The sequence below is a fragment of the Helicoverpa armigera genome, chromosome 14 (genome assembly GCF_030705265.1).
Source record: "Helicoverpa armigera isolate CAAS_96S chromosome 14, ASM3070526v1, whole genome shotgun sequence".
Taxonomy (NCBI): domain Eukaryota; kingdom Metazoa; phylum Arthropoda; class Insecta; order Lepidoptera; family Noctuidae; genus Helicoverpa; species Helicoverpa armigera.
This window is the reverse complement of record NC_087133.1, coordinates 3,411,382-3,483,470: the sequence shown is the minus strand read 5'-3', so window position 1 is coordinate 3,483,470 and position 72,089 is coordinate 3,411,382. Positions and strand designations below refer to the sequence as shown.

General features: G+C 33.9%; 1 protein-coding gene across 1 annotated transcript; it reads left to right on the top strand.

The window, feature by feature from the left end:
• The first annotated feature begins 20,630 nt into the window (after positions 1–20,630).
• On the top strand, positions 20,631–63,979 carry LOC110380304 (insulin-like growth factor-binding protein-like 1). The gene is made up of 3 exons (XM_021340252.3): positions 20,631–20,801; positions 59,906–60,151; positions 62,936–63,979. Exons 2-3 carry the CDS (start codon positions 60,000–60,002, stop codon positions 63,042–63,044), a joined length of 261 nt encoding a protein of 86 aa, XP_021195927.1. The 5' UTR covers positions 20,631–20,801; positions 59,906–59,999; the 3' UTR covers positions 63,045–63,979.
• The last annotated feature ends 8,110 nt before the right edge of the window (positions 63,980–72,089 follow it).

The window sequence follows — 72,089 nt, the reverse complement described above, 5'->3', positions numbered from 1 at the left end:
TCGAAATTGATTTCCAAATCAAACGGAATGGTCCGGACGCTGATTGATGTAAGAATGTTAATCATGCAGTTCTAAGTATAGGCGAACAGCATAAAAACGAATTCGCATACTTTCGAAACCACCATGGCAGCGATACCTTAATAATGCAATTATTCCTATAAATATGTAATGTTAATGTTAATGTTCTCTGAACTTTTACGAAAACAATGCAAGATGATACAAACCGATTACGCTGCGCTTCTCAGAGAGTTCACGTTGGTTCGCAATATAATTTATAATGACTATCTAAAGTCATTTAAAATTACACCCATTAAGATGTTTAACAGCAACTTTCCTATAAGTTTTTCAGAGTTTCCATTGGTCCCAATACACTAATCTTTTCTTAACTTCGATAGGATCACGTCCAGCGAATATAAAAGATAATGATCCGAAACAAAACTCATCCATTGCCAATAATTCGATTTCCCTACAGGAAACCAAAAGAATGTTCGAGAAAATATAATAAAATACTTCTTACTTCCTGAACTATGAGCGTTAAAGTGAGTACAGTTTCACTAGTTCGGGAATTGTGCGAAAGAAAGAAACATTGGATGACTACTGTACCTAGTTTAGGAAATTATTCTAATATAAGTAATTTTTTCCTTACAATAAACCATATCTATGAAAAAAAAAACTAATAAAAAGTCAATTACAATTCAAAAGATTTACAAGTAAAAAGCCAAAACTACGTTTATCCTGAATAAACACTAGGGTAAGGGTAGGTCATGTTTTATTAGGTTTCCAGAAAAATACAGATACTTTCACTGTCAACGGATAATGACGAAGTAGTTATAAATAGAAGAAAGGGTCTAGAATCTTTGTGTTTTGTGGGAGAACTAGTTACTTAGGCTTAGCCTTTTTTCTCGTCAGACCTTTCTTTATTTAGAAAGATATTTTTAGTTAATCAAATTTTTTAAATCAGGTTATTTGAGTCATATCCAAAAGAAAACTCTTGTAAGCGGCCTACATTTGAAACAATTAAAAGTACAATACGATCAAACTTAACGGTCTGGTAATTGGTAAGTGACATACGTATTATCAAAGATTGTAATGGCACCTAAAGTAATATTTTAAAGAAAAAAAAAAACTGTCCAAGAATATTCGTACGCTAATCCAAGCAGTATCTCCCACAAGGACTTCTGAGAATATAATATGTAGAAAAAGACCACACAATATTTTATTATTCCTGTTCCTTTGTTTCAGAAGTAAATGGAAATGAAATCATGAGGGAATAAATAACAATCCGTGCCGAGATGAAACGCCCTTGAGTTGCTTGGTCCCGTTTCTTCGGAACAACTTGAACATGCCCCGTCTTATACAACGATACTTGATACCGAGATATCTGGAACGGAACTGTTCTTTTCACTGATACTCTCGAATTTTTTGGAACGCAGCCCTATCTGTTGATATGGGTGTTCAGATAGGTTGGTGTTTATGTTATTTTGTTGCTTTTTGTGCTATTGACGGTTTAAGCTTGTGAAACAAACTTGGTATGTTTAAAATTTTGGTTCCAAACACGCGTAGCTTGTAATTTTTTTAACCAATTGATCGATCGAAGCATGCCATGTCGATTGGTCTATCCTACAAGGTAATACAAACATTTCTGTACATATATTTAAATGCAAAGAGACCAGTTATATTCCTTACACGACCAGGCAATTGTTATTAATTCATTTAAAATATCGAATACGATAAGCATGATAGCAAAACACGATGAGCGCCCTTTCCAATTTGATTGTATTTCAAAAGGGTTCTAAAAAAACTATTTTCCCGCTTCCAAGATAAGGTCGTCGCTTCGCAAAATTTCCTGTATCTTTTTAAGATACCTTAGGAAAACTTTTGTATATTGAATTTAACCGTTGTATTTCTATCTTTGAAAAAGGAATTTTATGCCTCCGATGTAACTGGTTTCAATTTGGTAGATAGTCAAATGTTTTTGAGAAGGTTCTCACGGAAAATTATTAGAAGGTTATTCGGAATTTTATTTGTAGAAAATTTATGAAGTGAAAATGTCTGTATCTTTGAAAACATTACTGGCCTTATTTTAAGCTGAAATTTATGTTATAATTTTGGAACGTAAATAACTAAATGTTTTCAGATCTGTTTGCCTAAACTAGACTAATATGTACTTTGGACAAATAGTTAAACAGTTTCCCATTCCCAAAAGAGAATAAATTAAATATTTTACGATAAATACACGCGTAGCTTTTATTTTTTTTAATATTTTAATTGTATAAACGAATAAGTTAATGTAAAATAGGTTTATCGGAAATACCTATAGCCAGTCAACACACCGTCAGAAAAAAAAAACAAAAAAGAATTCTAAATTCAAACAATATGTATGTATATGTACGCAAATATATGTAACATTTAATGTTCCCAAAGCTTACTGAAGGAACACACGGCTAATTTTACGGTGGCCGGTTTCCCTTTATTGCAGCGGGCTCATTTAAGTACCGCGTTTTATTTTATAGCCGCCTAAAGCTTGGTTTTATGCCAATCGCTCGTGTGAAGGTAAAAATTGGGCACTATTCTTACAATTATGTACTTTTATAGGTAGGTTTGGCTGTTACGAGGATCGTTTGGCATGGTTCTTACAGTCAGAAAATGGGCTACAAGTCTGGCACAATTACAAGAGAAAGTATTGCATTTTGTATTTTTTTTCATACGCATAACTTTTTCCTCTTATATTAAGCTGGCGCATTTTTGTCATGATATTGCCGAATTTCATACACATTTCAATACGTATAAAGAATGATGTTTGCATTTCAATCAATGGATGACCGCGGGTTTTCTCGGATGTACAACCAAAGAAAATTTTCCTGGAATTAATTATTATTTCACCACCGGTACCCATTTATCACATGAAACTTGATTTTTCTTTGGAAATGATGTCGTAGAAATATTTTGATTATCTGTTCGTAATGTAAATGTGTCGACGGTATGTTCACTTGCCCACAATATGCGGGCCTTCTCAATATTCGAGCATACCAGCGATAATTATACGCACAGAACAACAGAAAGCGAAAATGGTCTGGAGTTATTATCATCGTCATCATTGTAAATATTTGCATAAACTTCACAATTACCTGAAACTCTCTTGTCGTTTTATCCCTATTTAGCAACCGATAAATCGTGGGCCGGTTATTTAAAAGCTTTGACATTTTCGAGTAATCCAACAATAGGTAACCCAACTTAGCGAGTAAATAACACCGCTGAGTCGATTTATTTTTGCACAGGGAAATGCGTCACCTTTTATATTATAAACAAATGTATTTAGATTTGCATCAGTTACGCGAATAAAATAGACGCAGATGGGTAATGATCTTTTAATAAAAGACAGGCTCAAATGCTTTTGTGCTATGAAGATAAATTTAGGCAAAGCTTAATAAAAATAAAGGTACGTCTGACACATTGAAAGAGTTTTAAAAAAAGTTTCAAATAATACAGCAACTCGATTATCTAAAGAAAATTGTATGCTTCGAGTTTATGCAAATTTCGATGTTATGTCAAAGTAAGATTGTTAATTAACTATTGTCACAGACTAGGTGTTTGAAACTTCTTTTGAATATTGTATTTGACGTACCTAAATCGAATTTTAACTACTAATTTGCTCGAGAACTTTGTACTTTGTAGTGAGTTTACTAGTAGTTTAGTTTCACTGAATAATAAATATTCGTACATAAGAATTTTAATACATTTTCTTTTCAGACGACCTTTCGATACTTTGATCTTAACTTTGTGTAAGTTTCTTTAGATGAAAGAGCACATTTCTTTTTGTGTCAACTATTTGGGGCCATAGTTATTTACGTTTGTTCAGTATCACATGTTGCCTTAAATTGTTTTAGGTCAGCCCAAATGAGAAGAAACTAGAATGGTCACAAAATCTTTAGTAAGTTAATTCATACTTTTTCAGTTACTAATGTCGAGACTCGAAGACTGCTCATACAGTGACACATTCATTTTTAATTCCCTTTACCGTATTTGCAGAAAATTAGGTACGACTTTTGACAATTCCCGAACACTGCGTACGAAGCTTAACCAGGGCTGTCCTTCTATCCAGCTGTGAACCTTTGTGTTTCCCAATTCCGTTTCCAAGGCATAATCACGTTATTGGCTAAAAAGTCAACAATAACTTGATGGATCGAGCTCTGATGGATCTATCCAATTTCGAAGTAGCTTCCGTATTCGGTATTTGGTGCTAAGCATTGGAGCTCGAAGGTAACATACATGGGTATCGGAATAGTGCAAGTTTCCACGTACTCCTAATGTGATGGATTGTGACTGAAAAGAGTTTTTAGTTTACCTTTGTGTTGGTTGGTAAACTTTGTTGGTATTCTTAAATATAAATAAGAAAATAAAGATTGTATTTTTCTTGCATTTCATCTTTGGTAAACAACACCTGTGACAGATAAGAAATTTTCTTTTTGACAAAAGCAATAAATCTAAGTTTTTAAGAAAACTGAACTTTAAAGTCAGTAGATTCATATTGACTGAGACAAACTGGCAAGCTAAGTCTACAGAAAGAACGTACGTGCAAAACAAACTCAGCCTTCCTCAATATGCTTAGCACCTTCACAACTCACGCTCAGCAACAATATATCTTACCAACCAATCACTGACTGCAAAACAAAACACTGCCGCGCTCACTCGGATTTTCATTTAAAGAGAACACTGCCTTGTATGTAACGTGGAGAACAAAATGACAAGAGGAGATGTCATAACCCAAAATTTCCTAAGAAAACTGCGTGATTTCGGGGGCGACTAGCAATTACGTGCCTTCTATGAAACCCGACAATTATTTTCAACATAAAATCACCAGTCATCAAGATCAATTTTTACAGATTGGTTTTGATTTGACAAGGAAACCTAGCGTCTTGTTAGTTCGAGTAACTGATCACCTACAAGAAGGTGTCGGCCCTAGCTTCCTTACGGCATCTCCGCTATCTTTCCTTCCTCCGTGGTATGCAAGTATTGCTTAAAACTCCCAGTAATATAAATGTAAATGTGTGGGAAGGCGACTGTTGGGAGGTCGCAACTTCGCTGTTATTGGATGCTGACTACTACTTAGTATATTAAGAAATACCTACTAAGTCTACGTACTTCATGATGAACATGGCTTAGATTGAATCAGGTCGAGGTGTACAGACACTAGTCTATGTAAATACGTGTATCTAAGTGCATAATAATTTTATAAAATTGACACATGTATAATTTTTCACCGGTTCGTAACAAAAGGAATTAATGAGTAGCTACTTATTATTTGTAACGTTTGACACCTATTTTATGTATAGTTAGTATAGCCATATAAAATTATTTAATATTGAAAACAAAGCAGTAACACCATTTATCATAACCCAGCTAAAATAAAAAGACAACATAGAGCACATATTTCCCCCACACATATTTAAATTATCCATTTCTCACGAAAAGAGAAGGAACATAAAACGTACAGGCTGTTTATTTTTGCGCAATCGTTTAGCTTGGAGGAAAGAAACATTACTTAACGACACTTCTACATACGGACACGTACTATTTTATGCATTACTTCAAATATATTTTTTGACGGGACTTTTGTTTAAATAATATCTTTTTATGTACCTTTCTTAAAAATATTTAAAATGTAAATGTGCTTTGTTTAAATTAGTTACCTATTTATTTATACATCCACTGTTTTGTGGGTGCAGCGTGAGTTAGACTAAAATACACCATGTTTCTTTGCATAGCCGTTGCTGCGGTAACTCTCTTGAACAATCCCGCAGATTCTACTCCAATGAATGAATGAATGGATGCCTGAAATAGGTATTTAAGTCGTTCAGCAAGTGAACCCGCGCAATACATCAAGTGTGTTATAATAATATTTTTTATGCTATATTCATAATTATTATCTTGAATCTATAGCAGACATGACCCTGCTTATACCTACCAAAACGCAAATTTTACTTTACACCTATATTTTTATAACTATACTAGCTGTTGCCCGCGACTTCGTCTGCGTGGGCAATATAGAATTTCCAATTTCGTTTATTTAATCGTTCATTGCTCAACCCCTGTGGGTGATAGCGTGATAATATATAGCCTATGTGTTGAACCGGCCTCCAGGTAATAGTCATGCAAAATTTGATTTAAATCCATGCAGTACTTTTTGAGATTATCCGGGACAAACATACAGACAAACAGATAAACAGACATACAGACAAAAATTCTAAAAACTACATATTTGGGTTCAGAATCGATCATGGATCACCCCCCAAGTATTCTTTTAAAAAAATATTTAATGTACAGTTTTGACATTCCTATCATTTTATTATATGTATAGATATAGATTTACCTATATTTATTGCGAAAGGGCCGCACTGCTCAATGACGTCAAAGGCGAATCGTGTATGACGTTCACTTTTCGTTTACGACCTGCGTCAGACTTGCGTCAGACTTCCAACAAAGCTGCTATAATCTGAATTTTACTCAAACAGTCCGTCAAAAGGAAATCTTTTACTTTTTTTAATTTGTTGATATAATAAATACAAAATGCAAAGGCTGACAAGTGATGAAATTTGGTGCTATGTGGAAGAATATTTTGTGATATATGAAATAAGGTGCTATGTATTATAGAAACAGTTATTAGAAACAAGTCAAGGGTGCAACCAATGGTCCACGTCACGAGTGCGTACGAATAGTTAGTGGTAATTGTAGGAAAGGAATGACGATGGATCGTCAACCGTGTTATCAGCTCTGAAACCTAAAGTAAAGTACTTACCTTTTATTTCAGTAGAATTGAGAAATAGCTAGTACTCTTAGGAAGCAAGCAGAACCGGGAAAACATCTAATATGAAATAACAAATAGCAATATAGTACTATATTAGGTATATTTCTAGATTTTGGTTTCCATGTTGCTGTCGCCTATTTTCATATTTACATTGTTATTTGCCTAAGCAAATAAATGTTGGCTAAATAAATATTTAATGGCTCGTAATTAACCCAACCAAATAATAATTAACAAACATGCTATGTAGGTTTTTACTAAACAAATATATAAAATAATAAATCCTACTCATATTATAAACGAGGACATTGTATGGATGTATGTATGTGTGTTAGGTACTCTGACATGCTGAAACTACTAAAGGAAATTGATGTGGTCTTAGAAGTAATATAGCTTATGTTATGTATCAGAATAAGATAAGGGAACTTTTTATCCAACTGTCTCAAGTAGTTGCTCAGGACGCGGGTGAAGCCCCGGGTGGCAGCTAGTTATTTATAATCATGTGTTGGCAGTGAATTATATTAAAGTTTTACAATTTCCACTGAATTATTTGAGGCTTTTTTTACCGAGTGAAATAACAGAACGTTTTTTTATACAGTCTAGCTATCCATTATGAGAGATCAAAGAAAGACGTCAAGGCACTTTGGAACTGTAATTATAGTTGCATCATTCATACAAAAGTTAGTTCAAGAATACTTTTTTATACAATATCATTATCAAAAGATGATCGTTATGAAATAAAAACTCAAACGTCTCTCGTATTAAAACTAAAATTCAAGGGCAAATATAAAATTACAATATTTTTAAAAGTAGATTTAAGAAAATCTATTAAAAAATCTTAGCATATTACAACGAAGATCATTTTGCCGCGAATACTTTAAGACGCACACTTTACTTAAGTATCCATAGACAAGAGCAGATAAAATAAATTGGCCCACAAACGAGGCTCGTAACTTATTCACTCAACTTTTTTTTAATAAGGCTGGCTGGAATGATTCTTTGAAGGTTCTAAATTTAATATAATTGCCGAAAGAAGAAAAATGTCTTAATACCCAGGGGGTCGTTTATGTGGGCCGGGGCGGTAGTAAAGTTTTGCCCTTGTCACTCACTTGTCCCTTACAGGCTGTATTAGCATGCAAATTGATAGCCCACGATTTATGACCTTTTAAGCCTTGTTTTTTAAGGTCTGGTCGGAAACGTTCGCTGTTTATCATTGAGCCAGTTTTACGGGTTAAGAGTTCGTGTTTGGAATACAATTTGTGTTCCTTGGTGTATTAATCGGCTTCTAAAAGGTTATGCGTTAGACGCTTTGTGCCAATCGCGTTCAAATTCCGTTTAAGATTTCAAAAACTGTTTTTTTATTTCTCTTTAATGGCGTGGCTTGTCAACGCCTTTAAAATTTTTCTGACGTTTATCATGGCTGAGCAACTTTGGAGGTTTCGTATCCATAGTTCGAGGTATTTTTCGTAAGATTTCTGAAAAAATAAGTAAAATATTAATCATCTTTAAAAGCTTTTGAGAAAGAAAAAAAAAACAGCGTTCAAATAAAGATTCTAATGTGAAATCTATATGCAATTGGTATATAAATTTAATGTATTCCGAAAGGGAAACCCTTTTAATCACAAACTTGAGCAATTTGCCAACGGTTGTTAGAAGTTTTTCGACAAACCACTCTTAATAGCATTCAAACTGGACAATGCTCGTACAATATTCTCATTCAAAGAATTTCACCAACAAAATTATACAGAGCTAACATAATCCGAAAGCTAAAATGCTTTCGACTGGAACACTTAAACCCTTTCAAGTTGATCCGCGGGAGGGACAGCGACGCACAAACACAACTTTACAATTTTCTCCATTTATATTTCATCATCGTGTTCGGAACTACTCGGAACTGTTCGGGACAATTCGGAACTGCTCGCCATAAATTACCTTCATTTGTTCGCTGCAAAAGTTTTAATACAAATTACGGTTGTTCATGTGTCCTAAATAAATCGGTAACGTTATTGCTGACTACAAAATTCAATGAGAGGGTTCTGATTTGATGTGTTTTGTTATAATGGCTTTTATTAATATATTCGGTTTTGTTAATTAATTTGTGGATGTTGGATTTGTGTTATTGTTTTTTAATTGTGTTTGGAAATGGTTTCTCGTAAATGTAATGAAGTTGAATCGTGAATTTAATGTTGTATAACTTTTATGTCTTCCTCACTTTTGTTTGGGTACACTGTCTACAATATTTATCCTATTGTAATTCCGTTTGTTTAATACATGAATTCATATTTATATGATTAAAGTTAGTAGCCATTCAATATCAAGTCGACGACGGGTACGCGAATAAAATCACTTGGAACACCGCACTTAGAATGCAGACACTGTTATAAGTTAAAAGGAGTTTGTCTTAGAATAATGTCGTCGTTTTGCCGTCGCATTACCATTTTGCGGACGTAGCGAGCGTGATAGAAAAATAATATTTATTCTCATACTTTGCTGTGATACAAGCTTAGATGGTGACTTTCTTGGAAATATTTCTATACTAGCTGGTGCCCGCGACTTCGTCTGCGCAGGTTTAGTATTTCGAACAATATGTTTACAAATTGTAGCCTATGTGTTATTCTGATGTATAAGCTATATTATTGTAAAGTTTCATTAAAATCCATTCAGTAGTTTTTGCGTGAAAGAGTAACAAACATCCATACATCCATACATTCAAACTTTCGCGTTTATAATATTAGTAGGATAGCATACCGTGTATTCTTTAAACCGTGGTGGTGGATTTTTTCCGGAATAATATTTATGTTGGAAAGAGTATTTTTAATAATTATTAATTTAAACAGTTCCGACATACTTTTTCCATGATGTACATATATTGGGAATATAAAACTAGTTTATTAAGTGACTAATTTGATGTAACAAATTCATCTGCACAAAATTATCTGACAGCTAAACCCATTGGCTAAACCATTTGAATCCAGAATGAAACTGGCCATAAACAAGCAAAACGAACCTCGAGCACAGCTGTCAAAAGAGCTTTCTTAACATTTAGACAAATGAGAGACTGCAACATTCTGAGCGCAGTCAGGATTATCGCGCTGCAACTCATGCAGAATAATCCTTTGCATTCTATTTAATTAATTTTTCGGGTCCTTGGAAGGAAGACGGCTCTCGTTACGTGACGTCAGTGAGTGAATTACGAGTTGTCACGGAGCGAGAAATGTGCGGTACACTCGGATGCAGTAAAATGGGACGGTTTTGTTATGTTACTTTGTTGTTACAAAGGTTAGTGTGGTTGTTGGACGCAACTGGCTGTGTAATAAAATGTTGGTGTAATAAAAATATGTTTAATTAATTTTTAAATTAATATCTCCCAAGTGAAGTTCTTAGGTACACAGACAATGATTACTGTAAGGTACACAGAAAAATACTCATCATCCTCCGAGCCTTTTCCCAATCACGTTGGGGTCGGCTTCCAGTCTAACCGGATTCAGCTGAGTACCAGTGCTTTACAAGAAGCGACTGCCTATCTGACCTCCTCAACCCAGTAACCCGGGCAACCCGATACCCCTTGGTTAGACTGGTGTCAGACTTTCTGGCTTCTGACTACCCGTAACGACTGCCAAGGATGTTCACTGACAGCCGGGACCTACAGTTTAACGTGCCATCCGAAACACAGAAAAATACTCAACTACGTATAAATCCACATACAAATAAGTAACACATTTTAAACTTTCGTTAACAATAAAGTCTGCGTTGCCAAAAATGCTGAATTTCCCGAACATAATGACAATTTCAGTACCATTTATGAAATTAACGAAAGCCTCGAGGCGTCCGCTTAATCATTCGAGTTAAATTTTATTGTTGTTGAAAATGTTGTCAGTAAGTAGGTATTGGGAAACTGGAGGAGACTGTAATTTTATTTATTTTTTATCCTGAAGGCTGATATTTAATTCTAGGAGTAATCTCAATAGAAATATTAAGTTATTAAATCTTTTGTCCATACAAAATCCTTGAGACGTCCATTTTTACTTGCAAGAATAAATCCTAAGCTTTTTTATTTTCTTTTCTATTTCATCACAATGACAAATAAAATACCTATGTCTGGTGACTTTTTAAGAGCTACTTACTTTAAGAAATTCAGACATTGTTGATGGCGAATTCTAAAAATCTATAAAATAGTATTAAATGCAGTAAGTGGCTTTTAAGTAATCACTCTGCCAGCACTTACCTTAAATTGTTGCTTATTATTAAAAAAAAACTAGACTAAACACAAAGCAACTAATCGCCTTTTTATAAAAAAAAAACACCAACCACATTTGCAAACTAAAACACAATACCTTGTTCGCTTCATAAAAGTTGAACAAACGCTTTAAAAGATGTGTTTGCATTTAATTTAAGCGCCGTTCCTTTTAATATTTTTTCTGTTTACCCAATATTGCGGCGGGCAAGTGTACGAGGGGTCACGTAGCTTTGGTAGGATTTCACTTTCTTAACCCTTGCACATTTCTGCATAAATTTGTCGTTTCTCGTGGCTCGTGGCTTGTGGACTGACTAAACACACTTCCACGGGTTGACGCGTAGCTACGTGACGTGGGTACAACGTTACATTTGCATTATAATATTTGATTTGACTTAGTTTGTAGGAAAAGCTGGACAAGCGTTTTTGGATTATGGGAAAAATGATTTTGTGGAGACGTTTTTTTTCATTTGAAAAAAAAGGACTAGTATCAATATGTGTATTAACATTAAATGTTATATAATAAGTCGAATCATTCTTTGGATTTCTAATAAAAGAAAGGAATACAAATAATATTTGCGATACTTGTATTAACATTTTTAAAGTCTTTTTTGCAGTTGTAGACATAAATAATTACGTATATTTTACCCACCAAAAACATTAAATGTAAAAAAATGCCAAGTCTCTCGATGCAGTCTTTCCATCGTAAAAAGTTTTGAGATCTCATAGAAGCCAAGTCCTATTCAAAATATTTTGTAGTTATAAATCAACATTTAGTAATTGTATCAATAGTTTTCTTTATATTATAATTATAGTGACTTGGCAATGAGCACAAGAAGAAACAAATAAAATGGCATATTTGGAGGAGTTGAAAGTTACACACACCGCATGCGTCTTTTGGTTTATTCGTGTCGTCCCAACCGAATTTCGGCAACGGCAGTCAGTCTTAGTGTACTCTCAATTCATTTACTTTCATAAAGCGATGGCCCGTAAGGTATTCTTAATTATTGTATTGGAGCATGCAGTCGGTAGTGACCATCATGATTCACACATAACAAATAATCTGATCACTGGTCTCGTCAGTAACATTTGCACATAATTCCAGGCAGCAAGCAGCTTTTAATTTGTGCTCATTGCCAAGTCACTATAATTATAATATAAAGAAAACTATTGATACAATTACTAAATGTTGATTTATAACTACAAAATATTTTGAATAGGACTTGGCTTCTATGAGATCTCAAAACTTTTTACGATGGAAAGACTGCATCGAGAGACTTGGCATTTTTTTACATTTAATGTTTTTGGTGGGATCTCATTTATTTTTTGTAAGTGTATTTCGTTTTTTTTTTAGTTGACCTCATAATTTCTTGGACTTCAGCTACTGCTTTGCTTAGAACCCATTCTCTATCTCTATCTCTTTTATATATAATATATACGCATATATATGTGTAATAAATATCTAACAAACCAAATAGAACTAAACTAACTAACAAATAACTAACTAAATAAATATATATCTACTAACTTACTAACTATAACTAAACTAAACTAAATAACACGTAAAGTTCTCCGAATATCAATTATCACTACAATATTTTTTTTAGTTTGGAAATGGTTTTTCATAGACAGATGGCGCTATCAAATGAAAATTATCGAATTATTTTGAAGTACTACTTAGACTGCGCTTTGTAACGAAAGCATAGCGCGATTCAGACAGGTACAACGCCATCTATCGAGCGCGCATACAATATTTATGGCAATATAATGGAGTTTTAGCTTTATTAATTTAATGAATTATGAACTTTATGTATTAATTTGTAATAATGATAGTCTATGTATTACATGTATATTATTCTTTTCTATTCTATGTATGTATTCATCCAATTGAATAGGTACTTAAACAACGAACAAAGTTAACAATGCAGTCAAATCCATACATAATGTTCTTGCCAAACCGTAAATATAAAATTGTTTTCTATGGCATATTATTTTTTAAAGTTTTTAATATTATTTTTTAAAGTTTTTATAATTTTTCCTTTATATGTGGCTAATGACCTATCTTGGTGCAAAATTTGAAGTTTCTAAGTCTGCTAGAAGTACCTTAGATTTTTGATGATCTGTCAGTGAATCAGTGAGTCAGTGAATCAGTGAGTCAGTGAGTGACAAAATGGTGTAACTTTGATCGACCGTAACTCCTAAACTATTAATTCAATTGGCATGTAATTTCGAACTTAAGCTTGTTCTAATGCCTACTATTATTCACCGAAAACCTAAACTCCTAGCTTTGTCCACGTCGAAGATATAGGGGGGGCGAAACAGCCGCGAATCGCTTCGAGAAAAGATGGTACGGCCGTGCCCGTTTTGCTCGAGACTTGGCTGGGGCACTGCCGTGCCCCCAGATTTTGGTGACTGTATTTCTAAATAATAATAACTAAGATGATTATTATTTGGAGGTTTTGTTATCATCAGTTATGTTGAGTATGAGGTTAAAAAATACGCATTTACTATTTTTATAGAGAAAAAAAGTTGTTATGAGAAGTTAATGAAATATCTACTGCATCGACTAAAGATAAATTACCACTTACCCGTAGACCATAGAAGGATGGAAAATCAACGGCGAAAATTTCCATACTGATATATACTGATAATCAAATTCCCTTCAACTCTGACCCATAAAGCTATTATCGTTCATTCGATAGTAACATCATATGCTTTCACTACCTGTATCTAGGTTACGTGAAACGGAGCGTAATCAACTGTTATTTAAGAAGTATATAATAATAACTATGAGTTATTAGACTTTGTGTTTAGGATTCTATTACTGAGTGAAATTGTTACTGCTTTTGTTTTTAATTTTAATGCTACTAGTGACTTATTTAATCTCATTATGTGGAGTATTAAATGGCCTTTCTGTTGTGTATGCTTAAAGATAGAGAGCTCTTTGAGAAGAATTCATAGTGTAGCAACACATAAGTGGTGTATTTAGTGGGTATTTAAATAAGTAGATAGGCTAGTCATGTGTCAGATTTATATCATTCCAAGAATGTTTGTATTGCGTGTGTACTTCATAATGTAAGGACTTTTTATTAAACGAAAAAAATAACTGAAACTGTTACCTACCAATCCCGAGTATAAAAAAAAATACACTTTAAAATAAAAAGCTAAGGTAAACAAAGAGGCTGTTCGTAGCTTTCAACAAAACAATTTAACATTTCCTCTGTATACACATTGTTCGCATACACAATACACCACCGCCTAATATTTGGTTATAACACTATTTTGTGTTCATACCACTACGTAATCCAAGTTTTAATAGTTCAGTTCGAATGGCGGAACAAAGTTGAACCACTTATCGGAGCAGGTGGCTGTCAAATATTTTACTGATAGCAACCCCGGCTCGGTTTATGTGAAAAGTTAATTTAATTATTAAACTGCGAGGCTTCCGACACTTTGGAACTATCCCTTTTTTATGTCGAATTATTTTTACATTTTTTTTCGTTGGCATGGCAACATAGTACATACATAGATTGATGCTAGGTACATTTTTGTATATGTAATTAAATAAATAATGAGCTACCTATAGAAGGTGGTTAATTTTGGTAAAGTAAATATTACCCAATTTGTACCTACATGATGACGTAGCTGACTACTTAATTTCACTTTAGCCCAACTTTTCAACAAAACTGCCCATTAAACTAACCACTTCAAATTTCAAATTGCGGTGTACTCATCATTATTCTTCAACAAAAAGTAATCTTATTTAACAGAAAAAAAGTCTCCATTTTGTTGTGAAAAATAGCCGGGGTCAAAGCTGGTAGATAATAACCGCTGCGTCGCGGGCCCATCCGTCTCCGCGACAAAGCCGCCGCAAGACTTAACGAGAATTACGCTTTTCAGCTTTTTTTGGACAAATAATTTTCAGGCCAAAAAGTTCCTTTGGTCACCCTGTTCTGGTTTCTGAAGATTGACACTGTATGACATAATCCTATTTATAGAGATTATAAAATTTTTACTTTTCACATATCAAGGCCTCAGGCTGTATAAACAACGGTGCCCACCAGGGCCAAAGACCGCGGTACATAATGGGCTTAAGAAGGAACATGATGGGGTTTAGTCAGAGTCTGACACTCCCTCGCGCTACAAACCCACGTTATTTGATGATTTACCATAGAAAAGGCCTCAGGCTTTAGTAATTTCATTCAAAAATTTACTTATTTCCCATTTACGTATCTATTACCGTGTCACGTACACGTCAATGTGAAAACCACTCATTACTCATTTGAATTCAGCAATATTTCAAGAAAACAAGAGAAACCACGGCACACAACCAGTCAGCAACACTTGACTACTGTCACGTCTTTAATGCGTCTCCACAAAGCGGATATCGTCAGGTACGCGGCAAGCATCGAGACCTCGAGGAAATTGGCAATGTTGCGACACGTCACCCTGGGTAAACAAGTGAGAGAGACATCGATCATGACGCTGGTATAATCGGTAACATAAACATGAGGTAAGTAGGTTATAGTCAGGCATTTTAAGAGAAGGATACAATTAAATTATAGCTAGATGAGAAAATAAATAATACATCTGTAGGTACCAGTAAGTAGACTTCTTGAGGCCGAAAGGAGAAGAAGTATTAAGATTGATTTTAGTTCAGCTTTCATACTGATGGATTTTTTGGTCAGTTTGACCGCATGAAGCAGAACTGGGCGTATACGTACCAGACTGAAAGGGTCTTACAGCTTTGCCACTGTCATTATTGCACTCATGGCACATTGCAGTTTTCAAATTGAAGGACACAAAAAAAAACAATGACTAGTAACAAACCATAAATAAAGACCTAAACAGACTTCACATGACTTATTACGTCAATGATACTTTCAAAGACTACCCACATTAGTGTGCATCAACCATCGCGTGTGAACGGATATTGTGCCGAAGGTGTGCGACCGACATTAAGACGACCAGGAAATTACCAATGTTGCCACAGCGAGCAGTGTTGTCAGCACAAAAAAAACAAACTCCCCAACAGCCCTTCGCGGAAATGACGTCAATTTGCTACACCGGATTAGTTAGCTCGGTGACGAAATTTTAGATGGTGTTAGACGAAAATTTAAGGTTGGGTAAAATTATTTTATGAAAGGACAAATTAAGTTTGAACAACGATTGTTAGCTTAGGTGTAAGTTTTAACTTTTTACAAAGTTGTAGGAACTTTAACTTAGCTACAAAGGCAATTTTCTATTATTATCAATTTTCATTTAATTGCACTCATGCATGGAAAACGGATATACTCATTTATAAGTTACGATCATTAATGGCTTTAAGAGTAACTAAAAATAGATTTAGAAACTTTGGTCTTTGTTCTCCGGTCCACTTGATCCCCGCTTTCAACTACATAAATATGTGATGTTCAAATGTTTGCAAATCAAAACTTGAGCGTCGCGGCGTGGGTGTTTTGCTTCAGACCAAAAGCATATTCGGACTTGAAACATACATGTGGGCAGCTCAAATTGTTTATTTATCTACATGTGGGACGAAACTCAACTTTTGACTTAAGAGTTTGATGTGTCTCTGTTTTTGTTTGATACTTAAAAGGCAGCCAGTACTAAGAATTTCCTTCATACGGAGTCACTTAAAAATGTACGTGGGGCGCAAAAAAAAATTTAAATTCGATATAAAAATGAACGGTTAGTCATTTCACAGAGTTATTTTCAGGCCTTTTATTAGCTGTTCAGATAAAGAGAGGAAAAAAAACTGTCTACTCCAATAACGTCAATTCCGTGGAATTTTATTTCTATTAAAACCCGATGATTGATCAGGCGTCTGTCCTTTAAATCTGTAATAAATCGTTCTAGTTTTTTAGGTAACATTTGTTAACGAAATAATAGTCCTTAACGCCAAAAATAGAACAATGTTTTAAATGATAAAAACTGAAGAGACATTATTTCGCAAATAAATTACCTTAAAGCCGATTTCGCATCATTATTTTTATATTTAGGTACTTGTATTATCCGATCATTAGGACATAACATACTTTTGAACATGATTTGCCATAATGAGCCTTATGGTCCCTCATTTTGCGGCTTATAAACTAATGTAATATACTAGAGAATCCCATGTCTCCACCCAAAAACATATTTTATCCCTTGTTACCCTTTAGGGGTCGAATTTTCATTACTAGACATAAATGCTCTCGCTAGAAAAGCAATAGAGAAATTGAAATCCGAGGGGGTTTTCGGCTGATAAGGGCAGGAAAGTTAGATAGTCTATTTAAGATTTTACCTTAAACATTGTACCTTTGTTTAACAAAAATATAAGCGGATTTTAGGGAAGGCTATTTTTCTATTATACAAATGGATAAAAATAAGATAACAAAATAACTGGAATGAATGAATGAATGATATATTTATTTGCAAGAATATAGGTAGTTAACATCAGTTCTTAACATCTAAGGGTTTCACTATATTCGGCATTTCTGCCGTGCAAATATTTAGATTTTTTCATCTTCCACATAGCATGCAGTACACATTTGTCTAATAATAATCAATTACATAAAGTTACAATAATTTCACCACTTAAATTTAGATTTCATGCAATTAATAAGATTAAATACAATTCTATTCATTAAATTATTAAATTACCAATATTAACAAACACAGCAATCAATATTAACGGAACAGCGACTGATGTACAATGAAAAACTAATCAGCTAAGCTCAAAGCCAGTAGTCACGGAAACCGTGTTGATGAATTCTAGAAACATATAATACGAGTTTTCGGGCACTCGGTAGCTTAGAGTCATAAATATGCGTTTGTGGTTTTCAATGCACTAGTAAACACTTGAATTAAAAAAACAACTGCTGCCTCTTTATGTTAACTTTAGCCAGGCGAACGTTTTACAAATTAAAACAATTTATTCAGGTTATCCAAATATAATATCAACTAGCAATATTTTAACTTGTGAGGTACATTATAATTTATTAACTTGCAACCCTGTATTTGACGACACCCTGTATGAAATTACACCTCCATTAAAGTTTTACATATTTTGGAAATAGGAGTCTAATTAAAATTTTGTGTAAAGGGTGAATTGGGCAACCCCTTTGCGTAGGATATAATATCACATGGGATTTCTCTAGGGTATAGAGTATAAAGTGTTTACAAGCTGTAATATAACTATAGCTAATAATATTAAAAACCTTATTATTATCTTATCATTGAAAACTATATTTTTACAAAATTAATCCTTTAATCTGCTATTAGGTTTAAAATGCATAAAATATAAATTACTCAGCATTCATTTCTGATTCATACTAGTCGCTAATTCATTTTATTAGTTTTTAAAATAGAAACGTTTTTTTTTTAATATAGCTTACCTATTATTAATTTCACGGAAAATTTTCTAACTGACCCAATCTCGTTGGTTTTGAGTGTAGAGAATATTTGTTCATTTTTCCGGTCGGCAAGAGTAGCGGTCCGAGGGTTCATGGTAGGTCAAGATATGGTGGGGGGTACGTAATAGTGGTTGTAAGCCAGTTGAGCACCGCCGATCCTCAGATCCCGTGGGTTTAGGCCCCTTCAACATAAACAAAATGCTATAATAGGTTGTATCTTATCGCTGGAAAAATATTGGACATTGCTTTAGAAGCCCCGTTTTCATTTATTGATATTATTTTTCGTTGTTTTGTGTGTGTAGCTGTATTTTTAGAAAAAAGGTGAGGGTGAAATGTTTTATCTGGGTTCAGGTTTTGTTTTAATTGAAATTGAAACCATAAAATATGCAACTTTTTGGGTCATGGTTGGCTGGCTCTTATAATTTTATTTTGAAGAGCTATAATAGCTTTTCTAAATAATTCCAGAAATACTTATAACAACACAACACAAAGTTCTTTTAACAATTATTAAAAGAAAATCAACTCAAGGAAAAGCACAATATTTTTAATCTGCTTTTACTAGAAAGCCACCGTAAGTAAGTTTTCTTGTTTCTCTCTGTCGCGGTAGAAGCTATTGCAAAACTAGGACCCGGCTCACTAAAGTCTAGTACACACTAGCGTATTCCGCACAAACTTATTAAGGTCGCCACTATAAAAACACAATTCAGTCTTCGTATTTCAAGACAATATTCTCTTACACAGATAGTAAATCCATTTCAGTCTCCGTTGATGCGATAAATAAATAAAAAACCTTTTCTCGCCAGCCTCCTTGGTGAACAAAATAAAATAACTTATTTGGGGAAAGAAAGTTGTCCAATTTTGTCCGAATTTGCTAATACCCCAATGTAGCAACGCCTTAATATTGGGAAGAAAATTAAATTATCTACGAAATACGTTTCCCGTGGAGTTTTCAGGCGTGTTTTCTTTATATTTGATGGAAGTTGCACGGCTGCGGTAAATCTGTAAAATGGACGATAGAGAGTAGCATTCTTCTTATTTGAGTTAATGTAACAAGAAATGTTAATCTCAATTTATATTGTAAAAAAGATTATTTTAGCTGTACTTTGTGATATGTTTCTTTAATAAATCACTTTTAGCCAAAAATAATACGCTAAAGGTCTTTAAAACATGTTAGGTGTTTTTGATAAATCATTTAGCCTGAGACATAAATTAATGGTGTTATAAATAATAGCTTTTTTATGCGACATAATAAATTCATTTAATTTTATTATTTGGACCTCAGCGTCAATTCAAAGGTTATTTCAAATAGCTGTGTGTTTTTTACTATGTGTGAGTGTGTATTTAATGAATGCACGTGCAGTTATACATTAATCATATTGTGCCTATTTTTATTAAGGTTTTCCAGGTCAATATAATAATTAAAAATGTTTTATACGCTATCAACATTTTGAATAAATATCATAAAATAAACTATAAACTTCCATGAATGCCATAAACACTACGTTGTAAAATACAATGAGTTTATCATAGCATCCGCTGATAACAATAAAATATCATTAACTCACGTTAATTGCGCTAACGACTTTATAGCTGAAAGTCCCGTAAATATTCACGAAATTAATTATTATTAATATTTTTGCCGTTGTTAAAATGTCATTGTTATTTTAGTAAAGTGTTGACCGTGCATCCACTTTAAATCATGAATACCCAGTGGTTTTTCATACCAAACCTATCTTTATAAAAACAACGAGTGTCGAATGACATATTCAAATGTAGAACGCTATAAATGTAGATACAAGAAACTGCAAAAAAATAAAATTACTACTACGAAAAATATGACTACGCAGTTACGATGCTACGAATGGCCTACGACGCTACGATGCTACGAAAAAATAGTCATTCGTAAATCGTGAGTACCTATCTAGTACTCGAATATTCGTTCCCAAAAAACTAACAATGAAAATATTCCAAGTGATTTATTAAAGTAACCTCACTACAGAATTTTGAGGTCGGATCCAGAAAACACGTAGACCCGCATAGCGGAAATTTATCCTCAGCAAACGGCGGTCCCCACTTTGCGTGTATACTGTATGTATAATAAGACCGAGTAAATGACAATTTGAATTTCAAAAGTAGGTAGATAAGTTAAGCTCCGCGTGACTTGCGCATTTCACACCGTTCTTCGCGAGGTTGCCGGCGTTCACGTTGACGTGTTTCAGTATCCTTCGGTCCGCCGTGAGGGGCGGTCGTGCTGCTCCAGAAATTACGACCCTGACGTGTTAGTTCGACCGTTCATTATATAACCGTGTGCTGTTTGTTTAGTGAGCCAGCCCTATTGTGAACATCGGATGTATTGAACTTTACCAAGGTAATTTTCTTTGAAGTATTTTTGTTTAATTATAACAGTTGTGTGTGATAGTAGCTCTTTAATAATGTAATGGTTTAAGTTATTTGAAGTTGGACGGTTTTAAATAAATAATTTTAACTGTCATTGATCTGCTTTTTGAGTGCGGATAGTGTTTGATAGGGTTGTTAAATGTTCTAGGCGAGGTTTCGAGTTCTCGTAAATAATGCAACCCGACCTTTTCCGCGCGTAAACCTACCCCTGGATTATGAAGTGTTGCAGTTAATTTAATCCCTTATCTAGCGACTGGTAACTAAACAATGTTATGTATAAAGCTCTATCTTAGGGAGTAATTTACTGTGGTATTAGCTTTGTAAGTTATTTGGTTTATTATGAGTACCGCAGACTCACATGCGGTGAATTTTGTATTGCAGATGTTTGTAGGCGACTACGTATAAATTGTTACACCTGCATGTTTTTGGCAAACGTCATAAAGATATATTTTATAAACAGCAGATGTTAACTGTAGTGCTTCATAAAATTATTAAGATAATAACAATACATAAGAAAATATAGGTCTTTTGTTATTTGTTATAGAACCTGCCAAGCCCAACTGAAACTGTCATTACAAATCACATTTTAATAAAAAATCTCGTTTACCTTGTTATGCCATACAACATCCGCTTGTGTCTTCGGCATCAAAAAAAACAGATTCGTCTCAAATCCATTGCGCTATCCAATATTACGAATACAATCATATTTACATTTCCCACGGCACGGGGGACTTACATGTTATTGGCATAGAAAAACTCGCAGCAACCTTTCATATTTATTGACAGAAAAATACAGTCAAATATTCCCATTTGTTCCAAAAGGAACAAACAAAATTGTTTGTTTCTTGTTGTTACCCTGCTGTTACCCTGGGGACCGTAGCGTTATGTTTTTGTTTTGATTTATCATACTTATTCCTTCTTAGAGACTTCATATTCGATCCATCATCATCTCTCAAGCCTTTTCCCAACTAAGTTAAGGTCGGCTTCCAGTCTAATCTGATGAACCGGAGTACTAATGTTATACAAGGAGCGACTGCCTGTCTGGCCTCCTCAACCCAGTTACCCGGGCAACCCAATACCATGGTATGACAGGTTGTCCTACTAACTGGCTTCTGACTACGCGTAATGACTGCCAAAGATGTTGAATGACAGCCGGTACTTATAGTTTAACGCGCCCTACGAAACAGTCAGACTTCATTATCAATTACTGTCATTTAATTGCAGTGAGAGCAGACAATATAATTTAGCTTTAATAAAGAGAACGTAGATAATAGGCATGATTGAAATAGCATTTCTGAGTGGTACTTTAGCTATTTTAATAATAGTAGGTCCGGTTCCAATTTTAACTGGTGCCGCTCGCAGATATCAGCTTTGTTGTATTTCTATAGAAATCTGCGATAGAATACCGTTGTATTGTTTTGTGATGCGATGGCATTTTAGAGGTATAGTTTATATTTTCGTTAGAGAAATGATAAAACTGTAGGTTGTTTCGTGGAACTTTTCAAGTGGTATGTGAAAATGTTTTTTAAGCATCCATGATTATGTTGTGAAGTTTTTCCGCGTTTTGCATCCATTACGATATTCTATCGTAATTTTTAGAGTATATTTATTAAGGAATATTCCTGAAATATGGGAAACACATTTTGCATTGCAACGTGTTAAAAGCCGTTTCGTGAGAACTCCATAACTTATTCTGTTAGTAACAAATCGATAGGTTCGGTTTGTGATCACAATATTGCTATTGAATTGATAAAGTTTCTGTTGTGAAAATATTTTATACTTAATCTGTTTGAGCGCTGGTGATTTACCTATATATATTTGGTGCTGTAGGCACTGTAAGTATCAACATTCTTAAAAATATTAAACTGAAAGTAGAAAGCATTATATACAACTTTTGTTGATGTGCTTTACGAAACTTTTTAAAGTAATTATTTCTTCAATTAGAAACAATCGGCTTCATGGTGACTTTTTTGTTTAAATTCGTGCCGTTGTCAAACTAAGCTAGTATTACGGACACATATAAGTTATAATATTATATTCTTGCTTCATACACCTATTCATATATCCTTATATCCTTCCACATAAATCTCAAATTATCATTTAAACACAAAACAAAAGACTGTTACCCCAAGCATACAAGTTACACCATCCATTATGTTCAGACTTCAGTCTGACATCTGAACACCTAAGGCAAATTGGATTGGCCAGCATTAAGCTATTAGTGTTCAGTGTTCAGCATACGGTATTCTGATATAATCCCTTAGTTGCCTATTAAGGCAGTCACGGTATCATGATATGCTGTATCAAGCATTAGCATGCGGGTAAACCGTCAATGTCCATGCTAAGTCATGCTTGACGTGATCGACAGACGGACAGATCGTGTTTTGTTTTGAAGACTTAAGTGCGAATAAATATCAGAATCGTAATTTTATTGCTAGGAGCATAGTTTAGTGTCGAATCATGTATAGGTACTAAAGATATAATAAAGAAGAAACATTTTTGTGTTTGTTTGTTAATAACTGTCCTCACACACCAATTTGAAAAATCTTTTCTTCTTTCTGTTGAGTGGCTACATTTTTCCAAAGTAAGATAGGCTATAGTCACGCTATAGTTTATTCACATACCGATAGCAGTTACCACTTCAAAACTGCTGGTAATTAAATAAGGACAGTGTATTTTTAATTATACCATAATTATTACCTATAATTGTTTTTTTTATATAAACGAGTGGTAACCATAATAATTTATTGTTACATTAATCATTTAAGAAGTTCATAATGAAACATATAGGAGCGTTTAACTTGTGTCAAAAAGATAAATGTCTCTTATCTGTGAGAGGAAAATGCTCTCACATCTCTAGATTTATGGTTCGCTAGTACGGTCTGTTTACTGTTATGAAATGCTATACAGTTTAGAAATTACTGTAACAAAATCTTTTACTTACAGGATTTTTCTTTAATTCTTTAAAAATTTAATCAGACACAGTACTATAAAATTATATTCATGCCATAGAATACTTTTCTGTTTTAATTAGTTTCTTATCTTTTTTTTAATAAGTACAGTGACAGATCACAGACTAAGACAACCAGGATAGTTAAGACAACATATAGTACCTACATACATCTGATTTCCAGTTATTTATCACTGTTTCATATAAATCTGAATTAAAACAGTTTTATATTTAACATTAACAATTTATTTCCTATAAAATCAAACATATCAATATACAAATTCAAACAATTCAAAAATAGAACCACTTTGGTCAAAAACAAAAACAATTCGAAAATGGAAAATGATTTTGATTTTGACGTGGAAATTCAATTATTTGTTCATTTATTTGAGTGCCCGCTATACTCTTGCATATGAATGTGTAATAACTTCGGCCGTTAAGTATGTTACTTTGAATATATCTAATGTATGTTTTAGACAATAATGTATTCAAATCGACGTCGCTCAAATATACATGATTGTGTTATTGTGGAAATTATTTCATTAGCGGTGTTTTAGTTGATTTGTTTAATTAGTGTATTCATGGGAAAAGATTGAATTGGAATATGTTAACAGATTGCCCGAAATGAAGTTGTTTATTTGTTTCGTACAGCTAATGTAAATTAACTGCAGGTTCTTTTCATAAATTAAATTGACTGAATTTCAAATCCGTCGATATGTGATAGGTAGTCTATTAATGCATGTTTTTAAAATTATATTTTTTAAATATTTTTTTTCTTTATTAAGTATCAGTTTTCTTTTGCGTTTTTTTTAGTGTAAAAGCAATGATTAAGCCATACGTATATATATGTAGATAGATATTCAGAACAGTATTACCTAATTTAATAATAAAATCAAAACATGGATCGTATAAAACTCGCTAATCCAACATCAAAGCTTTGGCTTCTGAAATCTGAAAATACAACCACCCACACTTTTATGTTTATTTACAACAAAGCCAAAATCCTTTTCAAATCTGTTCATAGATTAAAGAGATAAAGGTAAATAAACGGAACAGACAAAGAGTATTAATCTGCCTTATACTTTTATCTGAAACGCGACCTAAAGTTATTATGCAGTGGGCGCGTTACAACGGCTTTCCGATACACACATTAAACACAGCTGCATACAGGGGTAAGGCAACACATGGTAATGCCATGATTAACATATTTTAATATTAACATGAAAGGTTGAACATTCCGCGCTCCTCAAAATTACGTATTTGGCATATTTGAAATATTCAGCGGGCCGCCACAAGCGCGATGTAGCCACGTTTTTAACCACACGCCAAAATAAAGTTAAAATTTTGTTCGTTGGATAGTAGAGTTAATTTCACATGCGAATAGACTGAAAATAAACCTTTGTGAATAAAGTTCTAATGTTTTGGACGTACCCTTTGAACATCTAGACTGAAGCGATTCGGCTCTCGGATCTTCTAAAGCGTTCATTTAGATAATTAATACAGTTACAATTAAATTATGATGCTCCGGGATGTTATTATAATAACTGTGTTTGGAAACTCATTTGCGGTGGAAGTATAAATTGTAAAACGGATAAATTATTCTTAACTCATTAGTTTAATGATAACAAATGCACGTGCGGAGTCTGTGGTTCCTGGTATAAATTTTATTTGGACAAAAGAGGTGTGTCATTAAGGCTTGTAAAAAGGTTTTATGACATTGGCATGCTGCGTGAGAGAAAAGAGAAATGTTTATAAGTAAACACCTACCTACCACAGCTATTTCTCCACCACCCAAAGGCAGACTGGCAGAAAACGCCTATGGCGTTAAGTCCGCCTTGTACGAAATGTGCAGAAGCTTTAAATAAATAAATAAATAAACACTTATTTGGTCGATTGGACAAAGAAAACTTAGAATTATACTTACTTACCTATCCTGAAATCTGAAATGAAATTAAAAATCCAAACTATAACGAGCCGAAACCTCATTTACAGAACATTCTCGCAAAATATAATATTACTTCAATTTATACTAGTGAATTCTCATCTCACGTATCGTCCAACCCACTAGCCTAATAACAATGCTCTTAGCAACAGCCATTTTCCAGAATTAATATATAATTCCCATCATAAAGCTACCTCTTGGCGTTCTACTAATCCACTAAGAATAATATAATTATATCTAATTGTTAGTTAGCTTGAAGGCATAATATTACAAGATCTAGCATGAGAGAAACGTATCTGAGTGAAGTGGGTTTCCTGTCTGTAAAACTGTGCCTTAGGCTGTAGTTAAACACTTCATTCTTTTAATTTCATTTAGAACATATTACATATATGATATTTCATGACCAGCTTACATAATATACGAGTCGGAAGTGTTCATGATATAACCAAATAGAAACACATTTACCTTCAGGCTACATACCTATAATATACATGGCCTATAGATATACCTTTTTTTTCCGACGTTAAATATCATCAAATGACCCCTCGCGCTGTGGGTTAGCAGCGGTGAGGGCCTGCCTGGCAAGGCCTGGGTCCTGGTCCTTGAGGCTCTCGGGCCTTGACTTAGGCCTATAGATATACCTTAAAAAGCTAAAGATTTTTCTTGTTTAACTTGAACGCGCTAATCTCAGGAACTACTGGACCAATCCAAATACTTATACTACTAATTCTTATGTTAGTGTAATTGCGATACCAGGCATTTTCATGTTGAATTAAAAAGGAGTGCTTAGTCGAGCAATTAAATTGATTACAATAAAAGTAAGTTTTGTAAACATACAATATAATTATCGATACCTAAAAATATACGTGTGATATTGATAAAGATACTCAGATATCTGTTATAATAACATACACACCAAAAGAATAACAAGCTATTAATTACGACACTTTTGTTGTGTACAAAAGAATATATTTTATTTCTTATGTTTGAGCTTGGAAAACATCAGTACAGTTGCTTTGATAATTAGGTTTTCTTTCTTATCTTATAAGTGGTCCACTTGCAAGTATACAGGGTGTTTGGCGCATGGACCGACACAATTTTTTGGGGGATTCGTGAGGCCATGTACTAGTTTTCACTCATAGACCCAATGTCCTATATGTCACTGTATTCGAGATACGATTTTTTTTGTTTGTTTTTAAAAATTACCGGAACTATCACCTTTAAAACGCTATAACTTTTCAGTCTGTTGTCGAATTTACACCAAATCACTTTCATTGCGTTCTCTGATGTATTATTATTCCAAATAAAACATAAATTCATAGCACTAGATGGAAAAAAAATACTTGTTGAGCTTCCAAAGTCTTAAAAATGAAAAACGTATGAAAAATGTCAAATTCAAAATTAATTATAAAAAAGTAAAAGCTTTTATGAACTTCATTTAATAAAAAAATGCCTACTTAATACCCTTTCCAACGATATGCCACATGGGTGTGAAATCATTAATAATGTCGTCACAAACCTAAAGGTACACATTAACCAGTGCCAGGGTAATGAAAACACAAAAATGTTTTAAAATGTTTTAATTAAATTTAAGTTATAAATTATGTTCAAAATGACTGCCTCTGTTGCGAATGCATGCACGGCATCTTTTTCTAATTTCTACAGTCGTCGTCCTCAGTCGCATTTCTGCTTTCATAATTTCAAAGGCGCAATTTATTCTTTCGATTAAAATTTCTCTTGTGGGTACTTCAGTCGCATACACAATTTCTTTTGCACGGCCCCAGACATAAAAATCCAAGGGCGTCAGGTCTGGTGAACGTGCAGGCCAAGGAATTGGGCCGCCTCTTCCGATCCATGAATTTGGAAAACAGTTGTCCAAATGTTCTCGCACGTCTCGCTGGTAATGTGCTGGACAGCCATCATTTTGGAAAATAATTGGTTCTCCATCTAATACTGGTAATACCAATTCAGGTAAATCTTCGAGTAAAAAATTCAAATAATTTTCTCCGGTCAGGCGCTCTGGTAAGAAATGTGGACCGATCAGGTGTCTTCCAATAACCCCGCCCAAACGTTTACACTAAACTTAGTTTGAAAGGAACTTTGTCTTTTCTTGCGGGATTTTGTCTTTTGCGCCCAATGGTGAAGGTTGTGGAGATTCACAATTCCCTCGTGATTAAAATTGGATTCATCAGTCCACAAAATTCTTTTTAAAAAATTTGTATCATCTACGTCCGTATGCATCATAAATCGGCAAAAATCGAGCCGTCTCCTGTGATCATCATCTATGAGACCTAGAACAATCCATTAAAGACTGGTAAAATTCACTTTTGAATGGCAAAACTAACATAAATTTAAAAGATAAAATTAGAAAAATAAAAGTTACTAGGTATTTATTTGAAAACGAACCAGTAAAGCTACAAGGATATTTGTAAACGTTTAAAATAAGTGTATGGTTAAAACCATTTTAAAATACAAGTTTTTTGGGTGCAAAATTTCAGCACAATAAGGTCGAAGATAACTGGTTCAAAATTTAGTTTTACGATTTCGCCTGATAAAATAAATAAAGTACTTAACGTACCTTGAACAGAAGTGTAGTGATACGCATGCTTTCCATTTTCCCGAAGAACTGACCAAACTTTCCAAACCGACAAGTGAAGTCTTTCAGCTACAACTCGAATACTTGTCGTTGATCCTCATCAAAAGCTTGCAAAATGCTTTCATCAATTACAACATTATGTTGCCTCACATTAACGCGAGGCTCTTGGAAATTTATGTTTCCAGTCTCCCTCAGACGTCGATAGGTTGTAGCAAACGTCTCGTGGTGTGGTATACGCCGGTTAGGATAACGCTGCTGGTAAATTCTACGCGCTTCACGAGCGTTACAATTAGCGCTGCCATATGCCAACAACATGTCAGCATACTCTTCGTTGCTGAAGTTAGGCATTGTAACAAGCACGGTGAATACACCAACAGTTTAACAGAAAAGTTCAACAAACAAAACTTAACAAAAACAAACTTTAACAAAAAACAACGAAATAGGAAAACGTGAAATACACGGACACTTCCGATAGCAGAGATAGTCAAATCTCGACTAAACAAGGATCACATAACAAACTCCAACCCAATGATAGACAAAGACAAGAGATATTTTTCATGCGTAAGAAAGAGACAGGCAGTTTACCTGCCAATTACCTGCTTACCATTGTTCTATCAAACGGGTTCGTTGTTAGAGACGTTAGAGTGCGTGTTCGTTCCTGCTCTGATTTTGACGACATTATTAATGATTTCACACCCATGTGGCATATCGTTGGAAAGGGTATTAAGTAGGCAATTTTTTTATTAAACGAAGTTCATAAAAGCTTTACTTTTTTATAATTAATTTTGAATTTGACATTTTTCATACGTTTTTTCATTTTTAAGAGTTTGGAAGCTCAACAAGTATTTTTTTTCCATCTAGTGCTATGAATTTATGTTTTATTTGGAATAATAATACATCAGAGAACGCAATGAAAGTGATTTGGTGTAAATTCGACAACAGACTGAAAAGTTATAGCGTTTTAAAGGTGATAGTTCCGGTAATTTTTAAAAACAAACAAAAAAAATCGTATCTCGAATACAGTGACATATAGGACATTGGGTCTATGAGTGAAAACTAGTACATGGCCTCACGAATCCCCCAAAAATTTTTGTCGGTCCATGCGCCAAACACCCTGTATATAGCAAGTATATTAGTAGTAACATTATTAACTATATTATCGATATACGTAACTACTAAATTAGGTTGTACCTTTACTTTACAAAAAAAAAACAGTCAGTGATGAAGGGTAAGAAGGGTATTTTTTTGTTGAATACCAACAAATTCTTGGTATTTTCAATTTTCTTATTACCACTTTCATGACGTCAAATATTTTTATGAAGTAACCTATGTATTGATATTCTGGGAAATGAATAGTTTAAGGTCTTTTAGGCAAATCTTTATTGGGCTTTTAGATATTTATAACAAAGGTCAACTTATTTTTAACCCTATCCGACACAGCAATAATGCGACCCTTTCACGCTGCCACCGAAATATTTCCTTTCAGAAATGTTGCTCTTTCTTATTTGAATTCCTTATTATTTTGCTGTGGTCCCATACAAATTGAAATGACTTTTGCGTAGGTAGGTACGTACCACGGAGGAATGAAAGATAGCGAAGGCGCCCTAAGGAAGGTAGGTCAGGCGCATTCTTGTAGGTCAATGTAACGTAAGGCAGGCGTGATCAGTAACTAGAACTAGCGAGGCATTCGGGGTTCCTCATCAAATCAAAACAACTTAATCTGTCAGAGATTGGTCTTGATTGATTGGTGATTTTATTTTGAAAACAATAGGCGGGTTCCAAAGAAGTCATGTAAGTGCGGAGCTAGCAACGTTCCTTGTTTCCCGTACAGCTGCATTTTGGCGCGCTACTTTCTTAGGAGATTTTGCATTATGAAATCTTCGCTAGACATTTTGTTCTCCATGGTACATACTGAGTTATGGGACGTAAAATTGCGTCGTGAGGAAAGGGTTAAAGATTTATTTCTGCTTCGTGGTGAAAGCTAAAGCTGACGACTATGAATTTATGATGATAGGTCACCTACATTATTTTCGGTTGCCTTCAGGTTTTTATATGTATGTGCTCCATGTTTTCTTCTAGCCATTTCCCGATTCTAATCTGTATAAATAAAGCAGTTTTTTTTTTTCATGAACCTCTAAAGGTATTTTAAATTATCTATGCTCTTCTCCAGGAATTAAGTTCTCTCAAATAAAATTTCGTAGAAATAGGTTCAAGAGATTGGGATTCTTCTTAGAAAGGTACCTTTCATTAATTTATAAAATTTTCATTACAACTTGATGTTTATAGTAAATGTTGGTAGTATTTTGATCTGGCATTACTTGTTATTACAATCAAATTTGCGTTAAGTCAGCTCTCAATTTAAAATTAAATAGTAGCTTTTAATAAACCTGATTTATACAGATTAAAAAGTACATAATAAAGATTAAATAAAACCTCGAAAAATAAAATGATTAAATTCACAAAAATAATCCAATCACGACGATGAAGTCTTTATAAAGCTACGTACTCACAAATGAAACTGCTCGGCTGTTCGCAATAAAATTACAAACGTCTATCAGTCATAGGATTTTGAAAATTCTGGCTTCTGTTAGAGTGCACTTTATAGTCAGAATTCCAATCAGCCAGCACCTCCCCGAATGGGGGTTTAACGAACTCGAAATGTAATCTGATTTGTATACGGCTTTATTTAGTACGCTGATGAAAAAGGAAAATGGGGAGAAATTCATTCCTTCTTGATACGCTTGAATTTTGAACGATGCGATCCTCTGCTTTATGATTTAAGCATACTTGCCGCGTTGGCATGTAAATATGATTTGAATTTCGAAAATGTTTGATTGCCGTTCCTTTTTTATGGCTTATGATAAAATAATAAGTGTACAAGGAGGATTTTTCCTTCTCCGTTTTTAAGCAAGGAAGTATAATACTTAAGATTGAAATGCTGCACAGTAAGACAGATATGAGGCGTGACTGAATCGTCTTAATTATTTCGTATTAAATTATCCCCTATATACAAAGTAAACTTATATTTGACTGTATTAGTTTATAGATATACTTAGGATGTTGAGTTTGCCGCTCTACTATTCCATATAGAATTTGTTAGTATATTGTCTAGAGTAATAGTTTCATAATTGACTACATACATATCCTAAAGGTACCAAACACTGAAACATATATTTGTACACATTGTCTAATTGAAAACGTATTTGAATAGCGTCTGTTAAAACAAAACTGTATTGTTTCGTATTTATTTGGAAATGATAATAATGAGGTCATGTTGTGAATCGAAATATTTATAGAACAAAATTATTATTATGTTTTCTCCATTATTTTTCATTATTGTGTTTCGGTGGAATTACTTTATAATTATGTAATGTGGGAGTTTCATATTTTATGAACCGAACTAATATTTATACCTATCTTTATGTAAGCAGGAGGAAAAAACATAGGTACTAAGAATTAGAACAGAAATCGTAATTGCAAGATGTCGATATAATGCGATAATCGAACCAATATTTCCCATGTTTATGATTTCAAGTAGGTAGAAGTTAAAAGAATTAAGCGCTACGTCAAAAATCAGTCCTACACTATTGCAATAGAGTCTAGAATACACTGAACCATGGATGTATGAGACGAAAGCTTAAATCCGCAAGCAAACAATTTTGCCGGTCAATTATGTTTGGTCAACTAATATTGGAACTAGTTCAATATTTTGGGGATTTGTATCGATTTTAACGACTAATGCGCTTATACTCTAGCTACTTGAACTAGCTCATAGTTCAAAAAATGAAGCTATAAAACACGGCTACTTTCAAAAACAATTCACTTTTCTCACGTCATTAACACGCTTATAAAAAGTTTACATCAAAACATAATTTTTGTTCTCCTATGTTCTGACGGTGAGTTTTGAATTAAGTTCTGCTACTTAATTCTTTGTACGTAGAAAACCTAAGGGCAAACTGTTCAAAGTCATGAGAAGAGTAGGTACTTTTCACAATTATTCTAGTTAGTGGCGTTTATTTGAATTATTTTCTTTATATGAATTAACTCTAATATTGAAAAGCTGTAGATACCTAAACGGTATTTGTAAGCCATGTTATACACATCAATCGCAGGAATTACTGGTCCGATAGGTCAATCTAATTTCAGTGTTAAGTATATATGCTACCGTATACTACTACCTAAAAACTTTACTTTTCATTCGGATGCGTAAACTAATTCTGAACGGATGCTGTGGAACTTAGCAGTCAATAAACGCATTCAAATGTTATTAAAATATAAATATTGCTTAATAAATAAAACCGTACTTCTTCAACGACTTGCAGTCAACTTAGCTTACGTTAAACCATTCTCATTTAACGTCAATAGCTGAATTCATCCCCAATTTCACAATTACCCCTTGCTGTGTCAACAGAAAGGGGTTACCCGACGGAAGTTCCTGCTTACTTGACGTTTATGGGTAAAACCTTTTGGTATTTTTCGGGCTGGTAAACTTCTTAGTGGAAAGAGTTTTATGTTTAAGTTGCCGGTTAATTATTTGTATTACCTTTTCGTATCTGGAGACATAGTCAGAATAAAATGTTTATGTATCTCCAAAACACAAAAAAAATCTTGTGGAATATAAAAAATAATATTCAAGAGTATATTGCAGTATGTGAAGATAATATTTATGCTGCCGAAAAGACGACAAGGTAAAAAGTATTGCAGCAAATTGAACTTTGACCTTTCTGTGATTATTGAGTTAATAATGAATTAAATTGTACCTCATTGACATGACTGATGATGACACCAGAGTAACGCGTGGAGTCTCCAATTACTTGATGGCGAATATATGCAAAAGACATACATAAGTGACATTTGTTCCGCTTATCAAGTTTGGGGTATTATTTCCGCATTATCGTGTTAGATTTGTAAATAGGGTTCAAAAGTTTTGAATTGTTTCGACAACATAAATGGCGTATCAAACAAGCAAAATAAATTTAATTTTTCAATCATCTTCCCAAAAAGAGGAAGTTTTCAATAAATTCAGTTGTTCTTTTTAAAATTACTATTGTTTCCTCCGCCTATATTATGTGTTAAACTGCCTAATCCATGACAAAACATACTTTTTTCTTCTCAAACATCCTATAAAGGATGTCCTTCTCAATCTTAATAAAGTAGGTACCTACTGATTCTATTTATAGTACTAAATCTGTTGCTATCCGCCACATGAGTAATTTCGGAACGTGTTCCGATAAATACGTTACCCGTCTTACACACCTGAATATCGATTCTGATGACAACCATCCCTACAGGAATACAGCGTCTCGAATATTCCAATTTATTACCAGTCCCCACAGGATCGCTCGTTGCTTCTAAATTTTGTGAAATACGGAAAATTGTTTCTGAAACGCCAGATTTTGTAAAGGTATCGTGGATTGGACTTTAGAAATCTTTAAGTGTTAAATTATATTTTCCGGAGCGCTAGACTTGAATTTGAATTTAGTATTTTTTTATATTTAGGTCTATCTATTTGTTATTGTGTCTATACTGTACGATACGCTACTTTATAATATACCTACAATTTTTGGTACCTATGTAATTCTATTTCTGATTTTTCAAAGGAAATTTGCAATGTCTTGACAAGTTTAAATTGCTACCGACTTTTATTCAACCTTTACAACTGCTCGCTTGTACTGAAATACTAAAGTCAGCGAACTTGCAAGACATCCGGCTTTCTGTACCCGTAACGACTATCATAGATATTCCTATGACAACCGGGACCGTCTGTGTAACGTTCCCTCCGAGCATCGAGCTCATAAATAAACTATATTACACATGCAATAATGACTTCCTAGCACATTCACAATAGAGTTCAATAACCTTTCTATGTCTTAGTTTCCTTACATACTAAATTTATAGCATCGTACGCGGCTAATCTAAAAATCTTTAGAAAACAAAACATCAGATAGATTTTATTGATATCCGTAGTTAGTAGTTCTAATAGTTCTACGTAATTACCGATCCAATTTTACCTAATCTATCTGTAATTTAAGTTGTACTAAGTACAGGAAATTAATGAAGGAGCAATGAACTGTATCGGTGTCATGGCAGTAACCTCTTGGGATATTAAAACGCGTTAAGCCACGTCATCTGTAGTTCAATTACTTCCCAGAATGTTAGATACCACGAAGAAAAACTAAGGGAAACTTTCGGTGAGTCATGAATCAAAGTAACTCGGAAAACTAAATTGTACCAGTATTTTCTTTTATAAAAGATAATTAACTTGAATTTGTAGTTCATTTTGTGAGAACTCTGTTAGTGAACCACGAAATTACTTGAATAGCAAATTAGCGACACAACATTGTCTAAACAGTCAAAGGAGAAACCTCACATACATAATTAGTAGGTAATTCTGTGCTCACGCAACTAAAACCACGTACAAAGACGTTGTAAACCGAACTAAGGGCACCTCATTAACGCATACGTTAACGTTCCCGGCTCATAGATAGGTCCGCTTGCCGCCGTCAAAAACGCAACCTCACAGCCCATTGTTGCTTACGACTCACGATTAACTCGCTTGATTTATTATTAAACCGGTCTTTGTAGACCTTTATGGCCGCTGAACGCACAAAATATTTAGGTTAGCTTTTAAGCGTGTGACCGTTGGCCTACTTTTATTTTGTTCTAACATAAATACTTAACTTTCTTAATTGTTTCGGCTGTTTAGATAGAGGTTCTAAGTTAACGACTCTTGGAATGATTGTTCAGAATATTTGGGCAGTTCTTGGAAGGTTAAGCGGTCCACCGTTTGTAAGTTTTCCCTTTATTGTTTGATGGTAATGTTAAGTGGTTCTTAGTCCTATGCGACTTTGTATGTGTCCTTTCTACACTCAGCGGCACGGAATCTGGCCCAAGCACATTTGGGCCTTATAACCATTATTTAAATGAAAAATCGGAATTTTTATTTTAAAATTGTTAAATTTACTCATTTTCCAAAAGAAAATGACTCACATACAACAGAATTGTGAGGATTTTCATTAATTTTCATTCAGTTAGAAAACAGAGTCCTTTACCGCAATAATCACCATAAACTTTTAAATTCAACATTTTTAACAAAACAGAAAGTTATCGAATTTTAATCATGGGTGTTTCTTCCTCTTGATCTGATGACTACCTGCATACGATCTGGCATGCTCTGGATGATGTTTTTTATCTCCACCTGAGAGATCTCCTCCCAGGCAGGTACCAGCGCGGTTTTCAATTCACTAAGAGTCCGTGGTGGGTTACGACTTGCTTGGACCTGTCTTTTAAGCATGTTCCAGACATGTTCTATAGGATTCATGGCTGGGTTTCTTGCAGGCCAGTCCAATTTTTGAATATCGACATCGAACAAGTAATCGGTTACGCAAAGAGCTACGTGAGGTCGAGCATTGTCCTGCATTATACGAAATTCTTCGCTTCCTATGAATCCCTGATAGGGTAAAACATGATTTTGAAGGATCTCTTCAATATACCGCACTGTTTTCAGACGACTTTCGACAACCAATAATTCAGTACGGGCTTCTGAACTTATGCCTCGCCAAACCAAGATGGACCCACTATGAAAACCGAGTTTTTGCTCGGTAGTGGTGGGAAGAAACCATTCTCCGCTCTTTCTCCATTCACGTTTACGGCCGCCTGGAGCTCTTAAGACGACTCTGCATTCATCGGTCCATAAAATTTTACTCTATTAGTCATGCGTCCATTTTGCATGTTCTCTTGCAAACCTAAGTATGGCTATGCGATGGTGCGGGAGAAGTTCCGGCCTCTAGTTGGTCTTCGAGCACGCAGATCCCGTTCCTCCATCCTTCTTCTTATTGTGCACTTACGGACATTGACTTATCTTGCTGTTTGCAAAGGCTGGCGTATCTCTAACGCAGTGAGAAACCGATTTTTCATTATTACACGTACGATAAATCGGTCGTCGTGCGAGGACGAACACCTTACACCCCATTTTCTGATCTTCTTGTGTAAAGGCCAGTCTGGTCATACATTTTCTATGCATATCTTTAACTTGTACGCGGTGCACATAAAGTTTCAACCATCTTCCGCTGCGTACGCCCTTGACGTCTTAGCATCACTACTTGAGCAACTTGAGCTGCAGTAAGGGTAATTTTCAAATCAAATTGTGAAAAAAAGAGAAACAAAAACGATCATAATCATTATTTTTTGGGACGTGCTTAGTACTTCGGCAATTTCTATCTGAATTTAAACTTAACTTTCTGCTTTGTGTTCCAACAACGGAATCTTTTTCTAGTGTTATAAAACTTAAACAGACACACATTTTTCTGTATTTTACTTAACAATTACGAAAGGACTGACAATATGTCATATCAAATTAGATTTTACAACAGCTATCTGGGCTGATATCTACTTGTGTTTGTTTGGGCCAAATTCCGTGCCGCTGAGTGTACTTAATTGTGAAGGTTAGTTTACAAAAGGATATTTATTTACCTCGTATGCTGTAGTTGTGCTACATTTTCAAGTACTTTTCTTGTTGTAGGCGCGAGTGGCTCGTTTTATAAGTAACTTTTCGTGGAAATGGATTGATGTTGTTTTTATTCAGAAAAGTAGGTCAATAAATATATATAAGAAATGAATCTTTATTGAAACTAAGAATTCTGAGAAAAGAGACTAGTTTGTCTTTTGTAATAGGCATGTAGACAATTGAAAAGTTTCTAAGAATATTCCCTTTTTTTTCTTCTATTCTAGATGTTTATAAAAAATTGTGCCTCTTTCTTTCACGATGAAAAGCGTATAACATTGACTTCTTGAAATATACGTATAGTTTCTTTCACTAAAAGTTAGTATGTCTAAAAGTCTAAACTAATTCTCAACAGTCCAACCATGAGAGTTTCATGCAAACATATTTTTCATCCTACCATCTCGGAAAGAGTAGTTTTACCCGTTGATATCTGAGCGCAAAAGTCGTTTTTATCCTCTAGAGCGGCAAAGTGATTTGAATTTAGAACATCGTGTACAATACTCCATTTGTGACAATCTTGATAAGACTTTTCAAACAAATACATATTAAACAAAAATAAAATACTGATTAAAATAATTATTCAATTAATTAAGTAATTTTTATTATTGTTTTTACATAGATTTTTAACCTCGTTTCATTTTTAAACTGAGTTTTCAAATAAATGAGCTTTAATAGGTACTTCTTTTTAATTTGATACTCTTATGCGCGCGCCATTTTGTTTTATTGTGTTAAGACATTTCCTCGATGAGGTGGGATGAAAAGTTACGTGTTGCACTCGAGTGCAAAGATTTTTCACCTTGTGCTCTTTTGATTCCCTCGCTATCGCTCAGGATTCAAATTATTGAAACACTCGCTACGCTCGTGTTTCAATTTTAGAATCCTTCGCTTGCTCGGTCATCAAAATTGAGCCCGCGGTTAAAAAGCAACTTTGCACTCTTGTATAACAAATAACTATTGAGCGCAAGTCGTTAGAACTAAGTGCATTACCCTAATAAAGAACTATTTACCTTGTTAATTCGACGTTGGCATGTTACGTACACACGAAACGTACATATTAAGCGTTTGTTCATTAATTTCATACAGTAAATACTGTGTTTTGTTTTGCATTAAACGAAGAAGGTCAATTAGGGAAATTAAAAAGGTATTTTTATACAATTAATTAAGTACTGCTTTAAGGATACTTTTTTCCTCTTTGTTTTATGAGATCTATTTAAACAACTTTAAGAAAAATGAAAGAGAAATAATGTGTTTCCTTTGAATTAATCTCCTCTTTGATACTGGTTACTCATCTAAGGAAAAATGTACTCCTCAAGTTAAGTCAAATCCTCTCTTTAGCATCTGTGCGAGTTGACCTAGGTATAGCAATACAGTCTTGTATTATTTTGTTTACGAGCATCTGCTTACATAAGAGATCCTAAATAATTGAGCTAACAACATTTTAATATACTAATTACTTTTTATTTCCAAATCACACAATAACCACACATTGTACTCCAAACAGTTACGTAAATAACAAAGCGAAAAAACCACCCATTTTGATTAAGTTTTGTTAATTAATTCAATATTTAACAAGCAAAGTACATTATAACTTAATTACAAAGCTCTTTGTAAATACGTACCTATATATATTTGGTAAAGAGGATCAAAGTGTTCCAATCGTAGGGCTTCGGTATAACTATAGGGTTTATGACCTCAACTTCAATACTATAATATTCAAGGTGCTTGTAAGACCTCGAAGGTGCTCCGTAGACCCCAAAGGAGTCACCTTAGGCATCGTTAAAGATAATAACGGTGGGTAGGATAGGTGGTTCGAAGTTTGAAAGGTTACACTGTTTAATTAATAACTGTGTCTTACTTTGGGACTAAGGGTTTCCTGTGTTATATCATTTTATACGGTTATTTGTAGAGGGTTAGAAGTTGTGAGTATGAGAGCAAAATAGACTTACTTATTTGCAGATCTTAACTATTAAGTAGGTCCTAAGTAAAGTATATACTCGGCTGAGACTATTTACACTAAAACTAAAACTTGGTGGTGGTAAACAATAAATAATTTAGTAAATAATGTCATGGTTTTCAACTTCAACTGTTTCAAAGAATTTTAACACTACTGTCATCTTCATAAGTACATAATTATAGCTTATTATTTTATATAGGTTTATAAAAGTCCTAGAATTCAGCGTTAGTATCACTAACTGAAAATATACCTCATAGGTAGAAGACAATACATTTTTGTTAAAACATTCTTTGTTTTGAAACATATTTCTATTCGAAAACAAAAAAATATCACCCCCGTTTTAATTTGACAGACAGACAAAAAAATAATAAGATACACATGTAAATTGTAACTAAAATTTATCGATAAAATAATAAAATAAGTAAACATTAGGTAACTCAAAAATAAATCCCACATTTACTATTCAAAATATTTTTATGATTATAATAATGTCCTTATTAAATAAAATTCTGGGACAGAATTACCCACACAAATACAGGTATATAATGTACATAATTTATATAATGTACATGAGGTATACATAAATTGTTATAATACGTAACAAAATCTATGACCTCATCGCCTTAACTTCTATAAATCGGACCCAAGGTTAAAGATAACGAGAAATAAGTCTCACATTCTAGAAAATTGTTAGTGAATTGTACTGTAGCATGCGATCTTTATAGTCTACGTAGTATTAAGATCTGATGATTGTAACTGATTTAAAACAATGTTAGTTAGTGACCTCTATATTTACAGAAAATATATTAACTAAGTTCGGTATACAGCTTAAGTTAGCTGATGAAAAAGTACTTGCAAAATGTGAATGTAAACATTACCTTGATAATTTAGGCAGTCCTGTCTACCAGATTTCATAACTAGTGTTAGGCAGGGTTAATTAAAAGATAAAGGTAAAGAAAAAGAAATATCTATAGCTAGATGAGGATTTATTCTCATTCTCATTAAAAGAAAAACCTAACGAAACGACAGAAATTTAAGAATAAATAATTTAATACAGCTTCATTAGAATTAGAAATAGTACTTAAGCAGCCATGTTACTGATTCCGTTTTACCTAATCGCATAAAATCTGTAACGATCTCAAACGTTCTCTGCATTTCTAATATACTCGTACGTTTGTAATTAAATTCTATTGGAATTGCGATTAATAATTTATTCATCTTCCCTCATATAACGAGTTTATATTGTGAAGCAAATCAGTATTAATTTTCTCAACGATTTTATTTTGCTGTTTATAAATCAATTTACTTAATGAAGGATTTATGTACACTTCTGTAGCTTGTAAAAGTATTTGTTTGATAAATTATTTTTGTATCGAAAGATGAGATTATTTTAGTTTTATTTTTTCTATTATATTACAGTAGTATTTGTGCAGACACCTTGCAGTGATTAATACATTTTTGCTGTCTTGCAATTTATAAAACTGATTTTGTAGTAAGATTTGAATGAATATACACATAAAGAGTTTTATCTAATATTATAATGTTAAATTGCCTTTAAATAAAAGCCAAATACCTCACAATTTACTTAACCCATAAAATAAATCCTTTAAAAATTAATCTGAAACATTCAACACAAAGTTAGACAAATGCATAGCTTTCAATAAAACGTTCTAAATCCTTAAAATCAATATTGAAAGCGTCGCTTTGAGTTATGATGGGTATAAAGTCTATCGGCAAATTTAAGGGTTGTCACAGACTTTACGGCTTGTACTGGTGAAGCTGATGTACCGATATAAATGACATATAAAATGCTGTAAACGTTTACACGGCTTTTCATGAGTCATTAAGTCGGAGTAGACTAATTCCGTTGTCGTTATACGAGGCATTTTTTGGAGGTGGAATTTTGGTACATTTGTATAATTTTCTATAGTTTTAGATATTTTACCTATATAAATTAATTGGCTTGACAATTTTTGGGTAAATAACTGGTTTTGATAATATCACAGTACGTAAGTTTGGAGGTGCAGCATAAGAATCATGGTATGTAGATTGTTTTAGAAGACTCTGATCCCATGAAATTGGAATATGCTCACGTTTTTGAGTGTTGATGAGTGTTGGTGAGGATTTTTAGCGAATTTTCAAAATAACGTGCCTTAACTCATTATGGAAGGAACAACATTTTTAAACAAAAGCTTGTTCCCATTTGGAACATTTCCCACTTATATTTTAATGGCTAAACTTTGAACTACATCCTTTTAAAAGTGCGTGGGCACTGGGCAGTAAAAATATGTGTTATTAAAAATATTTCTGCGTAATGGCTCATTGGGGAATATACTGTGTACACCCATAAAAATGTGCTTCCCGTAATAAAATGAGTGGGTGCCAGTAAAATAAGGTCACATGAGAATTTTAAAATTATTATCTCATTACAACAATTAATGTTTATTTTTACATAGACCTAGATATCTGTTATATTTTCCAACATAAATAGCACACTAATTTTTAGTTACTTATAAATAACATCGATATGTTTTCAAAAAGGGAATAAAAATGGTAAGTATGTATGTCTTGTTAAAACTTCTTTTTTCTTCTGTTAGCTTTTATAATCCAAGTAAAATAAGCTTTAAGTAAATAATCTCTGATGATGAGTTGGTTTAAAAAGTAAGAAAATAACCACTATATTTTCATACAAGACACCTGCAATGATAGACTTCTAGACCTTTATTACTTGTCCAACATTTTGAACACTACGACCAACGTCCAAAATATAGGTACGTATCAATGACGTCATTGGATAGTTACACACAATAACAAAGTAAATCATTACCAGCGACCAACTTCCACCTGCCGGTATAAAGCCAAGCAAATAACAATAATACCCGTTCGATCCATCGGTAAATAGCCATCGGACTCCGATAAAATACTCTCTCAATATTTGTGTTAATTTCCTGCTTGTTCAAAAGAATTATTTGTAGGTGCTATATGTAAATTATTTGATATTTTCTGCTCCATCTTTGAGAGTTAAGTGAACATTTCTGTAACTTCAGAAGTAAAATGAGTAAGCAGCAATATCATTTCTCAAATTCAATAATGTATCTACCTATTAGAATTGATGACTTGGATGGCGCAATAGTCACCATGAGGGTCTGCAAAATCTGAAGTCCCGGGTTCAAGTCCTAGATCGGACAACATGTGTGTGATGAGCATGTTGTGGGTGTGTGTAGCTCACAAAAATCTCGTTAACCTTACAAAATACTCTGAAATCGGAAAAGTCAATATCCATAGAATTTAATTCTTTGTAGTGTAGATGTAAATAACCACAAATAATTGGTTATTAATTCAATTTATTTACTGTTTTTGGGTTCTGATATTTACTATTCATATGAGAGGAGTAAACATAATTATATGAACTACAGTTATTAATTATTAAATCACTTTGTGAAACAACAGATCTGTGGCCTGTATTGCGAAATGCGTCCGGTAACTGTAATCCCACTTAGCTGTGACAATGTCACTTCTAGTGTGGTACTGATTTTAGTTCTAGGGTTTTGCGGTTGAACACAAGATAGGTATAAGCTTGTTATTTTCTAAAGCCGAGTACATTATTCCTATTCATTTTCACTTTTATTTTGTTTATGCTTCATATTTGAGAAAGTATATACCTACCTAAATTTTATTTCCACATTCATACGCGTGTACAAAAAAGAATTTGCTCTGTAACTAAGCTCGATATGATATAAAAATTCCCTAATTGGGACATCTCTTTTTATACGAAAATACAACGCTTAATAAAGGATACAGGCCGACAATATTACATTATGAAGGTTAAAAAGTTCATAACAAAAATGTATTCTCCGTAACTTTTGTACTTTTTGTGCGATTCGTTTCATGAGAAAGTTTTAGGAATGTACGTGTATCGTGTATGTTACGTACATTCATTTATTAAGGCTTATTGTAAGATACGAAACGAGTGGGTGGGAATTTACTTTTATGAAAAAAGTGTAGGTAAGGGTACAATTTAGGCTGTGGTATGAAGCGCCAAAGTTATGTTTTTCTTGACAGATAAGTATTCGGTATCATATAAATGAAATAGATTATTATTTTATTAAAATACCTTACAAGTCCTTAAAGGTTTATTTATATATTTATTTAGTAAAGATAAAATATATTCACCTGATATAAAACAACAAACAATATTGGCATGTCTTCCTAGCCGACTTTCAGCCATATAAGGAGATCAGCCAGCTGCGCAGGACTTATTATAGTGCACAAGTATTTTGCAGACACAGATCTCTGTTCCTTCACTCTCATAGCGCGGTGGGACGGCAATCCCACCCGATCGGAGAGAGATCAGACATACACAGGTATTATACATAGTTTATATTTTATACATAGTTTGAGATTATGTTTCACACTATAGGGGAACTGTGTACTTGTGGTTAATCTAATCCTACTGATCCGTTTGACTATTTGCGTTAAGCTAACGCCAACATTATCTCAGATAAGTCACTGGTTTAACCTTTAGCAAGTGTTTTAAGATAATAATACTCGTTGATTAGTTTGTTAATACTTGCGGCTTCGCAGTTTGTCTAGTTTAGAGAAGCTTAAATTTTTTTTGCTATCTAGGGAAAATTACCAGTATATTAACATAAAGGTAATGATGAAATAACTGGGGAAATATGGGTAGGCATATATGTGCTGGGATCTGTTACGGAAGTTTTCTAAATAGTACACAAAAATATATAAAGCGGCCTTGGGACACAAAGGGCTCTGGGGGACAGAGGTAGGCCTTTCAGTAGGTATATAAAAGTTTAAATGTCTGTTTCCATCTCAAAAATAAAATGATTATAATCTTGTAACAATAGTTTGTACTTACGTTTTACTTATGTTCTTTTTGTGACCAATCCCTGACCATCTAAAAATGTAGCCTAAGACTGCGTCAAAAGAAATTCTTTATTAGCAAAGCAGACCAGGTCTTTTCGCAAAAAGAAAATCTTCAAGTGAGACCGAATTGTAGCTAATAAATCCCTGGAGATATTTATATTTTGTCTTGCTATTTGCTTTTATAATAAAGAAAACGTAGAACAATAACTAGGTCGACGTAATTGTAACATCAAAAGAAGCTATTCCATATTATTCTTTCAAGAATAAATACTATTTGAATCCATATTTTGAACGTAAAAGCTAGTATTATGTTTTATCCTTCGTTTGTTGTGTATTTATGAGAAAAAATATAATATAACTTTTCCAAGTAACCGTCCTACGATTCTTTATATCACAAAAAAATATCATTATGAAACTATAGTCTCTCTAAAAAGTACTCTCTAAGTAAAAAATACTCGCTCATATATCCAAAACCGCTTTACAAAATATCATTAAAACTTGAAACAAAGTCAATCAATTAAACAGTGAACATCAGAAACGTCTGAAACTCCATCAAACACGACATCAACTTAATTCCTAAGTGCGTAATCTTATTAAGCATCAACAAGACTTCTGAGAGAACGTTACTTTAAACAATTAAGATTTATCCCCGACATAGCCAAGTTATTAAAACTTCCAGTGTAACAGACGTAAGAGTGAATTTATGCCTTCATTTGAAAATGGGCATGTTTTACGGAACTTTGTTTTAGATAGGCACATACTGGGATTATTATATGTTCCCTTTACCTATATAAATATAAGATTGAATTGATTTAACTTTTGTATACTTAACTTACCTATTGGTATACCAACAGTTGCTATAACTTAGGACCAACCCCTAAAACTAACATTATTAGGCAAGTAGCTATTAGACATTGTCTGTTCGATAGTAGGCTATATTATGATCAACACTATGAGATTGAAGTTCATGGAATACATTTTAACAGTGATGTCAAATGCAAATTTTTTATACAAGTCAGTACAAATAAAAATTCTTTTGATCCAACTTGTCAGACTCATAAGGTTTTATTTAAGAAACAAACACAGTCATAAACTGCTTTCCCGTACATTCTAAGATGGAGCAAAGTAGCAAGAACCAGTTGAACAGCCGGGGGGCTATTAATTGTGTGGCAAACGAAACAGTTCAGCATTAAGACGACGGAAGGTAGTTAAATGTGTTACATAATGAAACAGTCTTCCTAACGACTTTCACTTCAGACACTTACATGCTAAGTTTCTTGCAGTGTAAGGCGGGTTGTGCATGTACCTATACTAATTTAAGTACAATTTCCACTACTTACTGCGTAGTGTTATAGACTGTTAATGCAGTCTTTAGAGCCTTTAAAACTTATGGCCAGTGTCATCAGTCACTAATAAAGTCTCTGAGAGCCTGTCAGGAACTGTTACAGATAAACTATAACTTTTGGTGTCACAGGTCTCGGATAGCAATATCTGGCAAAAATTGGATTGGCCTATTATCTGGCAGATAGAATTAACCATCAGATGACTAACCGATACTTTCTCAACTCTTCAACTAATCAGTGAAACCGGGCCTAAGAATGCGGAAACTAAAAGTAAGTAGATACCTACAGTAAACGACAGAAGCTCCACTAAATAATTGGCTGGCTAAAATACGGGACCTCCATTTCAACGAGGTTTTGAGGTGACGTCTGAGAAACTTTTTGGCCTTATTCAGTTGGCAATTCATTTGTTTGGGGTTACTGACCCAGTTAGTCACTCAGGTCTTAGCCCCGTTTAGCTCGAAAAGCTTTGAAGGCGTTTGACTGACGTTTTAAGCCGACTTCACTTTTGAGTGTCGAATTTTCTTGGGTGTTCGTTTTCTACTTCAAAACATGCAAAAAATGCCTGGATACCTTACTGAGCTGGATGTGTAGGTACTATAAATAGCATAATGTGAAGTATTTTGCCTCGTGTATTGTCAAAATAGAAATGTAACTCCTAGCTTGTAAAGCAATGCCAGTTTTAGACGTCCCTTTCAACACAAACAGGCCGTAACGAGGTATAGTCTATTCTTAGGCCGAGTAAACATGACCCAACAAGAACAACAAACTCACTGGCTAAAATCTCTTGTTTTACCCAAGGTCAGAGAAACAGGCTCTTAAATTTAATTAAAAATTAAATTAAGCCCCAACGGGATAGGTTCAAAATTGCTTTACATTACGAACTTCCCGTGATTGATTTTTGCTTGAAAAAATAGAAGCATTTTTTTGCGAAGGCAATATTGTAAGTAAATGGAGCGTGCGATGTTCTCTTGTTACCCTATCGTACCCTCAAGGCGGGTAAGGTTCTCAGGGCAAGTTGATCAAGTTCATAGGTCGCTACTGGGCGGGGGTGGGATAACAAATTACCCCTATTTATTGTGAAACAAGTTTGCCTATCAGCAATTTGGTAAAACCATTAAGCGGGTAATAGTCTCATTTCTATGTAACCGAAAAATATCGGTCGGCCAATAAATTTTGTTTCGGTAGATGTTTGTTCGTGTAACAATGACAGCGATACTTTGGAAGTTTACGATACTTTGTTGTAAAGTGAACATCTTTTAGTTCTATTTGCGTCTGCTAGTTATTGTGTTAGTATAATGTTGAAGACTTTGTTTGTTAATACAATAGCGTAATATTGAAAATATGATTAAATAGAAGGAAATCCTAGAGCTTTCTCTTCTTTAAATTGGTACCATTATTTGATGAATCCATTTCACTAGAATTTGCCATTTTTATCGGTGATACAATAAAGACACCATTATTCATCTCTTGGAATCCCTGATACAATAACTTATATTTATCCTTTCTATTACCTAATTCGAATATTTAGATTAATATTACAGTAATTACAGATCGTTTTGACTTTATTAGATATGCTAGATTTTCATTTGAACGAAACACAATATCTCTGATGAAAATAATAACACATTGAAACAGTTCCCAAACCGTGACACAAAGAAAATAAATGATTAACTTGTTATACTCGTGCCAAATAATTTTGTACCAAAAGACATATTTAGTAGACGAAACCCGGTCTACTCAGACAAGGTCTCGAGTAGAAATACTTGTTACAAATTAAGTCGATTTACGTCGACCCAAGGAACAATATACTACACTAGTTTAGTCATACAATTGTAGTCTTTAAGGTTTCCACAATAGAGTCTGTTTCAGTTTGACTAAAATTTCACTATAGCTTAAATTAAGGAGCTTTGCATACTTTAACTGGTGCTCTTGTGATGTTTCGGGTCATATTTACGGCTGTTTGTTTTTCGATATTCACTCCTAAATGTTTCCGGGAAATGGTCCAATTAATTGAATAGTTCGTAGTGAAATATATTTGAATTATGTATGTACCTACATTATTTAATGCTATTGAAATATGTTTTAGAGTTGATTTATTGTAGAACATTATTAGTAACCTAATAGTGAGCTCGTTCCTGGAATTAATGATAACAAATTCATTTGATTTAGTTTCGATTGAGTTAAATAAATTATTTCATGTTTACTAGACTATAGAGCGTGCATATTTTTGAAGCTAGCTAATCCATCAATTTGTATCCCTTGTAAGTATCCATTCCTGCTACCTGTACATTTTAATATCCGGTTTCGGAAAGTCAATTAAATTGTATATCTATCGTTATTAAATGTTTTGCTATGTTATTACTCAGTGGGTTCTGATAACTTGTATATACAGTACATATTAAAAAGTATTTATTTATGAATAGCTGTTATTATTTTTGTGGCCGTTAACTATGGTATTGTTTATTTCATCAACCCAATTTCTGCATAGATAGACACCAGAAGTATGTGATCACGGGTAAAAATACAAGCATATCAATTTCCTTTTTCGAGTTAAATTTGAAGAAGGCATTTTTTAAAACAATCAAGTGCACTCCTCCGGAAAAACTGTCAGAATAGGACTATAAAAAGTAATAAACCCTGTTAATTTTAAAAATGATACGTAAATAAATAAGAATGTTTCGAAACACACGGCAATCTAGACACACGGCAGTGTGTCCGCCAAGTTCGAGCAAAAAAGGCGACACACCGGCCGTGGGTTATATTATTTCGGGCCAAATTCGACCCCCCTGTAACTCAAAATCTATTTTATTTACGCATATCAAATTTCTAGTATCTGTTGAGACCCCCTCACTTATCTAAAATACAAAATTTCATTAATATACCTATTGTAGGTCTTGAGATATTGACGTCAGAAAATCGCTATTTTTACTATACACTCACTGACTGATTCACTGATTCACTGACTCACTCATCAAAAACCTAGACCACTTCCAATGGTCGTATTGACTTGAAATTTGGCATGGAGGTAGGTCTTTATGTCAAGGTAAAGGGAAAAATCTGAAAATGGCCAAGTGTGAGTCGGTTTCAAAATAATGAAGGTGTTTTATACCCGGTGTAAATTTATACCCCTAAGGAACTAAAACGAACTAAATTTATCTATATTTATATAATATATCTTCGAATGGTACAAAGGTTTGTATTTAGTCAAAGTAAAGTAAAAATCTGAAAACGGCCAAGTGTGAATCACTTTCGAAAATAACGAATGTGTAACTTTGATCCACGAACATAATATATGATAACATGTCATGTCAGTCAGTTGGTAAATCTAGTCATAGTTAATCTAGTCCATTTCTTTGTAAGAAACATAGTGCATATTAAAAAATCTAAAAGATAGTATAAATGAGACATTTCTTTAACTAACTTCATCATAAGAAAAAAATAAAATAAACAACCTTACAAAAATAAATGAAATCCCACCCAAAACAAAAATGTGAAAGACTGCCAAGTTCGATAATATGGGAATGCTTCGCCTATAAAAGAAGTGAGATCTGAATAAGTACCAAGTTCCATACACATACCTCAGTTAAAAATAGTTACTTTTTAATGATGATTACTTGGCAAGTTTTAATAGAAAATTAAATACTTGATTCATTGCGTTTAGTAGGTTTATAACAAGGTGTATGAAAACTTGCCAAGTAACATCATTAAAAAGTAACTATTTTTAACTGAGGTATGTGTATGGAACTTGGTACTTATTCAGATCTCACTTCTTTTATAGGCGAAGCATTCCCATATTATCGAACTTGGCAGTCTTTCACATTTTTGTTTTGGGTGGGATTACCCACTACTACAAACACAATACATAAAATATTCACATCACGGCATGAAGCAAGCAATCACAGCTGTTCCGTATACTAGAGTATTCTGAAATTATCGCGGTTCCCTATAACTATGGTGGAAGAAAACTGTACTTAAACTTAAAGAGAATATACGGCGTTGGTTTGTAGTTAATTTTTATTTTCCTATGTTCGAGCCATTTCATGATACCTATTGAGCTTTACAAACTTCGCGTTCCGTGAAAATAATATAAAAATGTTATTGTAAAATAACAAATGATTAACAAGATATAGTTATCATAGACACAGTTTGGAATAAATAAGTTATTCATAGAAGAGTTTAATGAGCTTCCTCTCCCAATAAAAAAGAAACCTCGCTGTTTTTTCCATGCTTCCTTCTTACATTTTTATCATTACGTTTATATAAGAATGTATTTGCTATAATAAAACACTATAATTTTTAAATAAAATTATATTTGCGACTTCTTTCACACAAATACTTACCTTAATGTAGATGTGACAGTACGCACTAACCGACTTTTTTCTGAAGAGAAATCATCAAATTACTCTTGCGTCTGTGGGTACAGTGGGAGACGTACTGACTAAAACCCATCATGTTCCTTTATGTACCAAGCCTATGGTAGGTAACTCTTTCGAACTATCCCGCAGCCCAAAATCATTAACAGGCCTTGCACACTTACACTTAAAAACCAACAAACAAATAGAAACAGTGCAACGCCAGCAACATAATACATAGAAAAACCAACACGTTTGACTCAATTACCCACGAAACGCGAGTTTGTAAAGTCTCACGTTAATTAAGCCTAGTCACAGTCTCGCAACTATTCATAGCACGTCATAAAGTGCTAATCAGAGCTACGTTGCTGTTTATTTAGTCTGTGTCAGCTCATTAGTTTAAACATTAAGCTGGTGATAGATTGGGGGGATCGTGAACAAAGTATGAACAATGGTGCTGGTTTTCTATGGAAGTTTTCAAAGGGTTACTTATATGATGGTGTGTGTATTAAATGTTGATATTAAATAGACGCTTCTAGATCTGTGTATCCTCATGGATTAAGTATATCTACCTATGTTGGTATGGTAAGCGCGAATGCAAAGACTATGAGCAGAGTTGGTTATTTTTTTAAACTGTACGTATTATAAGTAGGTTTTAAAACTTTGGATGACCGATATTATTATCGATATACAGGTAAACTATATTTTGTATATCTCCTTTCTCATATAAATTTTACTATGTCGAACTTTTCTATAATTTGTCTGTTAAATGATATGCTACTAATATTGCATTACATGATCCGGCTCGAATTCAAGTGGCTTAAACTCTTTCGCAGGCTTTGTTCTGTATAAATTCCCCCGTACTTCTCTGCCCTTTCCTTAAAGGAAAATAAACATATCGTATTGCAAATAAGACACGTTCCACTGAAAACTATTCACGAGACACGCAGTACAATTAAATCTACCTTTCAACAGAGTCGTGAATGCGGTTAAATTAACCGTATACCTTGTTCTAAATATATTAGAGCCATACATGAAGAAGAAAATGACTAGCGGAGGTGCCATAACTGAAAATCACCTAGGAAATAGCGCGCCAAAATGCAGGTGTTCGGCGGACGAGGTATGTTTCGACCATATACGCCTTCTTTCGACCCGATCAGTTTTGTATAATCAAAAATCATTGACAGATGTATCAAAGCACCTGAAAGACTCGTTAGTTCCCTCGTTTTGGCCATTCTCGCTGAACGCATTTGACCTAGAAGAAGGCGCCTGACCTACCTGCATTACGGCAACTCTGCTCATGTTTCCTTACTCCGTGGAGCCATACAATTTGCCGGTACACCCAGACAAGCCACTTCCTTATACAAGATTACTATTCAACAAGCGAGACACGTTCTGCATATAATTCCGAATATTTGCAGTTGTAACACACTGATTGTAGAAATATATATATATACATGTATTTATGTGTTATTAGATTTGTGTGCTGAATTTCGTGTGTGAACCACTGATTGTCTGAAAAGCACGTGGGTAATTGGATCACAGCAGCTATTAAAACTAGCATCATCATTGTCTGCCTAGACTTTTCCCAACTATGTTGGGATCGGCTTCTAGTCTCAGCGGATGCAGCTGAGCAACGGCGTTCTAGAACTAACATACTATGACATTGTGTAATTATTTTAATGTTTTATGATTATTTAAAAATTGTAAGCTGAGACCAATTGTGTGAATTTTTTAAAAATTCAGTGAGGATAATAAATGTTATATTCATTATTTCTGTGAAAGCTGTCAAACTATGATGATCCATAAGACACGCCTTGGTGACAGACGGATAGCGTCTTATTAATAGCTGAACCCTTTCGCTGCGCAACCCAAAAAACTATCCCCAACTAAAACACAAGTCGTGATTGGAGTTCCTCGATCGATGTTACCGCCTTCATATAAAATGTATAGCCTTAAACGGTGTAGGTTTTTCGTAAACTTTGGCCCCGCACGCAACCGCTCACTGTACTTAAAATGCCGCCCGTATATAAAGTAGGCAAACCCGGTTACTTGGTACCGTCGCCATTTGAATATAAAGGGTGCTTTAAATAAATAAAAGGAGAATGGAAATAATTATGGGTTAGTTGGGAAAATAAGATAGTAGTTTTATGTTTATATTTTGTTGTGGTACTTAATTATTTTCTTCGTCAAAATATTATGTAAACTTAAACAGTTTTAAATCACGGATTATTTTATTAACAAAGGTCACAATAATTCCATTGTCCGCATATACAATAGCAACACACATCAAAAGGGCAGAAGGCACACAAATAAACTTGGTTTAACAGCCGACAGTTACGTTGAAAGTTGATATGGGAACAATTGGAACATATTATTTTACGGTTTCTATAAAAATACACTGGAGGATTCTTCTAAAACATTCTCCCATTGATAACCTCCCGACTGTGCAAAAGAGACAGCCTAGACAGTATTCTTTGTTGAAATTGACTTGGGTTTGTGTAACATTAAACGCTCTCTCGGGTTTTATAAGAGCACCCGCATATTGCAAACTAAAAAGTCGGACGACAGTTGAAGAAGAATCTGAAAGAAGACAATTACAAAAAAACTTGATTCCTATTGATCGTTTTTAGTCGTTCTGATACCGGATTAATACCGTTTTTTTGTAATGTACCTACTACTATTCGTCTTCATGCAAACTCGTGAGCTCAAAAAATCCGTTGACCGACTAAAAGTTGGCAGTGTGCTCTTAACGCTTTCTCGAGTTTTATAAGAGCTTAGCTTTCGACAAGATTGAATAGTCTTTCAAAGTGAAAGGGGTTCAAAAATAGTGCAATCCATTTTTCAAATCAGACAATGAGTGTAGAAGCGCCTTCTACTAACATTTTCTTTAGCGAAAATGGACAATATGAGGCTGTCATTGATAGAAGCTAGATTACAAGAATGAGGTTCGCTGAAGAGTTGGCTGAAAGGAATATTTTAAATTGTATTTCTTGGACCTAGAGATACAATGGATTGAATTTCGGTTTTAACTGATTATTCATTTCAAGGAAAATTTAATTTGTGGTTGAAGTTGGTATAAAGAAAGGTATTTCTTTTCTAATCCAATTTTGCTTTTACTACAAGTTAATTGCTTTTATGTGACCCACACCTTGAAATCGTGCACCTAGCCCTTAACGTTACGTAAAAACCCTTTAAGTAGTAGGTCTATAAGAAATAAAAAGCTTTAACTTTGACTTTGATATATTAAATTAACAAATATCTACAAATAATTCTCAGAATCCAAATTACGTGGTCATTTCACAAAGTTCTAACATACACTTAAAGGAAAATGCAACCGCAAACACAGAATATTTAGCCATTCATTGAAGTCTCGATTGCGGAGAGTTAAGATTCTAAATAATGTTCCAAACGTATGAATATTAATGCTGATACGAGCACCTAATCTGAGCGAGTTTGTGTGGTAATTCAATGTTTTATTTACAACAAAGTTCAGATACTATGTTTTCTTTGCCAGTATATTCGTATTACTTCTTCTTTGTTTTATGTTTATGTACCATGTTGAATTGATTTAGAATGCTTCAATCTGTACTACTCAATATAAAAATAATAAAAAGCTGAAAAGTTGATTTACTCAAACTCGCTAATCTTAACACTATTAGACAATCATTAGTGCCAAAAAATCAATGATGTTACTTTATATCCAGATGTGTGAAGTCCTGACCACGGGCCGCAGTTTTTATCAGCGTAATCTATTATCTCTTATATAACTGAAGCACACACTAAAGCCCGAATTAGTAGAACAAAGCTCTTAATCGGGACTCTATAAGGCGCAATCTATCAGAAAATACACCCGTGTCATCTAACTACAGCTATGAAAGTGCACATAAGTCTGCATCTGCCGTGCACGCCGCGGTGCACCGAACAGCGTCGATGTCCCATTGCACATAATTTAGCGCATTTGCAAGCGTAATGCAACCCGCTGTGTTTAAGTTCTAGAGTCTAATTTAAACTTGAGCTGTCTCTTTGTGGCTTTGTGTTGTATCGGTGAATTATTTTGATTGTGATTTGGGTAGCGGTATTTCGGTACTCCATCGCATTATTCGCCTTTTATTGGTCCACTGCAGAGCACATGCCTCTATTAATACAAATAAAGAATAGATTATCACCTATTCACCAGCTTTCTTTAGGCAGTTTGGCGATTTCAGACTTGAAAGTTATTAGTGTCCAAGATATAAATACTGTTGCAGTTAAGTCAACCACTAGGCCACCACGACCGAGGGTTTTCAATATTAGCAGTTAGAGCATAAATATGGTCTGATGTTGTTATAATAAATACAACTAGGTTATAACTAAACTAGGTACTAAATTAAATGGTTATCTTTCTTGTATCTTGAGGCAAAAGATGAGCTATTTACGGGTTACATACAGATTTTTTTAGTAATTTTACATTCGAGCACCTTTTAGCTGCAACTGCATTACCTTAAAAACCCGCATAAAGCACTGACTTATACCTATCTTCATTTGTTTGATTACAAGTCACAAACATGCTTCCTTTGCTGTACAAAACAATTACAGTCGTATACCGTATACATAGAGTATATTTTACAGAGGGCACGTTACGTTACGTTGATAAAGTCATAACATTGCTATGGTATCTGTGACGTCGTTATAAAGCAGTGCTTGATTGATTTCAGTCGAGCATTCCCTATTAGTGCGGTTTCCATTATGTAAACGTGTTTATTACTTATGTTTTAAAGTGTTTTGATATGAAGGTAAGGTTGATTCATAAAGACTTTAGGTATCTCTTCATGGGTATTCATATTTAAAAGTCTTGTCCAATCCTTACCAATGTTATAAATGCATTTGTACAAACATAGGCTATTCTTTTTTGCGGTGAGGGAAATAGCTGACTCGTCAGTATTATGGTTCATACACAACAGTTTTATCTGAAGTTTTGACAAAATTATTAGACTCATTATGCTTATTAGGTACCTACAATTATTTTAAGTTGTAATACCTATATTCTTATTTCGATATTATTTTAAATCCTTCAGTTATAAAAAAAATCTTTCTAGAAACGTCATGTCTCAAGAAAAGTCCTTACAAGTTAATATCAATAATACGGGAGAAACAGCGTGACATTATTAAGGCCACGCGTGATTGATTGCGTCGCGGCTCGCGCTAAATGAGGTTATAGGTGCAGCATTAGTTATGTGATGCCTCCAGGCTTCTGTCGTGTGTACAGCTTACAATGTGTGCAAGTGTCATAAATAAACTTAACATTGTTTTAGGTTCAATGGGTTCTTATATCTTTAAAACAAAATTATTCTGGCATGTATATAATTAAACGTGTGAGTTTCTGGACTGCAAACAAAAAAATATGTACATGATAGTGACTAGGTATGTTTCAATACATAAGCAATGAAGTAGGTGTTTGTGGTCCACCTTATAAACGAAACTCCGTGCACCTGGTAATCTTGTATCTCTTCAGAAAACAAAATAAAAATGTGAAACACATATTTTTTCCTTCGAATAAATGCAATATGAATATTTATCTCCTCATAGTTTTTATGCAAACATTTTGAAAATCATATTCACGTAGCACCATCACGGGTGCTACGCCGTAGCGTCTACGCGTAGCGAACATTCAAGAGCACTTCAACTACGCAAGAGTATTTTTAGCACAACATACCGACCCAGATTTGTAACGTACCATCTTTATTATATTTTTCATCGTTACATGAATTTAATTATTAAATTCCGGAACTAAAATTACACTACCTTTGACGTTGAGGCTGCCAAAGCGTAGTAACAATAAATTCAATCGTGGCTGATTTAGTTTGAGTCATAAAGTCTGCGTTTATAGGTACACGAGTTTGGCAGTAACTCGGACGATGAATACCAGCTGCTACTCGTCTTGCTGGCAAGGCTTGAGGCCTGGGGCCCATTCAAACTCACTCGCCCATCACTTCTATTCGGGAATCTGCCTTTGAAGTAATATTATGCAGATGTTTCAGACGGAGACAGAGATTCGTCTACGTGTAATTATTCTAATTGTTCTAAATATAGCAACTTGAGAAAGGCTTTGCTTGGTAACTAAATAATTATATATGTATGTATATCTTGTAGTTAGTAGTTGCCAAGCGACGCTTTAACAAGCGTGTGTTCATACTCAATCAGTTGATCAAAATTAATGTAATTAAAACCTTTTGCAAAGATTTTACAATTGGGTACATAAATGTGCAGTCGGAGTTTATTGAAAGTATTTTGGTAAAACAATTATTAAAAATAAATTGTTATGATAAAATCATCATTGAATGTAAAATCGAACGTTATAATTGAATTCATTAGTGGCCATCGCCAATTTGACAAATTCGATGGCTAATTTATTTAATTACTTTGACATCAGTTACAAACGTAATTGAAATATTTGCTCATTTAAACAAATTATCCATAAAAGGCGCCACATATCAGATGGCAGTAATTAATCGATGACCATGGGACCGCGTAGAATTTCTTTAGTTCAGCACAAAGAGAAAATAGTTGTACGTGAATTGGCAAACGACTGGCCTCAGACAAATGGGTTCATTCTGATAGCTGTGGGTGGCTCCCATCGATAATCGCCTCGGCGGCTTCGAGTCGAACCGCTAATAAAAATCAACTTCTGATGAACGAGCGAACATTAACAGAATCGAATGTACTTAACGATAGTTACGAGTATCGATTCCAACTTGAAGCACTCGATCATAGCAACTGTATTGTACACCGATTTAATGCGGCTAAATTGGGAGCGCGTTTGACATTTATTCGTGTGTATCGACGCGAATTATAATCATGTCACGGTTTAGTATTATATTGTTAAATTTAGGGGAGAGTGGGGGAATTGCGGACGCTGAAGGGAAATAACGCACAACATTCGTCCTATTAGTAATAATCAGTCTGTCTTTATTAATTATCAATCTTTAGTTATTTGTCTACAAAATCAATTATACTTTTTATACGAGACCAATCAATAAATATAATATTTTTAGCAAAAACAAAACCTTGTCAGTCCGTATTTACCCGTAGCCCTCGGGGTAAATTCGGACTGACCCTGGGTTAATTACGGACAGCATGGGGTATTTACGGACTAGGTGGACCTAGCAAAAATCACTGGCAAAAGTCTTTAGAAGAACTTCCTGCAGTGCAGTTCTCATGAGCCCACTTGTTACCCATACTTTCAACACATAATCCAGTCTTCGGTGGGAGGATCACTTCCTGACAATAAATGCAAAAGTAATCAACATTTCAACATCAACATTCTAATCAAGATTTTAAGTTAGTTTTCTTGCATTTCGTTAAAAACGGATTTTATCCTCTCTTTGGTATTGTAGAAACACTGCCCTTTTTCACTTTGTCAAACAAATACCCAGCTCTGGGAATACCATATTTTTCTTCCGCCTGACGAAAAGTTATCCACGGGTTTTTTATTTCTTGTACAGCTTTTTGTAATGATTCGATTTTTTTCTTATAACATATATGTATTTCCGAGGCATTTAAAAATGAGTAGTTATTGATTAATTTCATAATAGTTTATCGAATTAGGGGTAATTGCGGACGTACGTATTTACCCCACGAGGCTTGTCCGCAATTAACCTAACTGGGTATTTTTAAATCAAAGAGAGAAATTTGTAAGTTATGAAAACGTTCCATAAAAACAAACATTGGCGCTGCAAACCCCATTGACAAAGCTATCCATAGAAAATATAACTTTTTACCATCACTTAGTATACAGACTTGTCCCTTGAATTGAAAAACACTGAAAATTAGATCATTATGCACTTTTTTAAAAAAAATTACCTACCGTTCAAACTGTGCGCAGCCGGCTGTCGTAAGTTTTTGCGTGGCACTAAAATGGCTTAAAGAAACAGATGACAGCACCGGGCTGCCGCGGGGGGAAGGAGTGAGTAGATACATGCTAGTCCGTTTTACCCGCGTCCGCAATTCCCCACTCTCTAATGGTTGCTGTACCGATTTGGCATTTATTTTAGGTCTTATCTAGGCACGTATCGGTGTTTAATTTTATAAATACACGTAGTACTTACAAATATCAATTTAATATTAATTTCAAGTTACGTATTGTACATCCAAAAACTATATACAATCTTTACAATATTGTACGAGAAAAGGCAAGAATTAGGTCACAATCACAATGTCTATCCGTGAGCAAAAAGTAAAACAAAAGAATTCTCGACATTTCCTTTGAAGAACTCTTTTGTAGAGATGTTATGAAAATATTTGCAGGTGACAACGGACGTTTGCTTACGTGTCCCTGAGGATAACAGAATGAGACACATTTTAAAACAAGGAAGAAATACTTTCAGGGACTCTTAAGTTAGGTTATTTTGATTTGGCGTGGAATATTTTGTTGGGTTAGTCGAATCAAGCACTTCTTAAGTTGCAGATTAAATTACTAATACACTTATTTCAGGATGATTCGTTTATTGTCAGTAAGACAAAATATTCTAAAATCTGCAAAAAAAAATCAGTTTTGATATGCAGTTACTTTATTTTATATTTTTTGATGACTTTACTTAAGTCATCAAAAAATATAAAATATCATCCATATGTTACTAATTATTTTATATTTGCTAGTGCTCTCCCATTTATAAAATAGTTGACGAATTTCCAACTTGAAAACGCAGACAAAGTAGGTCATATAGCTTGCTGTAAAGGACGATTGGAAATCTATTTGTGGGTTCGCCAGATATCGGGACACTTTTGCTGATTAAATCGAAATAAATGAAAGCACTATTCAAATACCACCGCAAGTGAACGAGATCGTAATATATCAAAGGATGATAAAGTTTCGTACATCTTTCAAAGCTTAGTGAAAGTTCTAGATCTGAAAATTTTGAAATATCGTCATCCATCTGACCTTATCCCGTATTTTTTATTTGGGGTCGGCGCAGCATGTTTTCTTATTCTTGTCTGGCTTCATCTCACGAGTAACATTATAAATTTTTAAGCTACTAATAAAATATTATGTAACAATCATCATTTATTGACTCAAATCTTGATTACCGTACTCAAATCTTTCTCACAAATTCCTCATTCCATCTATTTCGATCAATAGTTTTTGAGTTTATATTTGGAAAAGACTCAACGAGGACTGATTAATTAGGTATATTGATATAGTGATCTTATCAATAGGAGAGTTGTAAAATATCAACCTAAGTACAAAACATCCAAAACAAATTATAAACGATATGAAATCAAACAAAAAGTCGAGCAGGAATCGAGTCAAGGTAAATATCAGAGCTGCAAGTTTCAAAGTTACGCCGATGTGTATCAAAGTTATATTTCTAATTAATACGCTGTAGTTAAAGTTCACCAGTTTGTGAGCCCCTATTAACTTCTATTTGCACTTCGAAGTTTTCAATTGTAACTTTAGGTATAATGTTACGTTAGATGGCTTTTGAAATGTACCTACAGCCGAAATATGCTTCACAATTTATGATGATAGTTATAAAAGTAAGTTCATAGATACTTTTTGGTTTTAGTGAGTTTGACCTACAGTTAATAACTATGAGAATACTTTACAAAGTACTAAAATAAAAACTAATGAAATAGGCATCTTTTGGAACTATGTATTTTTATATATCAACTATCTATTAACGGATTCTGAGAAAAAACCAAGTAACAATCAAGTAAAAAGAAACCTGTGTGCTTTCTCGATTTCCGAACTATGTGGTCCTAGATTATAAGTATGTATATAATATACGCTAGACTCAAAGGCTTAAAACATAATATCTAAAAGTCAAGGTTACATTTTCAATTGAACCATTTTAATTAAACATTTACTTCGATCTGAGTTGATTCAATGGCTTCTGAAATTTAAGTATTTGTATTCGAAATTAAATTGTTTCAATGGGAGGGTTTGCTAGCTTATCGCGTTGGTGTTATTTAATCTCTTTGAAGTAATATTATATTAAGAGAATAAAAGGAGTAGGTTTGACTCCTTCAAGGAAACCTTTCGGTGCCATGGCGTTTGCTAAAAGGACCTACGTTAATGGATTTCCATTTTCTGTAAATAAATCTTCAGCTTATACCTACTTAGCTGTTAATAATTAAAACGATTTATTATCCGTTTTCGCGAATATGAGGCCGATACGTATTTAAATAATTATGAATTACTAGAACTGTTACGCAATCTTAACAAATATCTCGACACGTTTTTCAATATACGTATCATTATTATTGCTGATATTTTAAAAATTAGCAATTTGTTCCTAGCTCCATCTATTCCAGAGTGTTTTGAAGTTACTTTAACAAGATGTGGTTCTCCGAAGTAACTATTCCGATGTGATAAGAAAAACTTCACTACCCTAATATGGTTTAATCTATTTTTTTTTCCAGCTCTACAAATTCCAGAATGATTTGTACTTATTTTAGCAAGTGGTTGTTCCCTGAATTAACTGTTCCATATTTTTTTCTCACGTCATTGTCTAGTCTGTCCATGTAACCTAAAATCTCTTCACATCTAACCATACTTCTCAATTGTTCCAGAATGCGCACATCAAGCCACCGAACTTGAAAAGCAAAGGCGCAACTATGGGCTCATCACACTATAGCAGAGTCCTCGCATGGTGATGTGCTCAGCATGAGCAGGGGCAGTTGGCTGGCGATGGTGGCGTTGGTGGTGGTAGTGGGGGCAGTACGCGGCTGGGACTGCGTCTGCAACCCCAGGGAGTGCGAGGTGTTGGAGCCTAGTGGCTGTCCAGGCATGGGGATCGTGGTTTGGGATCCGTGCAGGTGAGAGAATGTTGATGCCTTCAGTTTTGTTAATACCTCTCGTATGGCTCGTCATTTTTATTTTGGTTGTGTAATAAAGTCATATATCATTAGTTTCTGGAAATATCTCGACATCATTATTTTATTCTCAGTTTTCTGAATGTATTTCAATAGAATGAAAGAAACTAGTTATTGAAAAACTTGGCTTGAATCTCATAACTTTTATGCCTTCCAAAACGTTCAATTTATCATCATTATTTTTTTCATTCAAACCCAAAGGTTGAAAATTTATCTCCCGCTAATTATTTGGTTAGTGTCAAATTAATCTTAAATTAAAGTAATTAGATACTAGATACGTTCTCTCAGATTACTAAACTAATTAATTAAAAGTAACCAATAAATGTTTCAAGTTTCAACCGAGCGAAAACGCTTAGAAGTGAAAACTTTTTGCTCAGACCTCTTGCCAGCCATGTCCTTTCGACTTTTACCCCTTTCATTTCAGTTGTTCTTAAATTTTTAACTCTTAAGAAGGAAAGAAGCACTTAATAATTATAATAAAAGAAATTTATTTTATAAGTACGCTTTTAAAGGTTCTTAAACACAGCTCGGAGATAATGGAAGGCTGGGTTCGTGTTATTTTGGGAAACAATGATAAGAATTTTAGGTTATTATTTACTATTGTTGAAGGATTTACTATGAGTAGCAAAATTGTTATTTATAAAAGAAAAATATTTCGTAGATAGTATTATTGTGCCAAACGTAATCTTACCATTGTTATTATTCTATCGACTTGCAAAAGAAATTAAATAGACTTGGTATGAGAGTTCATATCCGCAGACTTATAAAAAATAAACGTTTGTTTCCTCTTACCTGTAAACTGAACATAAAATATCACACGATAAAATAAAATCTAGCAAGCGTGAGCGGCGCAATCGGAGCTATTTGAATTTGCTTGTCTGTATCATTAAGTATTTATTTAAAACTCATCTGAATAATAAATTTTAAATGTATCAGTATCTACGTTTTCAATTAAAATAAGTTTTCAATTTACGTCATTAAAATGTCATATCAACTATTTTAATATCATACCAACGTACGCTGATAACGTAAGCTGCACAGAGAATCCATGCAATATTTCTTTCAATTGTAAACTTTGAATGTTACAAAATATGAAGAACGGCTACTGACACGTTTGAATCGAATATTTTATTTAGACAAGCCCTTTATCCCGCAGATGTACGAAACAAAATGGTCGAACGTGGGATAGGATTTGTGTGAAAAATGTACGAGGGAAACGTTTAGAAATACATGAAGAGATAAGCTTTTTCCAACGATTCGTTCACTGTGAAATACAGAAATATTTACTGCGTACTGTGGAACGCTGGTCAATTTTATTCTCTGATGTGTAATTTTAATATCATTTCTTGTATATCTTTCTCCTGTGTACAAAATATAGTTTTTATATATTTTATCTAACCTACCTTTACCTAGCTTCCTGTTGATAGAAGTAGGTATTTCTGTATGCAGCCGTGTCAAACATGATTGGGGAAAGGTTAAGCAGGTCATGATGTCTGCTGTAAAACGTAGACATTTCTATAAAGTTGGCAAAACATAAAACACATCTGACGTACACAATTAGACAATATCTCGTAGGTTCATTTTAATCTATCAGAAATGTCATTTATTTCTGTGTAGGTGGAAAATTAATAGAGCATCTTATCAGTCGACATCAAATGAGTATAGTTGCCAGTAGAGCAACTTGTTCGATATCTTTACTGCGGGGACATAGCCTCAGATGTAGGTCAATAGGCTATTTTAATAGTTCACTGGAAGAAGAAACAAAATGTACATAACTTGTTGCCGTTTTATTAAGTTATTGAATCAGAAATATTTTGCTGCAATATTAATGAAGATATGGTAACATTGATGAGAAAATGTAGATGCCATAAACAGCTAACCCATCGGTTTTCTTTCCAAAGATGGGGATCTTTAATTATAGTAAAACGAATCCAATAACCGATAAAAGTACATTACGCTACCACAAAGATATTATATCCTGTACCAAATTAGTCTATGACGCAAAATCTCTATCTTCAGGTAATTACGTTGGCTTTTACCAAAAAACTTTTCTTGCTTCGCCGAGGGCTGATCCACTTAGTGAAAGTTTGTCCGTGATCTTCAAAAATAGGGAAGTCGGCCGGCTAATGCAATTACTGAGACCCGAGGAACTTGCTCACCACCGATTTATAAATACAAACAAAAATCCAAAAGCAATTTTCAAGTTTGGTCTCTTTGACTTTTTAGCGGATTAATATTACAGTTTATTGGGTCGTGATTGGTTCGATGAGGACTCTTGGGATAATTTTAGACTCTGTAATGTTGGGGTATTTTTGCTTCGATATAATTGGCCCTACTTTAATTGTAGCTTATTCTTGACCGTTTGACATTTATTTTTAATAAGTAGTTCCCAAAGTAGAAATATTTAACCGAATATCCACATCGCTTCTAAAATAGGCTAGCATTACCTAAATTAGTCTCAGAACTTATACAAGTGAATAAATCCAAAAAAGATATGATCTCCCAAAAGGCCCACCCCTCACGATTTCTTAGCCTATAAGATGGAAAAAATGGCGTCATAAACTCCCTAGCAACAACCAGAACTCATTATCATGAATGAATGAACAGTATAACTGTGGAAAAATTGAACAGATTTATCTCACCACAAGGGAGAAAACGATTACACCTAAGTGCACAAAAAAGTGCCTAAGCCCGATAACGAAATTTAAGACGAGTTTATTTTTCCAGATGCTGTAAAGTATGCGCGAGGACGTTAGGAGAGGACTGCGGCGGGTTTAGTGGGACATGTGAGCCGGGACTCAAGTGTATGGACGGGTCGTGCACCCCAATAACGTGAACGAAAGTGTACTCACCTGTAATATATGTGTATAGTGTTGATAGAAACAATACATATCTCTGACAACGTAGCCAACGAGAGGACCATGCGGAAGTAGACGCCGAAGCTTCATATTGGGTGACAATAAAATGCATGCGTTTGTAACAGAGACATTACGAACGAGTATTGTTACTATGTCGATATGTTCTAAAGATTATTTTCTTGAACGAGCGCAAATTTCATTTTAATGCCCCTAACCCGAGGGAGGCGCGATTAAATCGAGATCTTTGTGCTTTTCATTCGTAATACATCCATTCAGCTGCGTGAAGGTTTTTGAATTTAACGACGTCAGACAAAATACTTTTTTCTGGAATATTACGTAATCTTTTTACCGATTCGCTTTGTTCATTATGTTCGAATGTTCTTTTTTGTGTCACGTCTGTACTTTTATATCTGATGATGTATCGGAAAAGTTTCGACGTGTTACATAAACAGCTAATGTGTTGTTACATACGGACAAAAGGTATTGTGTTACAACTTTCTCTGTGAAACGTGAACCCGAAAGGATTCTCGGTAAACGCCTAAGTAATATAATTCCATTAAATATACAGAACATTATTTTCTCTGCCGTATGTTAAATCTTATTTTAAGATTTTCTTTAATCATTGGTGAACCCAAGCGTGGAATAAGTATGTGCTTTAATTAAATGATTAATTTGCCATCGTTAAAATTATGTCTGTAAAATGTTGGTAATGATATTTTGTAATTACATATTAATTAATGAACCCTTTCCAATAGAGCATGTCTGATTAAATGCTATTAATAAAAGATAATATCGATGAAGGAAGTGGGTGGAAGAACCGAATTGGAAAATATTTTTGTATGTAAAATTAATTAAAGTGAAAATTCTAAAACGAATAAGTAATTAAATGTAAGTAAAAATATATTTCCATTGAAAAGAACATATTTCTGGGTTAAGTTGTCAGACATGCTCCAATGGACTTGCTTAAATCTAAGTTTGCATCGCGCAAATTGTACATAAATTAAAACTAATAAAAATGTTCATTTAAACATTCAAAATTAGAATACTTACGTAATAAATGTTGCAGTTATCTGACCATAGACAATTAATGGCTAAAAATATTATTTATGAAAAAAAACCATGATTAAATGACATTTGTATAATATTAAACGATGTAATAAAATTATAGTGTATCTATCTATATTTCTGTGTGCTTCCAGGTTACATGTAGAATTAAGTTGATAAATGTACGTATTAAAATTTCTTAGTTCTGTAAATATGGTCTGAATAGCATTTTTATCTTGTATGTATATTTAGATACATAGGTTTGTAACTGGCATACTGAAATAAACGGTTCTAGAAGTAAGTACCCCATGAATTCAATCAACATGTATATTTCATATTTATATCGCTATACGACTCTAAGCTCAAATGTTTATTATTTAAAGGTTATTTTTTTATCAAATTTTAAGTACTTTTTCATTATCCAAACCGTCGTATCGTAAAAAATATATATATAAGTATTGCTGCAATGTGAATAGAGCCTAAAATATAGCATATAGTGATGATTTGCAAAATGTTTCTGGTATCCCAATGTGTAATAAGATCTTTTTGAATTTGACCTGTGAACATTACCTGATACTTAAATATGAGCTGTATATTAAGTTACAATAAGTTGAGAAGCAATTTTCAGTTTCCAATACCCAAGGCTTTGAAATTAGAACTTTCGCCATCTTGAATTTCCCTGCAGACGGTTCGTGTAATATATTTTCACGTGGAACGAAAAATCACTTTCGATCAAAATGTAATTTTGGCTCAGTTATTCTCCATGACACTAAAAAAATATTATTGTAAAGCGATTTGTGAAAAAATCGCTGGTCGTAAGGTTTCATAGTCTGTAATCAAAAACAAATGAAACCGTCATTTAGTTTTTATATTCGATTCTATTTTATTTAGACTATTCGAACATGTACTTGGTTTTGGAAATTAGAATTATTCAATACAGGATAAAGGTGCGTTTTGAATGCTAGCTGCCAACTGCAACAGACGGCCGTACTTGCACCGACTGCATAAATTAATAAAAAATCGTTTGATAACTGAGTGTGACTGCACATACTACTGCCAAAATGGTCTCATGTAAATACATACAAACCAGTAGTGCAGTACAGCTGCGAACGTTTTTATACAGTCACGGAACGCAGTTAGCAGTTGCAGTCGGCAGCTAGCCTTCAAAATGTACCTTAAAAAGGAATCCCATTAAATCGATGACGTCATAATTATGTTGATCAACGAAATTGAAAATAGTACCTATCTCAAGTCTTTGCTTTAATTACCGCTGTGACCTTTTCCGATGCGGCGACGAGAATAATGATCTGAATCCAGACACCTCATCGATTTAGTTCGCTAATTTTAGGAGTCAGCTCTAGCGTGTCTAAACGAAAATGTAACCTGAATATTGAGTAACTATGTTATAAGTTGTATAAATAATTCAGAGCTACTCGTTAACTGTGCACATATTGAATAAATAAGTTAAAAATCTGTTCCATGTTTGTTTTAATGTACCTTGTTATCTTCAATTAACAGCTTGTCCATTGTCCTTCAAAGCTTCTCAATATACTATTGTGGTACTTAATTTAATTACTTTTCTATGAAAATATTTCCAACAAAAAAAAAAACAACATACCAGTCAAATAAATGGTGGACAAAATAAATTAGGTCTTTACTGTAAAAATTAAATATACGTATCGACTCATCATAAAATGTCTTCGTGGGATAAGAAAGCAAAATAAGTTGAATAGATACTCAACTAACATAAGCTCTAAAATACTACCGCAAAAATTTTCAGTTTACTGAATGCGACTTTCAAATTATTCCTGACGAAAATTGCATTCATTAGCACATTTTATTCACTCCCTAGTTGCAACACGGAAGTGTTACAAGCCGCTATCAATGGTGTAAATTATAAACATTTGCATTCAACTCTCTCTGAAATGTATGTATTTCAATGCGAAATCATATTACGTTGAATTCAGAAAGTATTTTTACACGCTCGTCTTCATATGCATACGTGTGTGGCGTGCGAATGAAGAGAATCGGACTAAAAATATATTCACATCGAATTCGAAAATCGAAATTCAAAATGTGATGTCAGTATTTTTGATGAGTTGGCATTACTGGCGCTTGATATTCTCGATGTTGGTTATCAACAGCCTATGTATGGTCGGACCGTTTTTTGGTGGTGTTGACGGTTCTGTCAGTTTTCAACTGCACAATGAATTCGATAGGTACCACTGTATTGTTTATATGCAGCTGTTAGAAAGCTCTTGAATATTGTTAAGATTGATTGGTAAATTGGAATAAAACTTTTTTTTTACACTTACATAGGTATGGAGGCACATAACTTTAGAGAGGTTTTACCTTTGTAGATGAAAAATTCAAAACATGTTCGAGTGTTCTGCTTGAGTAAATTTTATTTGTGATTTTGAACGCAATCAAATATTTGATTTCATCTGGAATGTCACAAGGCTGTGTGACTTTTTTGTCCTAGAAAAATAAAATACTAATATGTATTTAGAATTCATTCTATAGTCACATAGTTCTACGTCTTACTTTATAGAGTGCTTTTTAAGGGATGAAGGGAGAACCAGCAGTTGTATCACTTGATGGTAAGAAATTATTCCGGCCATGGACATTTACAATTTAAGTAATTTGTAGTTCTTGAAAAGAATACGTTCTACTCTTAGAACGTTTGAAGGTTTCGCTAACATTTCAACATAAATACTTTTTTTCCTTCTCTTATTTTAATTATGAGAGAGAAACTTCTGGAAGTTTCCTCGACCTTCCTCGAGATAAAGCCATAAACATGTCAAGATACTCGAGATCGGTATATCGTAAAAACTTTGCGTGGTTTATGTCTCACGTCGGCTTTGGTTATAAACTACCTATTAACTACACTCTTAACATCTCTATCACTATCTTCGAACACTTTAGTACGATTCCTATCATAATATTATATGAAAGAAAATAGCCAGTTTAAGAACTGATGCATTATTATATTTCATCGGTAATAATGATAATTTTATTGCCTGAATGAAAAAAAAACATACTCATTAAAGTGATGTCAGTATAAACCAGTTTAATTTCAGGATAAAATTACTGTCAAAATTGTAATAATTTTACATTCATTAACTTTAACGTTATTTACTTAAGGCTCAAAGGCTTGTTGTAAATTAAAGAAAATTGTAAAAGGTTCATTAAGTAAATACTCGTTACTTATGTTAATGTATATTAAATACTGATAAAAAGATAAGTGAAGATTTGTTGCCGGGTGATTCTTAGCTGAGATGAAGTGAGATAAGACTACCCCATCCGGACCCACGGGAGTCGTTGAGGCTATTTACAGATTACCTGATCCCTGGGGAGGAACATCTACCTGTGAGGAGAAAATTTTGAAAATACGAGTATTTCAGGGAAGAATACTTACCGAATATTTCTTTAGTCTAAACAAAAGAAGTTCACTGTTTTTTGGCAAGCACCTCCCTCGAGAGCCTATATTTGTAATTTGTATGAACAAGCTTCAGCACAAACCAACCACAAATTAATTACCATAAAGGCACGATAATAATGAAATGAGAAGGTAATGTCATAACAAATTCTCTGTATGCACGAGATAAATTCATAAAATTAAATTAAGCGGCCATTTTTAACCGGGGTAAATTGTAATCTTCATTTTGCCGTACTTTGGAACATTGTTTTGACACGAAGTCGCGGTTACGTATCGGCGGGCTGGCAGTTAAAAGCGCAGTAAAATTTTACAGAGCCATATTTTAAAGGTAAAAGCCCGGCTTGTAGGTGAAAGCCGTGTTTATTGCCGAGAAGAATCAACTGGTAGAGCTTTCGGATTCGTAGAGTCGGGAAATGTTATAAATGAATTGAAGCATGGATGGTGTAAACTAGTAAAATGCTCAATAGTAAATATTATAAAAAATAAAGACAAAACATCCTGCATCAAAGCTCAATTAACGAACTAAAACACTGATAGTTGAAACATCGCAGTCCAGTGGAATACTTGCTTCTTAGCAATTGGGCAATAAAAGAGGCTTTATTTAAGAAAAGATCTGGCACTTCTGAAAACCAAAACTAAAAGATTTTAAACCCAAGATTGTGATTATGATGTAGATTTCAGTCTACCTTAGCAACAGTAGACTACCTCCCGTCGAAATATTTAAACGGAAATTATTTCCGTATTAAGTAGGCACAAATATGTGTTAGAAATGTAAATGAAATTCAGAAAATAATCTGATAATGTAACGAGGACTGAGAGTATTTTCACGATGTTGGCGAAAGATTTTCTACAACGACACGCTGGGGAACCAATAGCTTAATATTAGCATTTTTTCTAGACGTAACGCTACTTACTTTTAGGTACCAGACGAGTCCGCTATACGTTTTATCTACTTACAAAGTTTTTGGTCTGGTAACCTCAATGATAAAATCCGCACAGGATCAGATTTTTTTTAAGCTGTGACCTAATCAGGTAAGTCAAAGTTTGAAAATAAGTACCTAAGTATGTAGACAAATTACAAGACTAATTCCAGTAGTAACTTTTGCGTTTAAAAACATTCCAATACAAACATTATTGACTTCTTTTTTCCCATCGCTGAACCACAATGTGTGAAAAAATCATAGCGTGAGGAAAACCGCCAGTAAATAATATATTTGCAGCTTGTAACACTCAGTATGTTAGCCAAGAACACCTGTTACGAGCACACGCCTTAATCGCGTTAATAATGCACGTAATGACTTTGAAATTCACTTGTAACTCGTATATGTATCTAGAGAGGCCGTATACTTAATATACGGCATACATATCCGACAGATATTGAGTAATTCGTTCAGTAAAATATGGCCTCATAATGTCGCTCAATATTATGTATGAGAATGTGGAAATTTACTGACAAACGTACGTCTTTCCAACATTACCGATTATTTGCGACGATACGCCGAGTATTGTAACGTATCTTACGTTCCATCTTTGGAGGTAAAAGATACCTATGGATATTTTCATTGTTTTGTAGATAATTTTGTTAGAAAAGTTCCGCTCTTTGTATGAAAATTCTTGGAATTTGTTTTGCTTTATGAATTTAATTATGTTTATTTGTTACGTCATGTATTTTAAATATTGTGGGCGTGTACTATAATGAGAATCTTAAGCTTATTATATTTTTATGATTCCAACTGTTTCCTGTGTCAAAGGTAAAAAGATATTTATAGAACCCTTCAGGTAGTAAATACATAAGATTATGCACATATTTACATCTCACGACCCAAATAACATCAGAACGGGGATGGATGTGTAAATACCCATCGAGATACGAGAGATACGGAATCAAATAAACCCATAAACCCATGGGGAGGTCGATAAGACTATTTACATAATAAATCATAAGATTTGATTCGATTCTCGTTTACGATTTCTTAGAAGTGATCACACGGTGAAACAGTTTCGCTTTTCGAAACTATCTCGTTGAGGAAACATTAGTTTAAGACGAGAATAGCATAATTGTCTGAAGCTGTTATTGCTGTACCTACATGAGGTTTGATTTTTCATTAAAAGAGGTATATATTTTGTGGTCCAAATTATGCTGTTCTATGCCACAATTAATTTTTATGGCTGAACAAATGAAGATGATTTTTTCGGAGTAGTATTAAAAACCGGCCAAGTGCGAGTCGGACTCGTGCACGAAGGGTTCCGTAAATTACAGTTAAATCAACCTATCTCAAAACTATAAGAGATACTTTGATCAAACCAAAAATCGTTGAAAGAGTTAATTAGCATGCATCACCTCTATTTTTTAGAATTTTATACCCCGTAGTTATAAAAATAGAGGGGGACATACTTTTACGACTTTGAGAGCTGATATCTCAAAACCGTTCACTTTAAGAAAAATGTTTTTAGAAAACTTTATATCATTTTAAAAGACCTTTCCATTGATACCCCACACGGGTATGTACATCGAAAAAAATTTCATCCCTCAGTTACATGTATGGGGCCCCACCCCAATTCTTTTACTATTTAGTGTCATATTTTTGTAGCGGTTCATACAACACATATTCCCATCAAATTTCATCACTGTAGTACTTATAGTTTCCGAGTAAATCGGCTGTGACAGACGGACAGACGGACAGACGGACAGACGGACATGACGAACTATAAGGGTTCCGTTTTGCCATTTTGGCTACGGAACCCTAAAAAGGTGGATGGAATAGCAATAGTGATAATCTGGAGACTTTTTATCCGACATTGCGAAGAAGTTGCAGCGCGATATGGTTGAAAAGCGGGAGACATGTACCTAATTTACAAAAAAATATATAGAAATTAAATTTTCTAAAAGCTTGCAAACATATGAAAATACATTATGCAGCTATTAACTCAAGTGGTCTTAACCAAAGGACTTGTATGTATTTATAAGGTAGAGGTGGGTGATGTATGCTAACTATACCTTTGAAGATGTAATATGGAAACAAGTTCTAGGAATAGATGCGACGCCCTTCACGTATTTGGTTCTACAGAGTAATTTTGTGTAAATCCTGAATTTTATGGTTGAATAAGCTTTTACTCTAGGGTGCTTATTCTTAATTAGAGGTAAAAATCAATTAAACTAATTCATAAAGTATGCATTCTCAGTTGAGAAATCATCATTATCATCTCAGTATATCAGCCACAAATAATGCAGGCAAAATATTTTTTGAACTGAACTCAGTAAGTCCAGAAAATACTCATTAAAATGTTACAAACACAGAAACTGTACCTCTTAATATTAGTATAGATTAACGTAATCTCAGCCTACAAGACCAGTGAATCGGAAAACTTTTGTAGTAAATAGTTGATATTTTCCCTCATCTGCACAGATTTGTGTAACGCAATCCGACTGTTGGGGATTGATCTCACGGTTTAGCGAGATATTCGTAGTGAAAGGCCCTGGGAGCCATTAGTGTCATTACACTTATGTAATGTGCTATTGGAATTGCTTCTTTAGGTGCTTACAGTTCACTGCGAGCTATGATGTTGAAGATAATGTTCATTTTATCATTGTAATTACATAATAATAATTTACACTCATTACACACACTATTCTTGATTAAATTATCTTGACAAACAATAGATATCTGTAACTGCGTTTGAATTGTCCTGAAACGTTTTTGCAACGAAACTTTCTACCCACCGTCATCAAAGTACAGTTACTGTTTTGATATTCAGATTACTTACTCACAAGTCAAACATTGTTCTTCCGGAAACACAACACACCTAATTTCATTTATCTTCATTCCTAGGAAAAAAAGAACCATCATAAAATATAATCAAAATGTGAAGTACCCTCTCCCAAAATGTCTATAAACAGATCCTTGAACCCGTAAACGTTCGTTGTTATTATCGGAAATTTTCTCCAACACTTGACATTTTCTTCAGGTAATGCGTACGTCTTTTACGATCACACACTCATTAGTTGAAAATACTTGGGAAACGAAAATGTTACTCGAAATAACCTTTACGCTTCTTAGAAACCATGTATTGTTCTTTAAGAGAAGGTTTTCTGGAGTCAGTAGGCTAAAAAATGTTTTTACCATTTCGATTCTGAGTAATTTGTAATTAACATATCCGCCGTTTGATGACAAAGTAATAATTCAAACTCAAACTCAAAAAGTTTATTCAAATTAGGCTCATAAATCAGCAGTTTTCGAACGACGGAAACAAAAGACAGTTCCAAAACGCCCACCTATCACCACATCCTATTTATGGAATATTTCTAACAATATCAAGGAGTCATTGAAATCAGATTATATTTTTTTTTTCAGGTAAGTACTTAATTTCATTGCTGTTTCCTCATACGTTCCAATTTCGAACGAAATGACGTGTTGACCACAGGATTTGTCAATGTAGGTCAACCTTATCAAATATGGATATACCTCATATAAATCTTCTCCTGGTTACATGATCTTGGGATCCATAATGATGTTTCGGGCCCTAACGTTGTTTGTGTTGG

Coding starts and splice junctions, on each gene's coding strand:
- LOC110380304 (XM_021340252.3), top strand. CDS start 60,000: ATGAGCAGGGGCAGTTGGCTGGCGATGGTGGCGTTGGTGGTGGTAGTG. Junction 60,152..62,935: donor GTGGTTTGGGATCCGTGCAG/GTGAGAGAATGT, acceptor TTATTTTTCCAG/ATGCTGTAAAGTATGCGCGA.